Source organism: Maylandia zebra, linkage group LG14 (assembly GCF_041146795.1).
Source record: "Maylandia zebra isolate NMK-2024a linkage group LG14, Mzebra_GT3a, whole genome shotgun sequence".
Classification (NCBI taxonomy): domain Eukaryota; kingdom Metazoa; phylum Chordata; class Actinopteri; order Cichliformes; family Cichlidae; genus Maylandia; species Maylandia zebra.
In genome coordinates this window covers 15,455,272-15,524,713 of record NC_135180.1, presented here as the reverse complement: position 1 = coordinate 15,524,713, position 69,442 = coordinate 15,455,272, and the positions used below count along the sequence as shown (strand labels likewise).

General features: G+C 45.1%; 2 protein-coding genes across 3 annotated transcripts; both read left to right on the top strand.

Moving 5' to 3' along the window:
• Positions 1–26,303: 26,303 nt before the first annotated feature.
• Positions 26,304–27,407, top strand: LOC143421957 (uncharacterized). The gene is made up of 4 exons (XM_076892016.1): positions 26,304–26,395; positions 26,497–26,661; positions 26,769–26,837; positions 27,147–27,407. The coding sequence occupies exons 1-4, from the start codon at positions 26,320–26,322 to the stop codon at positions 27,344–27,346; spliced, it is 510 nt and encodes a 169-aa protein (XP_076748131.1). The 5' UTR covers positions 26,304–26,319; the 3' UTR covers positions 27,347–27,407.
• A 671-nt stretch (positions 27,408–28,078) lies between these two features.
• LOC106675966 (TOG array regulator of axonemal microtubules protein 1-like) lies at positions 28,079–32,440 on the top strand. Of its 2 annotated transcripts, none has more exons than XM_076892285.1 (7): positions 28,079–28,878; positions 28,977–29,083; positions 29,197–29,380; positions 29,499–29,718; positions 29,806–29,892; positions 29,984–30,238; positions 32,014–32,440. In XM_076892285.1, the coding sequence occupies exons 1-4, from the start codon at positions 28,768–28,770 to the stop codon at positions 29,607–29,609; spliced, it is 513 nt and encodes a 170-aa protein (XP_076748400.1). In that variant the 5' UTR covers positions 28,079–28,767; the 3' UTR covers positions 29,610–29,718; positions 29,806–29,892; positions 29,984–30,238; positions 32,014–32,440. The 2 variants fall into 2 exon arrangements, with proteins under 2 accessions (XP_076748400.1, XP_014267155.3); XM_014411669.4 differs by lacking the exon at positions 32,014–32,440 and having other exon boundaries at positions 28,079–28,583; positions 28,692–28,878; positions 29,984–30,305.
• The last annotated feature ends 37,002 nt before the right edge of the window (positions 32,441–69,442 follow it).

Here is a 69,442-nt window from a genome sequence, read left to right as displayed (position 1 = left end):
TTGAATAAATTCACCCGAATTAACCCGAATGGATCTGTCCCTACTTTATCTACCCCTACTACTAGATAAAACGCACCTCCATCAAACCCAGGTTCAGGGAGTTCACTCCATGGTCCTAGGGAAAGAGTGATAGGATTTTTTGTAACAGAATAATCTCTCTGAATAGCTATTCCTTCGAGGGCCGGTGGCACTGTTGGCTGCCATCCTACTCCTGTCCACGCGACCACATCCTGCCAAGAACACCACTGATCCGTTATATAAGTGTAGATGTCACTATCCCATGATGGGCCCCACACCGACTTAGGGTAACACATCATTGGATGATAACAAACCCACACATTATATGTCCTCCAGCTATTACCGTCACCCGAGCATTTAATTACCTCACACAAATCGAATGTGAACGCCGTCGTGGACCCATTAACATACCCAAACTCGACTCCGCCACTGGCTTTGAGACACCCATCATCCCCACCTGAACCAACTGCACGCTTGACTTTTTTCGACGATTTGATCGGTTTGGGCTCTGGAGCGGATAGACCTCTGCGTCTGGGCAATTCACCTGTCTGCCAAAAAACAAAGAAACACGTTATAACACTTATTAACCCCAGCACCCCCATTATTTTCCAATTTTCCCACAATTTCATGCTGCTCCCAGGCTCGTTTTACTTTTACTCTAAGCTACGTAATAAGAATATAAAGTTATAAGTATAAAAGTATGTGATTAACGTACAAAACTATTAAGATTCCTTTAAACTATCAATTACTTCAGACTAGAGCCCTAGCCTATTTAGGAGCCTAAAATGAGTTGTCTGACGTGTGCCGCTCCTCTTCTTTCTTCACCTCAACTCAGGTTAGACTACTGAGGAGGGCCGTGCCCAGGGGGAGAGGATTATTCTGCCTCTATATTCCCCCTGGGTTAGTTGGGGTGGAGCTTAGCTCCAGCAAGCTCTCGTCCGCGACTGCACACTGAGACCAATGGAACCAAGTCTCCCCTTTCCCCTTCAGACGGACAGCACTGGTGGTTCGGGCAGTTACTTCGAAGGGTCCGGTCCACCTCGGGTCTCTCCACTTTCGCTTAATGACCTTCAGCCACACCGCCTTGGCCTCGGGGATGGACCTGTCCTCCGCCTTCACCCCTTCTCCAACCTGTTGTGTGAAACTAGACACAAGAGCTTTTAATTCTTTCCAACATTCAATATGTTTTCTGTTACTTTTTATACTTTCTTCCACCGGAACTGTTGTCCAAGGACCTGGAAACTGTCGTCCTGTCAACAGCTCATATGGTGTGAAACCTGTGGATTGATTAACACAACATCTTATTATCATCAATGCAATTGGCAGGGCTGCTACCCAATTTAGCCCCGTGTGAGCAGAAATCTTAGCAATTTTATTCTTCAGGTTTAGATTCATTCTTTCTACCTTTCCCTGCGACTGAGGATGATACACAGTGCCAAATCGATGTTGCAACCCCAGCTTCTGTTCTACCTCTGCCAAATCTTTGTTTTTGAAATGAGTTCCATTGTCTGACCTAATTCGCTTAGGGAAACCATGCCGGGGGATGTAATGATTGATTAAACATTTAATCACACTTTTTGCATCCTCCCTCTTGGTTGGCCATGCCTCAGGCCAGCCCGTCAAAGCATCTACACTTACCAGTAGATATCGAACTCCTCCTGGTCCTGGATCAATCATGTCAGTGAAGTCAATGACAATCTCTTCACCTGGTCTTTCTGGAATGGGGAACTTACCTGCCTCTGGTTTAATCACTGGCTTCGGATTGTGCCTCCCACAGATCAGACACGTCCTGGCCTTCTCCTTGATCATATTCTTCAAAAAGGGATGCCACCAATGGCACAGATGTCTCCCCATCTGGGCGACACCTACATGTCCAAGGCCGTGCGCCTCGGCAATCTTCTGTTTTGCCAAGTTGGCCGTCAACACTGGTCGACCGTCAGGTCCTCGCCAGAGACCTCCTTCTTCCCAGGCTCCTCGACTCTTCCAGATCCCCTTCTCTTCTGGGGCGGCCTCCCCTTGGGCCTTCCTGGCTTCCTCTAGCATGTTAACTCCTAATTCTTCCTCCACCGTTATTTGTACCATCTGTCGTGATGCTTTATAACCCGCTGCCTCTTTTGCAGCTTGATCGGCTTCCTGATTTCCTCTAGCCATCAGGCCGGTCCCTGAGGAGTGGCCTTTGCATTTTATGATGCTCACCTCCTCTGGATCTCCCAAGGCCTGCTCAAGTTCCTCCATTTCCTTTTTGTGGCAGATTGGTGCGTTATCTGCTGTCCTGAATCCTGCTCTTCTCCATTGGGCCAGCTCCACATGAGCTGCTCCAAAGGCATAAGCTGAGTCCGTGTAAATGTTGACTCTTTTTCCTTTTGCAAGTCTCAAAGCTCGACATAGAGCAATTACTTCTGCTCTTTGGGCTGACTGCTGCCCTTCAAGTCTTCCAGCTTCCTTCACTTCAAATTCAGCTCCTTTTCTGCAAACTACCGCGTAGCCTGCTTTTAATCCTTCCTCATCTCTGTAGCAGCATCCATCCGTGAACCAATCTTCAGCTCCTGTCAGAGGTTCTGCTTTCAAGTCTTCTCTTATCTTCTCGTCCACTTCAGCTCTCTTTGCGCAGTCATGAGGTTCTCCTGACCCCATTAAATCTGCCATGTTGATTCCTTCATGTGTGAAGGTCAAGTTAGGAGCATCTAACACTTTACACACTCTCTGTTGTGTGAGAGGTGTCATGGTGAAGGCTTGTGAGTTAACATATGCCACCACACTGTGGGTGGTCAGCACCTTCAACGGATGGTCCCTCACTATATGTGCTGTCTTTTGTATAATCTTTGACACCCCAATGGCATGCTGAGTGCATCTCGGGTGCCTTGTCTCTAATGGATTCAGCCTGATGCTGACGTACATAAGTACATCTCTTCCTCCCCCTCTTTTCTGAAACAACACCCCATTAGCTATCCCGTGTGTTTCTGAAACATCAAGATAGAAGGGTTGTTCATAATTAGGGATAGCAAGATCAGCCGATCTTGACAAGTCCTGTTTCAATGCAATAAACGCCGACTCAGTGGCCGATGTCCATGGCAGTTCAGCCTTAAGATTTCTGACACCTGCCGTTTTTACCAAATCCCTCAACAGGGCTGTTTTGCCTGCATAATTTGGAATGAAGTGTCGGCTGTATCCTGTTAACCCCAAGAATGAGAGCAACTCCTTAACCGTACGCGGTTTTGGATGTGTCAAAATCTGATCACGATGAGTGTTTAGCAGACCCACTGATTTGTGAGCAATGACACGGCCCAGAAATGTTACTTCTGGTCGGACCAACTGCAACTTTTCTTTACTGACCTTGAACCCGCACTCAGCGAGTCTCTTCAGTATGGTAAGTGAAGCTGCCGTGCATGCCGAAGCAGACGGAGCTGCAATGAGCAAATCATCAACATATTGCACCAATGAACACCCCTCTGGGAGATGGCATGGCGATAAAGCTTCTTTCAACACTTGGTTGAAAATGCCAGGGGAAAGTGCAAACCCTTGCGGCAACCTGGTGTATCTGTACTGTTGCCCCCTATATGTGAATGAAAAAATGTCCCTCAGAGACTCATGCAATGGGAGACAGAAAAATGCATTTGCTAGATCAATACATGTAAACCACTTCTGTTCTGGTGTTAAGGCCGTCAATGCTGTGTATGGATTTGGGACTGGCACTGTGTCAGTACGTAAAATGGCATTGATGGCTCTTAAGTCATGTGCCATTCTGTACTTTCCTGTCCCATGCTTCTCTACTGGCAAAATAGGAGTATTCCAGTAGGATTGAGAGGGCTCAAGCACCCCTACTTTCAATAGCCCCTCAATGGTTTCTGCAATTCCCTCCTCAGCTTCTCTCTTTTGCCTATACTGTGGTTTCCAAATTGGCGTTTCAGACTTCAGCTGGAATAAAACAGGCGAACACGTTGCCTGGCCCACATCCGTAGGCCCTGCTGACCACAAGGTGTCAGGAAGAGTCGCAAGTGCGGCAACTGCATCCGCATGGTCTATTCTTTCTCTCCCATGGATTCGTGAGATTTGTTCATGCTCCAACATCACTGTGTCCTCTGATTGACAAGTGACACGATAAATTTTGCATTTTGGCGAGTACCAAACGTCTGGAATCTGCGTAGCTTGCCAGCCAGGTTCCTCGAGGGCTCTCTTGACCATCGTTCCTAGTTCCTTCGCCTGATGACTCTCATGGACCGCCAATGTTATGTGGGGCACTGAATCAGGTCCCATTTTGAACCAAGGCCGTTGTTCGTCGGTTAATTTTACTGCTGCCGCGACACCCTCCGGACCGACATAGATGTTTTGAGAACACACATTCCAAGTCTGGCCTTCAAGGTCAGACTGGAACAGGTCCCTGTAAATTTCATCATCATTTCTATCATAATAGAGGGTGACATGGAACGGATCCCTGGGGAGCGAAAAGACTGCCAAGGCCATAATCCAAGGTTTCCACAACTGATATTGTCTTAGTATGCCTTCTTCCACCAGACGACCCCAATAGATGTCAGTGGTCGTTTGTTCACAGTCTTTCAGCAAGTACTGGCTCTTTGAAAATGTCCCCAGGCACGGAAACTCTTTTCCTCCTGGAAGTGTAACTGTTAGTCCATCAGCTGAACACATGATAGTGGCCCCCAGTTTAATGAGCAGATCCCTGCCCATCAAGTTCACAGGCACATGGGGAGACACCACATAGCTGTGCTTCAATGTCTGTTTTCCCAGCACCGTCAGGGCTGGATTGGTTGTTGGCAGCGTCATCGGTACCCCAGAGAAGCCTACAACACTGACCATGTGGTTGGAAAGTGTGGTACTGCTTAGTTTTTGTCTCAGTGTCGAATAGGTCGCCCCAGTGTCCACAAGGAAGGTCATATCAGTTCCTTCCACCTTCATTGACAACATCGGATCTGCCATTCCCATGTTGTCTGGTCTCTGTGGGTCCCGTCAGTACAGCTCCTCCTCTCCGCCCCAGTAGCCCAAGGGATACTGAGCCGCTGGCGCCATGCCTGGGTTTGGAGCTTGATGTCCCCTTGTCTGGACCACTCTGCCTCGAAAAGTTCCCTGTGCCTGGGGTGATGACGGATAACCTGTTTCTGGTAACCATGGCGTAGGACAATTACGAGCCCAATGCCCTCGTCCTCCACACCTTCGGCATACATTGGGGTCCAGCATAGGTCCCCCCAGACCACGGCCCCTTGGTCCACCTCCCCTTTGGGATCCACCATGCCCCCTCAACGACCTAGTAGCCCCCCAATTCCCCGCGGGTCTTCCTTGCCTTGGGAATCCATTGGCGGGCCATCGGTCATCAGGGTACAGAGCCGGATCCAAATCTGGCCAATCAGGCCCTGGATCGCCCCGTGGCTGCGCCACCAGCATCTTCTTTGTTTTCCTTTTTCTTTTCGGTTAGTTTTTCTCTCGCCTCTGCCAATTTCAATTTCACTAACTGCCCTTGCGCCTCCTCCAGCTCCTGTTTTTTCTTGTTCACCTCGTCTTTCTCCAGCTCAAGTCGATGTATAATGTGCCTCTCCCATTTTGCTGAATCCGCCACCGCAAAGTCAGGATTCTTTTGTAAATCTGTTCTTACTCGTTCTGGGAGACCTGCTAACACTGCAGATCGGAACCACGCCCTTGGTTCTCCTTCACGCCCAGGATGTTCACCAGTTTGAAGAATCCACTGTTCTTTTGCATGCTCCATAAACTCTCTAGGGGAATGTTCTGGGCTCCAAACAATCCTAGGTGTAGTGCCAGTATTATAGGTCGGATACTTCTCACGTACTGCGTCAGAGAGAGCATTTCGCACCCTTGCATAGGGGACGTCGTTTGGTTGGCATACAGTTCTTGCTATCTCTTCTACATCTGCGAGGCCTCCTCCTCTGAAGGTCCTCCCACCGATAGCTCGAAAATCCCCCAGGGCAAGTTCCTCACCTTCTGTAAGACTTCCTAGTCTCCTCAACCAAGCCGGTCCTCCCTCCGTGATCGGGGGCAGCTGCTTCACCAGAGCCTCAAGATCTCTGATATTATAGGGGTGGTAGACTGGTTCACCCCGTGCACCCGTCAATAAAGGCATTGTGAGGGGCAATTCCTCCTCAGTGTCACACTGCCCTTCTCCGGTTTGCAGTGCAACCTTCTGCTTCCGATTCTTTTCAAAAACAGACGGTCTTTTAGCTCTTGGTTCTTTTTTGACTTTTCCAGTGCTTTCAACACCATCAGGCCGACCCTCCTGGGTGATAAGTTAGCAGCGATGCAGGTGGATGCTTCTCTGGTGTCCTGGATTGTTGATTACCTGACAGGAAGACCACAATATGTACGTCTCCCACAGTGTGTGTCTCACAAGGTGATTAGCAACACAGGGGCACCACAGGGGACTGTCCTCTCCCCCTTCCTCTTCACCCTCTACACCACAGACTTCAGCCACTGTACAGAGACCTGCCATCTTCAGAAGTTTTCTGATGACTCTGCGGTGGTTGGATGCATCAGCAGGGATGATGAGACAGAGTACCGGGCTGTGGTCGACTCCTTTGTCACGTGGTGTGAGCAGAATCATCTGCAGCTCAACGTGGCAAAGACCAAGGAACTGATCGTGGACTTCAGGAAGACCAGGAAACACTTGACCCCTGTTTCAATCCAGGGGGTCAGTGTTGACATTGTGGAGGACTATAAATACCTTGGAGTACACATTGACAATAAACTGGACTGGGCTAAAAACACCACAGCACTTTACAGGAAGGGCCAGAGTCGTCTCTATTTTTTGAGGCGACTGAGGTCCTTCAACATCTGCCAGAAAATGCTGAGGATTTTCTATGAGTCTGTTGTGGCCAGTGCGATCCTCTATGCTGTTGCATGCTGGGGGAGCAGGCTGAGGGTCGCAGATGCCAACAGACTTAATAAACTGATCCGTAAGGCCAGCAATGTTGTGGGGATGGAGCTGGACTCCCTCAAGGTGGTGTCGGAGAGGCGGATGCTGTCCAAGATAAAGACAGTGTTGGATAACACCTCCCACCCACTCCATGACATGTTGGTCAGTCACAGGAGCTCGTTCAGTGAGAGACTGAGATTACCGAAAAGCACCACTGAACGACACAGGAAATCATTCCTGCCTGTGGCCATCTCCCTGTACAACGCATCCACTTAACACACTGTTTGCTGCTACAACTACACATGTTTCTTTTCCAAATATTTATTTATAAGTGACTTATGTATGTATGTATGTATATATATGTATATATTGTACTATTCTTAGTTAGCGTATTGTCTGTCTTGTCTTAATGTTGGTTTAAAATGGAGCACTGTAACAAAAAATAATTTCCCCCAGGGATCAATAAAGTATTCTGATTCTGATTCTGATTCTGATTCCAGAACCCTCCCAGAGCGAAGAGTCGTCATCCCTGGGGGAGCCTGAAAGTTTGGGGCAAATCCTCCCCTTTCCAGGTTTGACACTTCTCTAGATTTTCGTGTGTTACTTTGTACTGAGGCCGCCAAGTCCTTTTCCAATGCATAAAGTGTTTGTGCTACGCTACGTGGTGTTGCTACGCCTTCCTCCTCCAGTTTTTTCAAGAGGCGTTCCAGCTTTATCACAACCTCTCGATTGTCAGTTTCTTTCCCAAAAACGTGGCCTTGCCACCGTTCTTCCTCAGGATTGTCAACCGTTGACCTCTGATTGGTTTTATGGGTCGCCTTTGATGGCGCCCTCTGATACTGCAGTGAAGGTGAATCTTCCTCTGAAGTCCAGACCTCCTGGGATGGATTTTCCTGGCTGGGCTGTTGCGATGTCACCTGACCTGTACTTGTAGAAGCCACAGGTTGAGCTTCTTCTGCAGCTCCATCTGGGCCAAAAAGAGAGGGAGGTATCAAGATCAACCCCCGTGTGGTAACTCCTGGTGATGTCCCAGCAACTGGGTGGGGCTGACTTACCTCTGATACAGCTGCCGCTGATTGAGGCTGCATCGTTTTCTGTGCAGGTACCCCTGATTGAGACTGCACTGCTCCTGTGTCTGCCTCCACTGTGGCCGGAGCAGATGTCGATGGTGTAGGATTCTCCTGTAAATTGACAATTCCACCTGTCACTATTCCTGTTTTTCCTCTCGGCCCCCACATGTTGCCACCCTCCAAAGTCACCACTGGACAAATATAAGGAGGGGGTGGGGCGCTCAGGAAGTCCTTCAGGCTGGGATATAGCGTTCCCCCAGCATCAGCTTCCTTTTTTAAGGCTGGCTTGATGTCGTTCACTTCCTCTTGCATCCAGTGAGAAACACCTTGGGAGACAATCATAAGCTTGCAATACTTACTTTGTTTTTCCATCATAAGTTTCTTTTCAGCCTTTAATTTTCTCCCCTGAAAACGTCCTAAGGATTCCTCTTCAAGCTCCTTAATCCTCTTTTCACATTTCTCACCTTCCAGTTGAAAGATGGAATGCAAAGGGATTCTGCCCTCCAACGTCTTCTGTTGATTTTCACATAATTCCTTCACTTCTTTTTCCAAATCTTGACACTGACGAGCAATCTCCTTGGAAGAAGTCCCTTCAGCGGTCATTTTAATGGCTTTCTTCAATTGCTGTATCTGCTCCTTCAGTGGCTTGTATCTCTTTCCCCCACCAGGGGTCGCCTTTTCCTCTTCAGCCATTTTACTTTTTGACCTCACTTACCTTACCAAAATGGCCGGTCTTAGGCTCCTCCTTTTGGGGTTGCCTCACTGTATTTCCCTTTCGGCAGTCAGAATCTCACAAACTGGTCAAGCCGAACTTCCGCTAGGCTCCAGCCTGAGAGAGAGAGAGACCGCCCACAGACACACATACACTCACGCACACACACTCTCTAATCCTCCTTTCAAGCGAAAAGCTTCACAAACGTCTAATACAACAGTTTTAAGCACACAAAGTCAACGAAAATTCACTCCCACATTCACTTCCCTAACAACTACAAAGTTTTTCACACATGAACATAATCCAGACAATCTACTATGCACACCGTTTTCTCTCCTTATAGCGAGAGACTCAACCAACCTTTAAAAAACTTTATATACGCAACATCAAATAAAGCACAGATCTCTGCTTTTTCCAGGTAGAGAAGGAAATACGACCCAACTAGAAAATCTCCCAGCAATCACACAAAGTTCTCAAATTTTGTCAATATATTTATCACCACACTCCTACCTTACGGGAGTTTTACACAAGAGATCATTACTCATGAAATTCCATTAAACCATACTCACATTAGGAAATCACAAACACAAGACTACAAGGTTTAGTTTATTTAATATACTGAAATCTTTTAACCACCCTTCTGAAACCCACTTTCACCTAACCAAAAAGAAGCTCAGAAACACAGAAATGGAGAAATAGGGAGATGAAACCAAGGCCGCAGCTGTACACACACACACACCCCGCTCGTACTCGCGCGCGTGTGCCCAAACACCGTTAGATTCCTATTCTTTTGGACATGAATGCTTCTACTTTTCTCATTTTTAACATCTATATTTTTAAAATTATTCAAGTTTTTTCAACAAAAATTTCCCATGTATTTCAATGGGGAAACCCTTCAAATTCTCATTCAACTTCCTCCTCTTTAAACTGTATCTACTTCCACATACATTGTCATAGAGCCACCATTCAAACTTTAAAACAAAGACAAGGCATTCAACTATCCAACTTGTATTTATCTTTTCAATATCTATTATACTTTTTTTTCAGTTCCAGTTTAAGTTTCATGATGTTTTTTCACCTGTTTCAGAGTTTATAATGGGTGTGTATGGGACGGAATGTTGGGGCTAGAGTGAGACAGCTCAACTGCTAGAGTGAGAGGAGCAAAAAAATTAATCTTAAAATCTTTTTTAAAACTGCTGCTGTGTCCACAGCGTTTGCTCTACAGGTATGATTTTACCCTCAAAACGTAGCCATCGCTGTCCTCTTTCATCCAATGTGTTTACTATTGTACTAGGTGTTATGGTTCTTTCATAAATGTCACCAATGCACAGCCTCCTCCCTCCAACTCTTCCATAGACTCTAATGTTAAAATGGCTCAGAAGGTTCGTTTGAAAATCAGAAGAGCATGGTGTCTTTACACTGTCACCACGTCCATATAATAAACTCCACAGGCATGAAAACTGAGAATTTGGTAGACTAGACATTGCTGCCGCTCACGGTGAAAGAATTTTGTCAATACGACTTGTACTTTTCATTTGGGAACGATTTGTTTCGGCCTGACTTTTCTGTTCATTTTAAGCAGCAAAAGTGAGGCGCATGTCTGTGTACGTGTGTATGGAGCCCTTGGGTGCAGTCACTACAGCAACCAGGCTCACACCTGCCTGCTTAACGAGCTCTGCCTGCCACTGTGCCAAGATTCATCTTAGAAATTTCTGTTACAACTAAGTAGTTGGAGTTAGATTAAGTCAACAGGTACAATAAGTCAGATTGTACAGGGTTTTGCCACAGATTAACAGTTTGTCAGTAGTTAGTATAGGCCAACTTAATAGAGCATTCTCATTGGCTTGTTAAATTCAAGCTGATTGTGTATTGGTGGACTTGTCTTCTGCACACAGGATTTTCAGCAGCATCTACCTCTCTGTAGTGGATTTTCCCACATTTTAAATAATCTAATTTCATTTAATATTTCTGTTTTTAGTCTGTATAGTTTATCTCCCCACGAATATACTGTGGGGATGAACAAAAAGTATTTTACCAGCATAATATAATCTGCAGTATGATCATTGCTTTAACAATGTAACAGATAGCTTTAAGATGGCCTTAAGATGTTTATGCATACAAGTTATTATATTAATTTTGTATTCCAGGTGCAGTTATAACTATTTTATACATATTGCATATCTGTGCTTATTTGAGTTGATATTCAGGTTCTTTAAAGGTCTTAAGCTTCACTGACGTGACTGTTTAGGTGATACATGCTGAGGGAAAACTAGAACATAGAAGGAATTGCAATACATGCTTACAAAACACTTATATCAGGTCATTTTATATTAAGGTTTTAGTGGAGGTTCTTGGTTAAAACATTTATTTAGCAGATGACATATACATAGTCTCAGTGAGCCTCTGGTCTGGTAAAAGGTCAGAAGTGCGAGAGGTGACATCGAGGCTGAGTGAGGTCGTGACACACACACACACACATGAGTTAGATTTATTTAGAGGAGAGAGAGATAGTCATGTCTCGGTAAAAGAGGAACCGTTTCTTGGTGTCTCGGCAAGAAAGAGGAGTAGGACAAGAGCTGAAAGGTACACAGGAAGTGCCAGCCATGAAAATAGAAGATGATGTTCTGTTTAAAAGGTCATTGTGGTGTTGATTTGACGTATGTATAAAATGTATCTGTGACGCATGAAGGGGCGTCAGTAAACAAACCCTGATGTTATAAAATAATTGTTTGTGCTTTAGTAAGTCGAAGATCAATTGCTGTTTCCAGTGATCTTCCCACGTGTGAATTAAAATCTTCGTTTGACTTCACCCGGCCGGACCAGTGTGGTTATTTTTCGATCACCTCTTGTACCCTTCCTCAATTTTTGAACCTTAACATTTTGGGGGCTTCGTCCGGTGGTTGAGTAAGGGAGAAAAGTGGAGGTGTGAACGGTGGTCCGAGGTGGTCAGACGGGCAGACTTGGCCAGTGGTCAAAAGTGAGTGGACGCACTCCGGCGCATCATATTTAAAAAAGGTAAGACACTACCTGTTGAATTATTTCCAAAGTGTGTCAAATTGGGCTGTGAAAATTAAAAGTCCGCTCACTGAAATTACTGGTGCATGTCTGTTTTGATTTTGATGAAAATTTCATGAGTTGAAGCAGTTAGAGTTCTGCTAAGAAGAAATGAAAGCAGTTAAAGTCTGCTAAAGCAGTTAGAGTCTGCCAGGAAAAGTTTAAATACTGGGTTGAAGTCCCAAAGAAATTGAGTTAGAGTCTCAAGTAGTTTGGTAGGGAATTGGTCATTTTGTTGGTTAGAGTCCAAATTTGGTCATAAGAGTGGACCTGAGCGGTCATTTTGTGAGTTGGAGTCTCCATTGACCACTAGGTTGCACCTGCCTCAGTTATACACTTGTTTTGGGTGTTGATTGTTGTTTCAAAGTATTATAAATTATTTTAGAACGGAACCGTGGGGGTTCTAGGAAGCGCAGAGCCCGGAGGTTACGCTCCCTCCTTGTCGTGGACGCGCGACATTGACCTCTCGGCGAAGAGGGATAGTTCAGTGTGGCTTAACTGTGGGGTACAGGGCATCCTGGAATTAAGCTAGGAGTTAGAGTCTCCTTACCGTTTGGAACGGTATCTGCGCTTTTTTGGCCAGCAGAAGTGGACTTCGGGCGTGTAACTTTAACTTAAAACTTCGGGGTAAGCCTTGGCTGTGAAACGCCAAAAATAGAGCTTCAGGCAAAGTTTGGGTTGGTGGACGCTTTTAAATTGAGTTAGGGATTTTAGAGATGAGGCCAGAAACAGTAGAGTCTGATACTGGTTAATTGGTCGCAAAAAACTCAGGGAGTTTATCGGTTGAACTGTTATGTTAAATTTGTCAAAATTGTTTAGGTGTTAAAAGGCTTAAAATCTGTGCAGTTGTAAATATAAGACGTCTTTGTAATATATAAAAAAAAAAAAAAAAAAAAAAGAGAACTTGGTGTAAGAGGAGGCTGTGTGTCGAGTCAGCAATGCACTGACTGCCTGCTGCTATTTTTAGATGGAGAGTGTGTGTGCATGCAAATGAGGCAGCTGATGCAGAGCACATGAGAGGACTATGCTTTCGGTTTTGTGTGTTATTCAGCTCTATAACTATTGTTTGCAAATGTGGATAAATGTCTGCGATTAAAATGCTGGCTTAGTATATAATAACATTGTAAATGGAGCTTGAATGATGATTGTAAATATATGAATGGTGACAGCGTTTCAAAGTAGAATATAAGAATTGTTTGTGTTTAAAACCAACGTTTAGGTAAGAAGATTTAAGGTGGATTTGAAGGTATAAACAAGAAATAAAAGGGTAATGTTAATAAAAAGGGTTACAGTCTGCAAGTGTTGTTAATTCATGAGCTGACTGGATGCAGAGTAAGTGGAGTGGTCATCCTGAGAGGATTGAATGATGCTCTAACTCTGTGGTCAAGTCAGACATAGGCTTTAAGCAACCATGAGCCACTAATAAGCGTGACAGATTAATGAGTATGTGTAAATTGAACTTGTTAAATAGCCTTAATAGAAGTAACTCAATGAACACGCAATAAAGTGGACTTTTTAGGGGTAGTTTACCACTGATACCATAAAAAGCAACTTAATTAGTAGTTCAATAACAAATTTTAAAGATAACCTTTTTTATTTGATAAGAGAGAGAAAAATTCAGGTTACATATAGTAAATAAATAAGGGAATGTTAATCTCTGCGTCATTTCACACTGAAATTTCAATTGTAGGGGATCATTTGGAGGTGAATTGTGTAGGACACGGGGAGACAGAAGAATCTCCCCATGATTTTTCGGTGTGCATAGAAATTGAGGAGGCTGAACTGGAAGCCTGCCTGAGTCGTTGTTTTCGTTTATTTGAGGGTCTGCTGGAAATTTGTGAGAACGACCACCTTGATATGTGGGAGCCTTCTCGGGCAGCGATTTTTTTGTTAAACATGTGGCAGGCTGTGCAAAATGGAGAAAGCTTTGACATAATGACATAAAAGTGATTTCTTGGTTTTAGATTTATTAGTACGGGATAAGTTGAGGGACGCTTGAGGGTGTGGTGCTGTAAAGTGTATAAGGGACGCGCAGCGCCGTTAAATGGGTTTAAAATAAAATGAAAAAACACTAATCAGAGGAACTATTGGAGAGGTAAGTATACGGAGGTGAGCGCGTTGCGCATAAGGGTTGCTGGTGTCATATATTAACACTTTGAGGGCGAATAATTTTGATTGAGTGTCAACGCTTGAGAACGCGAGGACAGCGTCTAAAGTGCTGGGTTAAACTTTGTGTGTCACCGAGCAGGGGAAGAGGAGCCAGTGGTTGCGAGAACAGCGAGACGAAGACTGAAACCGAAAGTTAAGCGTGTCTGGGTGACCTAGACCTAGAAGGTGGAGTCGACCAACGTCATTGGAAGAGGTAAGTCTGTGTTTCAGAGAATGGCTGACAGCTCGGGTGCGACACCTAGTGGGAAAAGGGGATACAAACCTCTGAAGGATCAGCTTGAACAGCTTAAGAAAGCTATTCGTTTGGCTTCCCCTGGAGTATTAAAATCAGCAGAGAAGGAGTGCCAAGCGATGGAGGTTGAGGTAAGCAAACTTATTACATCCCAACAGAAAGGGCTGGGTGACAAAATAGCTCTGAGCTTGGTGTTAAAAACTGAAGGAGAGAGATGTGAACAGAAATTGAAACAATTAGAAGAGGAGTCCAAGGGACATTCAGTGAACAGGAAAGCCAGAGGAGAAATTAAGGACCTAAAAGAAACTCATGCCAAGTGCTGTAAGTGGCTGTTCCTGTGGAGGGCAGCCTCTTCCTGGATGACTGAGGAGGAGGATGACACAGGAAAATCAGGAGACATGGTGAGTATAATGGAGTCTTTGAAACATCTGAAGGAGGAAAATAAAAAGCTAGAGGACCAAGTGAAGGACTTGACTCCGAAGGTAGAAGAGGCTAACAGGTATTACACACCGAAACTATATCCTTGGGCCGAATTGACACGTAGTGCACCACCACCACCATATGTCATGCCTGTAATGACCCTTGGAGGGGGACAAGTTCGTGGTCCTGACGGACAGACTGGAGTTGTCCTTGGCGGAATAGCAGACGTTGAATATACTACTACTCCCCTAAATATCCCCGAAGAAGGGATAAGGGCAGTGGAATGTCAGTCCCAAAATATGGGAGGGAGAATGATAGCCTCAGCTGCAGATGAAGGCTCGACCTCGCCTCCCAGTTTGTTGGATAGTGGAAACATCATACGGGCCGAAGTGTCTACAGTGGAACAGCCAAAGCAGGACGGGGAAGCCAAAAGGACCCCTAGAATGAAGGACAAAATACCACAAGGAGTGATAACCAAGGGAGAACATTGGGAAGGAGAAGTGTATGGACAAATGCATGAGGCCCCACGTGCGTTAATAGAGGCATTAACGGCATTGGAGGTTATAAAGCAGAGAGTAATGCAGGGAGGGCCGGAAGAGGAGAATGAAGACCGTGCGACGTCATCAGAAGAAGAGGACGATGAGGAGGACAAAGATGGAGGAGCTGAGCCCCAACCAAGTACAAGCCTAATTTTGAGGAAAAGAAGTGTGAAGAGAGACCAAGCACAGAGACGGCCCATATTTAAGAGCTCAAAGGGAAAAGGAAAGTTGAGGAAGAGTAGAAAAGTGAGTTTTGAACAAGGAGCTCCTGACCCTGGTTTAAATCTGCCTCTAATAGCAGGTCCAAAGAACAAACCAGTTTATCGCGCCTATAAGGTGAGAGATTTGGAAGCATTGGTTAAACAACTTCCACCAATAACTGAGGGAGGAGCTAGCTGGGTGAGAAGGTTGGGCGCGCTGACCGAAGGAGAAGAATTAGCGCTGGGCGATTTTCGCGCTTTGGCCGGACGTTGTATGCTGGGTGGTGGGTTAGCAGATGTAGAGCAGATAGCCCAAACAACCAGATATGCAAATGACCTGCCATACCATGAGGTGCAGAGTGACTTAGCAGATGCAGTTCGGGAGAAGTACCCAACTCCTAATACTGGAGCCATTCCAAAAATTATTTGGGATCCCAAAAATACACCCAGAGAGTTTTTAGCTAAAGCAAAGGAACAATGGTTGTTAGAAACAGGAATACATCCGGGGAAGGAGGGAGAAAGTAGAGCGTGGTTTCGTTCGGCAGTGCTGGCAGGGCTGCCCAACCAGGTTGCAGTTGACTTGGAAAAGAACCCAGATTTTGCCGTTGCAGACTCGGTGCAGTGGGAGAGACATGTGACCCACAGACTTCAGCAGGAACAGGATTTGGCAAACAAACAAAAGAAAGAGTTGGAGGAGGCACAGGCGCAGCTGGTAAAGATACAGCTGACGGAGGCGAGAAACAAGGCAGGTGACAGAAAGAAAGAGGATAAAGAGAGCGCAAGGAAAATAATGGTGGCAAGGCCCCAGGCTGATCCCGTGCCTGACTGGCCAGATCAGGATCCGGGTCTCTACCCTGATGACCGTTGGCCCGCCAATGCACCAAGGCAGCGTCAACCAGTAGGGAATTGGGGGACCGGTGGACCGCAGAGAGGGCGTGGTGGATCCATGAGGGGAGGACAAAGGGCTCGGAATCCGGGGAATCCTAACAATGTGTCTTGGACTGGCTGTTACAGCTGTGGAGCAGAAGGACACTGGTCCCGAGAATGCCCTGAATCGCCGCGAAATTATCAGAGGCGAGGCTATCAATCCCAGGCACGAGGAGGCCCAAGACAAAGAGCTGCTTACAGGGGAGCACATCAAGCTCCAAACCCGAATGCAGCACCAGTCGCCCAGTACCCAGTAGCTGACTGGGGCTGGGAGGGGGAGCAATACTGACGGAGCCCGGAGAGACCGAACAGCGTGGGGACGGCAGAACCCATGCTGTCAATGACCGTGGAAGGCACTGAATTGCCCTTCCTGGTGGATACTGGAGCAACATACTCAACACTGAGAGACACACCAGACAGTGCAACACTCTCCTGTCACACAGTTAATGTGGTAGGCTTTTCCGGGGTTCCAATGACACTGCCATTGACAGATCCAGCATTGACAAAGCTGGGAAAACAGACTTTGAAACACCAATATGTGGTGTCCTCACAGGTGCCTGCAAATCTCATGGGCAGGGACCTGCTTGTGAAACTGGGAGCCACAATCATGTGCTCACCAGATGGACTGACTGTTACTCTGCCTGGAGGAAAAGAATTCCCGTGCCTGGGATCACCTTCAAAGACTCAATATCTAGTCCAGAACTCTGAACAACCCACTGCCGAAATCTACTGGGGGAGGCTGGTGGAAGAAGGCATTTTGAGACATTATCAGCTGTGGAAACCCTGGATAATGAGCCTGGCCGTCTATTCCCCCCCGCGAGATCCTTTCCACGTTACACTCTTTTATGATAGGGAAGATAACGATATCTATCGGGAACAGTTCCAGTCTGATCTTGAGGGACAGACGTGGAATGTGCGAACACATAACATTTACAGTGGGGCAAAAAAGTATTTAGTCAGCCACCGATTGTGCAAGTTCCCCCACCTAAAATGATGACAGAGGTCAGTAATTTGCACCAGAGGTACACTTCAACTGTGAGAGACAGAATGTGAAAAAAAAATCCATGAATCCACATGGTAGGATTTGTAAAGAATTTATTTGTAAATTAGGGTGGAAAATAAGTATTTGGTCAATAACAAAAATACAACTCAATACTTTGTAACATAACCTTTGTTGGCAATAACAGAGGTCAAACGTTTACTATAGGTCTTTACCAGGTTTGCGCACACAGTAGCTGGTATTTTGGCCCATTCCTCCATGCAGATCTTCTCGAGAGCAGTGATGTTTTGGGGCTGTCGCCGAGCAACATGGACTTTCAACTCCCGCCACAGATTTTCTATGGGGTTGAGGTCTGGAGACTGGCTAGGCCACTCCAGGACTTTCAAATGCTTCTTACGGAGCCACTCCTTTGTTGCCCGGGCGGTGTGTTTTGGATCATTGTCATGTTGGAAGACCCAGCCTCGTTTCATCTTCAAAGTTCTCACTGATGGAAGGAGGTTTTGGCTCAGAATCTCACGATACATGGCCCCATTCATTCTGTCCTTAACACGGATCAGTCGTCCTGTCCCCTTGGCAGAAAAACAGCCCCATAGCATGATGTTTCCACCCCCATGCTTCACAGTAGGTATGGTGTTCTTGGGATGCAACTCAGTATTCTTCTTCCTCCAAACACGACGAGTTGAGTTTATACCAAAAAGTTCTACTTTGGTTTCATCTGACCACATGACATTCTCCCAATCCTCTGCTGTATCATCCATGTGCTCTCTGGCAAACTTCAGACGGGCCTGGACATGCACTGGCTTCAGCAGCGGAACACGTCTGGCACTGCGGGATTTGATTCCCTGCCATTGTAGTGTGTTACTGATGGTGACCTTTGTTACTTTGGTCCCAGCTCTCTGCAGGTCATTCACCAGGTCCCCCCGTGTGGTTCTGGGATCTTTGCTCACCGTTCTCATGATCATTTTGACCCCACGGGATGAAATCTTGCGTGGAGCCCCAGATCGAGGGAGATTATCAGTGGTCTTGTATGTCTTCCATTTTCTGATGATTGCTCCCACAGTTGATTTTTTCACACCAAGCTGCTTGCCTATTGTAGATTCACTCTTCCCAGTCTGGTGCAGGTCTACAATACTTTTCCTGGTGTCCTTCGAAAGCTCTTTGGTCTTGGCCATGGCGGAGTTTGGAGTCTGACTGTTTGAGGCTGTGGACAGGTGTCTTTTATACAGATGATGAGTTCACACAGGTGCTATTCATACAGGTAACGAGTGGGGGACAGAAAAGCTTCTTACAGAAGACGTTACAGGTCTGTGAGAGCCAGAGATCTTCCTTGTTTGAGGTGACCAAATACTTATTTTCCACCCTAATTTACGAATAAATTCTTTACAAATCCTACCATGTGAATTCATGGATTTTTTATTCACATTCTGTCTCTCACAGTTGAAGTGTACCTCTGGTGCAAATTACTGACCTCTGTCATCATTTTAAGTGGGGGAACTTGCACAATCGGTGGCTGACTAAATACTTTTTTGCCCCACTGTATGTTGGACCAGAAGGTGTGGCCGCGGCTGTGAAATTTACTGATGAACAACTGCCTTGGTACAATGTGGGAGAGGATTCAGCCCCTCACATTACATTGGCGGTCCACGAGGGTCATGGGCCAAGAGATCTGGGACCGATGGTCAAGCGGGCGCTGGACAACGCCAGCTGGCAAAGCACCCAAATTCCAAATGTCTGGTATGCACCAAAATGTAAAATATATCGCATAACTTGTTTGTCCAACGATGCAGTGATCTTAGAACATAAAGAAATCTCCAGAATACATGGCAGGGAAAGAATGGATCATCCTGATGCAGTAGCTGAGCTCTCAAAATTGCCTGATACTTTGTGGTCCGCAGGGCCCACAGATGTAGGTTTAGCTAACTGTTCGCCTGTCCTGTTCCAGCTGAAGTCTGACACACCAATTAACAGACCACAATATAAGCACAAAACTGAAGCAGAGGAAGGTATAGCTGAAACCATTGAAGGGCTGTGGAAGGCAGGAGTGCTTGAGCCCTCATGGTCATTTTGGAACACACCTATTTTGCCAGTGGAAAAACATGGGACAGGGAAGTACCGTATGGCACATGATTTGAGAGCAATAAATGCCATACTGAGGACTGACACTGTGCCTGTACCAAATCCCTACACAGCTCTGACCGAAATTACTGGGGACCAAAAGTGGTTCACGTGTATTGACCTAGCGAATGCATTCTTTTGTCTCCCACTGCACGAGTCACTAAGAGACATTTTCTCATTCACATACAGAGGCCGGAAATTTAGGTACACACGCCTACCACAAGGCTTTGCACTCTCACCAGGAATTTTCAATCAGGTGTTGAAAGAGGCATTGTCCCCATGTCAACTGCCAGAGGGCTGTACATTAATACAGTATGTTGATGATCTTCTTATTGCAGCCCCGTCAGCAGCGGCCTGTACGGCAGCATCGCTCGTGGTGTTGAACAGATTGGCGGAGTGTGGCTTCAAAGTGAGTAAAGAAAAACTGCAGTTGGTCCGGCCAGAGGTAACATTCCTGGGCCGGGTGATCGCACACAGATCAGTGGGGTTAATGAACACACACAGAGATCAAATTCTGACACATCCAAAACCAAGAACTGTGAAGGAGTTGCTTTCCTTTCTTGGCTTGACAGGTTACAGCAGGCAGTTCATTCATAGTGAGGGAACACCCACTGAAAGTGCTTACCACACACAGTGTAGTGGCCTATGTGAACTCACAGGTATTCACAATGACTCCACTGACGCAACAAAGGTTGAGCAAAATTTTAGAGGCGCCAAATTTGACATTCACACATGAAGGAATAAATATGGCAGACCTAATGGGGTCAGGAGAACCACATGACTGTATTAAGAAAGCCCAGGTTGAAGGAAAAATCAGGGAAGACCTAAAGGCAGAGCCCATACTTGGAGCTGAGGACTGGTTCACAGATGGATGCTGCCACAGAGATGAAGAAGGATTAAAAGCCGGCTATGCAGTAGTCTGTAGAGTAGGAACTGAGTTTCAGGTGAAAGAAGCAGGAAAAATTGAGGGACAACAGTCGGCCCAGAGAGCTGAAGTGATAGCCCTAACTCGAGCCCTGAGGTTGGCTAAAAACATGAGAGTGAACATCTACACTGACTCAGCATATGCGTTTGGAGCAGCTCATGTGGAACTGGCTCACTGGAAGAGAGCCGGGTTCAGAACGGCCACTAATGCACCCATCTGTCACCAAAAGGAAATGGAGGAACTGGAAAAGGCCCTGGAGGACCCAGACGAGGTAAGTATTATAAAATGCAAAGGCCACTCACAAGCAGACAGTATGGTGGCAAAAGGAAATCAGAAAGCTGATGAAGCCGCAAAGGAAGCAGCGGGCTACAAAGGACAGAGACAAATGGTGCAGGTAACCCCAGAAGAGGAGGTTAGCACTAACAGCATGGAAGAAGTTAGACAGGCGCAGGAGGAGACATCCCAAGAGGAAAAGGGGGTGTGGGAAAACAAAGGAGCCTGGCAAGATGGTGGTTTGTGGAGGGGGCCAGATGGGCGTCCCGCTTTAACGGCCAAAATGGCGGAACAAAAGGTGAATGAGGCTCACGGGCTTGGTCACGTGGGAGTGAAACAGATGGAGAGAAATTTGTGCTGATGGTGGCATCCTGATTTGAGAAGGATGATACTAGAAAAGGCCAGAACGTGCCTAATTTGTGGGGCACACAACCCAAAGCCAGCAGTAAAACCTGAAGCTGGTAAGTTTCTCATGCCAGAAAGGCCAGGAGAAGAGGTCGTGATTGATTATACCGACATGATTGATACAGGCCCAGGTGGGGTGAGGTATTTGTTGGTGTGTGTGGATGTTCTGACTGGATGGCCCGAAGCATGGGCGACCAAACGTGAAGACGCGAAAAGCGTGATTAAGTGCTTAATCAATCATTACATTCCAAGGCATGGGTTTCCCAAGAGAATTAGATCAGACAATGGTACTCACTTCAAGAACAAAGATTTGCAAGAGGTAGAGAGGATGTTGGGAGTGCAACATAAGTTCGGGACGGTCTATCATCCTCAATCTCAAGGAAAGGTAGAGAGGATGAACCTAAATTTGAAAAACAAGTTGGCTAAAATCTGTGCGCAGACAGGGCTAAATTGGGTCGCAGCCCTGCCCATTGCTTTGATGACCATAAGATGTTCTGTTAACCAATCCACAGGTTTCACCCCTTACGAGCTGCTGACTGGGAGACAGTTTCCAGCACCCTGGACAGTGGTCCCGGTGGAGCAGCCCAGGACAAGCAACAGGTCTCATGCAGAATATTTTAATGAGTTGAAAGCTCTTGTGTCCAGCTTTACAAAACAGGTCACTTGTGAGAGACCCACGGGGAACGGAGAGGTCCCGGACGCAAAGGTCATTAAGCGAAAGTGGAAGGAGCCCCGCTGGACTGGTCCGTATGAGGTGACCGCCCGGACGGCTACAGCAGTCCAGCTGAAAGGGAAAGGCGACACCTGGTACCACTGGTCGCAGTGTGCACCCGCACACGAGAGCTTGGTGGAGGAAAATTCGTCTTCAAAGAACGCAAGTGTCAAGGAACAGAGGCAGAATAAACTTCTTCACCTGTGCAACGGGCCGACCAGTAGTCCACCTGGAAGGCCGAAGAAAGAAGAGCAGCCTAGGAGGAAATCGCCGCGTCTACAGAAAGGAGTGGTAACAAACTGAGAGTTTGAAAAGGGGTGGTTTAAATAAAAAGAGTAAAAGGGAAAGAGGAAAACAGAAACAAAGTTTTAAAATTTATGCTAAGTACAAATATACATAACACAATGCCATCCCGCGAACCGGAGACTCGTGAGGAGAGAGGACTGATTAAAATGTTGCTTGTGATTGTTAGTTTGATGACTGTAATGATATTGATAATGGCCCTATGTTTGCTTGTTTATATTTTGCAGGGAGGGCCCCGCGAATTGTCTGAACACAGGGGCCAGTTGAATCCAGCACCAAAAGAGAAACCGTTTATTGAAACAGGGCTAAAAAGGAGATCAAAACGCGAGGTTTCGGGTAAAAGGGATGAGTGCCTCAGTACATATGGTGGTTTAGAGTTGAACTATGTTAATGGGTCCACAACTTCATTCACCTTTGATTTATGCGATGTTTTAAACTGTGAAGGAGCAGATAGTAGTTGGAGAGGATATAATGTGTGGGTTTGTTGGGATTATGCAGTAAGTACACATTGTGAAAGAGGGAGTAGGCCCTTTGCAAACTGGTGTCGGAACTGGAATCAGGTAAAGGGTTACACTGGGGAAAATGGGGAAACGTCAGGACAAGGGTCAGAGAACGTGTTAAAACTCCAAAGAGATTATAGTCCATCTAAGAATCCTTTGACTGTGTCACTGGGCAACTGGCGGCGTAAAAACTCTTTGTATTTAGTCTTGGGTGTGGAGACTGTGGGAACTGACCCGAAGGGGTTAATTAAAATTAACTTTCTTGAAAAGGCCAATCCCGTAAATCCCGTAGAGCCAGTTAGAGAAGAAAAGGAAATACACATGATTAACAACCCAATAAACGCTGTTGTAAATTCTACAGGAAAAAGGGGAAATGGGTCGTCATATGTGGTACCAGAGGAACAGGAACTAAAGGATAGACGAGTCCTGGCGGTGGACTACACTAGACTGAAGCCTCAGGATTTAATTGAGCGCGCCACTGGGTTCAGTGACAGTAATCTCTGGCTGGACTGGATAGCTCTAAATGCTAGGGAACAAGAGGTATCCAATTGTGTTGCTTGTGCCTCGGCTAGACCACGGTTGTTCACAGAGCCCGCTCCACTCCATCCGGAGGACAAGTGGGGTTATGATTGCATGTTGCGAATGACTAGAGGAGCGGTGAGTACTGGAGACTGTACTGTGTTATCCAGTTTGTTTCCTCCAGTTGATAAGCGGAGAAAGGCAGGACCATTTTTGCCGAAAAAAGGTAATTATACGTGTTTTAAGTTCTCCACAGATAAAGTAATATATAACGTGGGGGAAATCGACCCAAGTTGGTGCGCTGTTACCCAGACGGGAAGAACCACAAACAATGTAAGTGATCCCAACACTTTAATTGGGACTTGGGCTAGAAGTGGACTTTATTATTATTGTGGGCACAAGACTCTTTTGGCTCGTGTTCCTCTGGGAAGTGTGGGGACGTGCGCGATGGTGAGACTAGGAGCACCTCTTATGCTAATTGGAAATCAGGTAAAAAGCATTCTACAGCACGACACACGCACATTGGCAGCTAGGCGGAAAAGACATATCCTGTCCAAAAGCGGGATTGAGGGAACACACGCTTATGACCCTAGGCTGAACTCGCCAACCTGGATTGACTCAATAGGGGTCCCCAGAGGAGTTCCGAATGAATATAAACTCGTAGACCAAATAGCTGCGGGTTTTGAGAATCTTCCAATAATTTCTGCTCTTTTTCCAGTGACCCCGAACAAAAATGTAGACAGAATCAATTATGTTCACTATAATTTGCTGAGGCTCTCTAACCTTACCAGAGACGGGATGGAAGGGTTAGCGGAGCAGATGGGTCCGACCTCATTAGTAGGGGTCCAAAATAGAATGGCCCTTGATATGTTGTTGGCGGAAAAAGGGGGTGTATGCTCGATGTTCGGAGATCAGTGTTGTACTTATATCCCGAATAACACAGCTCCAGGTGGCTCAGTGACGCGAGCTTTGGAGGGGCTAAAGAGTCTCTCTAGAACCATGCATGACCACTCGGGAATTGACAACTCGCTGGAGAGCTGGATGACCTCAGTGTTCGGACGGTGGAAGGGGCTTGCTCTGTCAATTATGTTTTCTCTATCTGTATTGGTGGGTATTTTGGTGACTTGTGGTTGTTGTCTCATTCCTTGTGCCCGAAGGTTGGTAGAGAAGGTGATTGTAAAGGCAGTGGACCCTGGGGCGGTGGCCCCTATGTCCATGATGCCAATGATGGATATGGAAGCAGTTGAGTGGACTGAGGAGTGAACGACAACATATGTATCGACCTCTGGTGTGCCAGAGGTCGAAAGGGGGATTGTGGGGATGAACAAAAAGTATTTTACCAGCATAATATAATCTGCAGTATGATCATTGCTTTAACAATGTAACAGATAGCTTTAAGATGGCCTTAAGATGTTTATGCATACAAGTTATTATATTAATTTTGTATTCCAGGTGCAGTTATAACTATTTTATACATATTGCATATCTGTGCTTATTTGAGTTGATGTTCAGGTTCTTTAAAGGTCTTAAGCTTCACTGACGTGACTGTTCAGGTGATACATGCTGAGGGAAAACTAGAACATAGAAGGAATTGCAATACATGCTTACAAAACACTTATATCAGGTCATTTTATATTAAGGTTTTAGTGGAGGTTCTTGGTTAAAACATTTATTTAGCAGATGACATATACATAGTCTCAGTGAGCCTCTGGTCTGGTAAAAGGTCAGAAGTGCGAGAGGTGACATCGAGGCTGAGTGAGGTCGTGACACACACACACACACATGAGTTAGATTTATTTAGAGGAGAGAGAGATAGTCATGTCTCGGTAAAAGAGGAACCGTTTCTTGGTGTCTCGGCAAGAAAGAGGAGTAGGACAAGAACTGAAAGGTACACAGGAAGTGCCAGCCATGAAAATAGAAGATGATGTTCTGTGTAAAAGGTCATTGTGGTGTTGATTTGACGTATGTATTAAATGTATCTGTGACGCATGAAGGGGCGTCAGTAAACAAACCCTGATGTTATAAAATAATTGTTTGTGCTTTAGTAAGTCGAAGATCAATTGCTGTTTCCAGTGATCTTCCCACGTGTGAATTAAAATCTTCGTTTGACTTCACCCGGCCGGACCAGTGTGGTTATTTTTCGATCACCTCTTGTACCCTTCCTCAATTTTTGAACCTTAACAATACTCAAAGTAGTCTTAAAATAAAACCCACAAAACAGTTCAAGATGACATACTTTTTATTTGCTTGTTTAATGCCAGTTGCCCTCTTTCTCTGTATGTCACTCATTCGCTTATACTCAGGCAAAAAGTAGCAATTTGTATGCTGATGAGTCTTGTGTATTTTTTTCCTCTGTCTCTCTATGACAGAGAAATATATATATGCTCAATATTGCTGTTCAAACTGATGCTCAAATTTCCAAGCACCACCTGAACGCCTCATCGGTCTTTAAACAATTACTGCACCAACTGTCGTCATTCTGCTTTGCTCTCTGCCGTGGTAGGTACAAAACACTCAGTATGCACTGTTTTATTTTTATGACATAAAAATACATGTTTGACATTTAAACTCACAAATCAAATTCAACAGAGTTCAAAGAATAAAGAAAGCAAAAAAAGAATAACCTTCGCTATCATTTATATAGGTTTATGACGTTTTGCTGTTAGCAGCAGTGCTAACGCTAGCTTCAATGCTAATGCTAGCAACAATGCTAACGCTAGCCTTAGCAGTTGTTAACTGAAAAAAAAAGAATATTCCTGTGATATTTATTGGCGGTCAGTGAGACAAAAGTAACAAATGAGCTTTATTATTGCCACCTTATTTTTATAAATAAAAAGTATGTCATCATTTCTAATTTACATTTAAAACATTTTCAGCTATTTTCCAACTTCTGTGTGGATATCAGCTTTTAGCACTTCAGCACTTTTGTTTTCAGGCGAAAATTTCTGTATTTTTCATCTCATTCAAAATTTTTAACTTAAATTCAGCAATTAATTCATTTCAGTGCATACATTCAGATTCAAGCATTCACACTGCAGTTTCTTCAGAAAATGCACTTTCTAGTTATAGAGTGAAATCCAGAGGCAAAAAAGTAACCGGTAAGATGTGCTTATTAAGTGATCTTTTATATTAAATGTAACAGGAAGGTGTTTGTTTATTAATAAAGATGACCTTATGTTGGGATATGGGATATGTTGCCTGTTGTGTTTAATCATGTTGACAGTTTTAAGAAGCTCTGACTTTGTAGTCTTTAGGTGTTCTCTGATGATGTGTTGAATGGTAGGCAGTTTCTCATGATCACTTCTCACTTGTCACAACTGTCACCAGCCCTGGAAACTCTGCCTCTGCAGGAATGAAACCTCACATTGCAAGAGTGCCTTCTGCAAAACCGAGGTCTTCTGTGTCCTCGGACTTCAGCAGCCTTCAAGGTAGAAAAGGAGAGAAAGGTTTTTCCCAGTTGTTGCATTGCCGTGTGTCTTTTTTATTTTATTTTATTTATTTACATTTTTGTTTTCTGTTTTTTCCCAAGTGTTGTCCCAGGGAGATGAATTCTCATCTGAGGTGGGTGTGGTTGGGCAGAGAGTTACGTACTCCAATGGCATAATCAAAACTGACGAAGAGAAAACGGTACCATCCCCTCCATTGGTCGGACCAGCTTTTCATGAATCTTTAAAAGCTCAGAAGCATCCCAAAGGTCAGCTAGCATCGATGAGAACAGAGTGCTATATTGGATATACCTTCTAATAGCATTTTGTGTGCTTAAATAATTAAATCTCATTATTTATCTCTTTTGATGTTCAGGATCCCATAGTCACAGCAGCAGTAGGAAATCACCAGGCACGGACATGTCTGAAGGAGTAGTTGGCAGAGGTAAGTTTCAGATCTGTAAAGGATACAAGTTATCATTTGATTGTCCAGGCTTTTGCTGTGTTACTAAGCTGATGTAGCTCAGTGCTGCTCTTGGTTTGTTTTTTTGTTTTTTAAATAAAGGACTCAACAACATATCTTTTATTTCTCCCATCCATTTTTTTAAACTACACATTTTCAACTAGCTATAAATTACAGCTGCTTTCTGGATGTATTTTTAAATAAAGCTTATAAATATAAATTTGCTGGTTCCTGCATGATCACAGTTAAACCGCTAAAAGATTAGTCATCTTATTCCCTCATGCTTATTAGGCATGCTTGGCACTGCAGTGTCCTCCAGCCATCCAGGAGTTCTCTTACCACATGAGCAGGGTTTTTTATCGTTCAAACCCCCCACTGATCCCTCAGTGGGCATCCACAGCAACGCTGTGTCTGGCAGTCACCAAGACAGTGATATCATCCCACGTCCAGAAGAGGTTAAGGTTAGTCACACTCTGTTCAGCGGTGGATGAAGAGTGTTGCTATATATTACTCTGATGTTTAATGCAGTGGTGAGGAAATGTATGGCTCAACATCTGGCTAATTTGGTTGAGAAGGTTGGTGCTGCACGTCTCCTTTCTTGGGCTAAAGATCTCACTGACAGAATTTTACCTGCCGTGGTCAAACTCGCACAAGACTCCTCACAAGAAGTTAGGTATGTAAAAACAAACAAACAAAAAAAAAACTTTCATATTAATTCATTTAATTTTTGTGTTTTAACTTCTTTACAACTTATTCATATTTGCTTGAATGGTGAGATTATATTTTTATGCATTGCCAATAAAAAGCATTCAGCAATAACAGATAACAGTGGGAGGAAAATGTCAAATTTGAGACATTTTAAAAGTCTTTAGACCATAGGTACCAAATTTGGCCCGCAGCCTAATTACATTTGGCCCGCGAAGCCATACCAAATTACTATCAGAGCTGGCCTACTGGTATTATACAGCTAATATATATATTGTTTAGTATTATGCTTTGCTTGTTCCATATTCAGTTTTTCAGCAAAACTTGTTTGAGTCCATAAGAAAAGATTCATTCTTATGTCTGAAGGAATAAATATATTTCAATAAATATTAACGTTAGCCCGCAACTTTGTTCCAGTTTTGAATTTTGCCCACTGTGTATTTGAGTTTGACACCCCTGCTTTAGACCATCAAAAGGATATAGTACAATCCAAATCTACTTTTGGTTTTGCTGGAATTGATTTTGTTATTGTTGACACTATTTGTTTTGGTGTCACTGTACTGTAATTACCTTGCATTTCATTAAAATATGTTTAGAAATGCTTTTCCGTTGCTTTTGGACTGCAAACCCAAAGTGCCACTTTAACAAATGAGATATTATTACACCTTCTCCCCTCAAAGGTACTTTTGTCATGGTCCTACGGCCATGACTCAGTGACTTTGTGTTTGTGTTCTTTATTGTTATTACTTTCATGATTATTCGTGGCTGTTTTGGGATGGTTTGTGTTTGGGATTTTAGATACTGGGTTCTGGGTTTGTGCTCCCTCTATTGGTCCCTGGTGTTAGTGTTCCCCTGTCTCGTCAGGTTAATCAGGTCCAGCTGTTTCCCCCACCTGTGTGTGATTCCCAGTGTCTCTCTGTGTACTTATAGTGTGTGTTTTCCTCTGCTCCTCGTCGCGTCGTCTGTGTTCATACCCGGTGAATCCCCTGCGTGCTCTCCCTGCTGTTCTCCCTTCATGTTCAGGTTTGCCACTCCCTTTGTGTAGTTTCTCCCAGTTTAGTTCGTCCTTAGTTCTGTTTGCCATCTCCACTTTATGTTCAGTATTGTCAATAAATCACCTTCACATCTAAGGAAGCGCTGCGTTTGAGTCCTCCTTTCCACTCTTCACACGGCCGCTGCCCCGAGCCGTGACAACTTTGGCCGTCGAATGCTGCTGTCCCTGTCTTCCCACCCAGAATTTGAAAAGATCCTGGAGAAATACATCCCTACGAAAGACCTGCAGACTGTCAGAGACACCGTCTTCACTCTAAAAACAAAGGTACGGTACCTTTGTCTTTATGTTTACAGGAAAATTGGTGTTTTGGCTGGAAGTTAAATATAGGCATCTAATTCTGAGATTGTTGGGGGGGGGGTTAGGGTCTTGGCAAGATGCCTCAAGATACTCAGGCAGACATTCCCTCCCGGGCAAGCGGTACAGTCAGAGCCTCATCGCTCAACAGAGAGCCACTCAACCAGACCAACAGGTGGGTGTGGATATCAACCAATGCTCCAGAGTGGCCCATTAAGGCAAATTTATTTTTCACAAATGTGTAATACATATGGAAAACACGTGAATTGTGATGCATTTTATATACAGGGAGTCTCACAGCCATTACAGCTGTAGATCTCAGACACAGAGTTTTGCAGACAAGACTGAGTACATCAAGCAGATCTCGGATCTGCTGGCTTCAAAGGACTTCAGAGAGAGGATCAAAGGCATCGACCAGCTAGTGGCTGACTGCCAAAACAACCCAAACATGGTTATCAACAGTATATTCCCGGTTAATGTTTTCATTTTTCTTTCTCCAAATCCATTTAGTATGTCTTTATGTACATTGTGGTCTTTTCATTATAATGACAAAGTGTTTATCCTTCACTTTCTGATCTCCCTAATTCTAGGTGTTTGATGCCTTCAGAGCCAGGCTGCAGGAGTCCAACAGCAAGGTCAACTTGTATGCCCTGGAGTCTTTACAGAAAATCATCCACTTGTTAAAGGACAAGCTGTCCTAAGTGGTCAACATCCTGGTCCCAGCAATCGTGGACAATCACCTCAACTCAAAGAGCAATGCTATCTGCTCTGCTGCTATTGGAGCTATTAATGCACTCATCTTAAATATAGGTACTTACTTTGAGCATTAAAATAGAGGAGAAAGTTTTGGTTAAAAAAATTGCTTTAATTTGACTTTCATTTTTTTGCCTGCTACAGACAACATACTTCTCCTTCAGCCTTTTTGCGCCAAGGCTCAGTTTTTAAGCGGGAAGGCAAAGGTGAACCTTATCGAAAAGGTCGCAGGTATGTCTGGTGTCCTAGTTTCGGCACTGTAATCAGCTTCTGCTTTGATGTATCTAAATGCAGTGTATTGCTTCTCATCTTCTATATTTAGATCTTGTGACAGAGCTCTACCCTCGTAAGCCCCAGATGGTAAAGCAGAAAGTGCTGCCCTTGCTCTGGCACCTCTTGGGCACCTCTACCCACAGCGGCACCATTCATGGCCGGGGCGGCAGCGTAAGGGGTGCTACCGCCAACCTGTGCCAAGCCCTTTATGCCCAGATGGGGCCAAGCCTGAGCAAGTGTGCCGCCTCCCAGCCTGCCAATGTCCATAAAAGTCTAAATGATATCCTGAGGACCTTGTCGTAAGGTAAAGCAGGCTCCAAACAGAACCAAATGTCGAAAGAGGGACAGCATTAAAACTGATCTTACTTGAAGATGTTTCATTATCATTTCTTATAGTGCCTGCACTTTTATATAAACACAGAGAAAGTCCTTAAGAAGTTGGAGCTCTTATTCTTATCTCAGTGAGATTCCGTCTGGTACAGAAGCATGGATGGCTGTAACATAATGGCATCAGGTCTTTCACATGTCCAACCTGTTCTCTTTGCACTTTGAAAGTAGCTCATTGTCGTTGCTTTGTTTTTGTTTTTCCATAAACTCTACATGTACTGTAGACTATGGAACGCCAGGACTGCCATAATGAATTAATTAAATACACCATTAAATAATTAATTAAATGTGGCAATAATTAATTAAAATTGGAATTAATTAATTAAATAAATAGTTATGACACATGTAATTAATTAATTATTGACACATTTAATTAATTATTTATGTATTTCACATTTTAATTAATTATTGACACATTTAATTAATTAATTATTGACACATTTAATTAATTATTTATGTATTTCACATTTTAATTAATTATTGACACATTTAATTAATTATTTAATGATATATTTATTTATTTCATTTTGGCAGTCCTGACGCCTGGCTCTCGTCATGAAATAATTTTATCTGTCAGCCTCACCCATCAAACTCGGGGGGCGGGGTTAACGCTGCCCATGCAGCTTCTCTAACATTTGATTGGTTGCCGTGCAAAGTAAGTCAAAACAGGTCGATCCTAGAAAATCGATTGCTTGTGTAGACTTGGGGCAGCCAGTTATCCCAGAATGCAGATCAAATCACAAGCAGCAATGGTGGTGGTGTAGTTTTAAAATACCCCGTTTTTCTGTCACCAGCTACACTTTTAACAGTGTTTTAGCCGCGAATGTCGCGACGTATGTCTGGTCAGGTTGTCAACATAGAACATGTTTGCAAAAGTGCTCAGATGTTTTCAGAGATTTCACTAGCTCTGCTAACAGTTAGCATGCAGAGTGCACCGAGGGGGTTACGTTAACCGGTTTGTTTACATATTCCACTCTCCGTGTTCCACATGTTGCATTCGCAGATTCTCATTTTCACCGAACGATCGTCTCTTTCCGCCTGGTCTTGTGTCTCTGTGCTTCTGTAACATAAAGAACGAGCTGACATTTTTCTCACGAAACCAGCGATCAGCTCAACAGACCCTCAGTTTACCTGCATGCATCCTCCTCCTCATCTGTCAGCTGTTTAACACCTGCTGCTAATTCAAGAAACACGCCTACGTTACCTGGTGATAGTCACAGTTTAACTGGGCAGCCGGTGCTCGATATAACGCAATGTCAGCGCATTTTTCTGCACAAGATAAGTAAATATAGTGTTTTCCCCGAGCGCAGAGCTGCTGGAGCTCGTTTCCTTACAGAGCACTTTATAGGCGAACAGCTTTATCAGCGGCTGATGTCCAATCACCGGCACACAGCTTTCAAACCTCAGCTGAGTTTTAGCTCTCAGTGGTTAAACGCTGGACTTCATTCACTCAGGTTCTGTCTGTCGGGTCACGTTTACTTCGCTGTTTTATTTACAACTGAGCAAATCGGTTTGGCTGAGGTTAAAGTTACGTTTCATAACTGCATAGTTTCACAGACGTTTAATGGTTCACTGGCACATGTGTTAGACTGAACTATCATCTAAATATCATCTGTTTTTTAATAGTTATTCAACTGTATTCTAAGCACCAGCTGTCTGTTAGAATGTGATTTTTTTTCTCTCTGTTGGCAGAGGTATAAAAATGCGCAGGAAAATCTGACATGCATGGCGAACTTCACCGACGATATTTAGGGAGGAATAAACACACATCAAACATAAATGAACCATTTGTCTGTCTCCATAATTGAGAGAATTTTCTCTTCTTATGTCAACACTCTCTCTCTTTTTTTTTTCTTTTTTTTTGCTTTTTCGGTCATGTTATGTTTACCTGTCAAAGGCTTGTTACAAACTATGAAACACATTGTGCAGACTTCTGGATGTTAGAAGAAAACTAATACTGCTCATGAATGAGACTAAAGGCAGGAAGGTGTCCTTTAAAACTAAACATGTTAATAGGACCTCCCTGTTTATATCATAGTTTATGATATAGCACGTGTATTTCAGTAATAGCCTGCTGAGGCCACTATACGTGCTGGCCTCATATCAAATGTGAAGGCAGACTGAGTCTATGTTTGACGTTTTTTATATCTAATCTTCCTTTTCAAACATCTAGACAGCAGCGAGTCTGCAGCTGAGGGAATACAAATTCAAATTGTCGGAACAGGTTTGCTCGTTTCTTGGATTCATTTGGTGATTTATTAAATGTATAACTGTTATTCTAATCTGCTGCTGAGTCTCTTACACTTTTCTTTATGCTGTATATTTTCACGTCTCTGGAATAGTTGGCAGTTAGTCAGCTGGGAAACTTTGTGTTAACTCATGGAGCTGAGGATATCGTGGATATGCTGACCTCGCTGCGTGGTGTACAGAGCGAGGTCAGAATGATTAATATTCACAATAAAAATATTAGCCGAACATCATGAAGTCTGTATGTGTTTCATAGTGTCGAACAACCTTTGTACAGTTAAAGCCAGCAGTTACTACATGACGGAAACACCAACGTTATCTCTTTTATGTGTTTATACACAGGTCACGCTGATTACTGAACAAAAACCCAAAGATCAGATGTTAAACAGATTTATTTGCTCTCTCTCCTCCTTAAACATGTTTTTAATGTTAGTTATAATTCAGAATTGGCGACTGAAACACGTAGGACACATAAGAACATCAGGAAATAAAACATCGATAAATATAACCTCAGTAAAAGAAGTCAGCGGGGGTTACTACAGCTGTGTACCGGGGCCTGCGCTTTGTCGGTGGGATTGCTTGCGAGGCGAGCGGGTCTATCCCACGCTTTGCCGTGAGACTGGGCAGACATCTCCGAAATCATCGAAACACTTTTGCAAAGAGGCTGTATCTTGACAAACCGACCAGACACATGAAGATTAAACCACTACATTCTCGGCTAAAAAAATATTAAAACGGTATTTGGTAACACACAAACAGGGTTTTTCAAAGCTCAGTTCTGTTAGCTTCCACATGCCGGTTGTTGTGTGCTAGAAACAATGGCCACCAGGCCAAAGCAATGGTTTTGACTCGATCAGCGTTAACCCCGCCCCCTGAGTTTGATGGGTGAGGCTGACAGATAAAATTATTTCATGATGAGAGCCAGGCGTCAGGACTGCCAAAATGAAATAAATAAATATATCATTAAATAATTAATTAAATGTGTCAATAATTAATGAAATGTGTCAATAATTAATTAAAATGTGAAATACATAAATAATTAATTAAATGTGTCAATAATTAATTAATGAAATGTGTCAATAATTAATTAAAATGTGAAATACATAAATAATTAATTAAATGTGTCAATAATTAATTAATTACATGTGTCATAACTATTTATTTAATTAATTAATTCCAATTTTAATTAATTATTGCCACATTTAATTAATTATTTAATGGTGTATTTAATTAATTCATTATGGCAGTCCTGGCGTTCCATAGTAGACCAGCGGTCTCCAACCTGTTTTGCACCACGGACCGGTTTATGCCTGACAATATTTTCACGGACCGGCCTTTAAGGTGTCGCGGATAAATACAACAAAATAAAACTAGTACCGGTACCGAAAAAAAGATTTATTCATAACACACGTGAAAAGACCCAGGAAAACCGAGTTAACGATTAAAACGATAACAAAATAACGCTGAAAACCGATAAAAACCCTGAAATGCTTGAAAAGCATTCACAGTATTGTTCTTTGAATCTTTATTATTATTTTTCCGTACGTTTTTTTGGACGCTAACTCCTTCAAAACTGTTCAACTTAGAAAAACCATTCAAACACCGTTAGATTCCGCTTCTTTTGGACAAGTGTGCTTCTACTTTTCTCATTTTTAACATTTATATTTTTGTATTATATTTGGTTTTTGTATTATATGATTTATTTATTACATTTTATGTGGAGTGAATAAATAAAAGTATATTTATGGTGGCCCGTAGAGACGAAGCACATATAAACTTCAAATCACGTACGAACTCTGAAGCATGTACAAACTCCAAAACACGTAAAAACACGTACAAACTCCAAAACACGTAAAAACTCATAAGCACGTAAAAACTTAGAAGCATATAAAAACTCAAAACACGTACAAAAGACAACAGAAGTGCTCCAGGATGCTGGGCGCACTGTTGAGCTTTTGTTATCTTGTGGCTACACAAGCCAGCAAGTACCAACGACCGGATTTGATGTGTGGTAGTAACAGGTAAATGAACTTTTTTTAAAATTATTTGAATATATATGAGTGCTTGTGTATGAATACACAAACAATACATACATGCTTTCAATTGTGTAATTTAAGGCTACGTTCACACTGCAGGTCTTAATGCTCAATTCCGATTTTTTGATCAAATCCGATTTTTTTTGTCTGCTCGTTCACACTACAAATAAAATGCGACAGCAAACGCGCTCTAGTGTGAACGCTCAAAGCGGCCCGCATGCGCAAACGAAGACGTCATACACAACGCGCTCTGTTTAGACCCAGAACAAACTATATTGTTTGACTGATGGCCTTAATATAAAGACTTCGGACTTCATGTTTCCCGATTTTTGCTTTAAGTTATTTTGTTATTTACATAATAATGTAGATAACCTAATAATGATCCTTATTGCTGTTTTAGAGGAGCGGTGCTTCAAAGGATAGTTGCAGATTTCTGTCAGAACCTGCAGGTTATGCAGTACAAATAAAATGTTAACGTTTCTCCAGCGTTGTCTTCCCAGCAGTTTCACCGGATGGCCAGGAAACGTTCGCGATGTCTTATCAGGCGCTTCTCTGGCGCTGATAATTGGCGTCTGTCTTGTGTCAGTGACGTAAAAGACGGATTTAATGCGACTTGACCGTTCACACAGCAGTCGCTTTCTGAGACATCGGATATGTATCGGATTCAGTACCACATACGAAAGTGACCCAGATCGGATTTGAAAATATCGGATTTGTGCCGTTCACACTGTCATACCATGATCGGATATGGGTCGCATAGGGTCAAAAAAATCGGATTTGATGCACTTTCGCCTGCAGTGTGAACGTAGCCTAAGTGATCTAGTAGCTTTGCTTTGGAAGTTCAGTTCATGCTAGAAACGTGTTTTGTCTCTAGGTGTCACCGCATATATTTATATATAAACATATATAAATAAAACCACTTTTTTTACGTTAGTAATTCCTTTTGTGCATAATTTTATATTATTGTTAATAATAAATTAATTAAAGCAACAAAACAATCTGAAGAGCCGGTTCGGAGCCGAAAGAGCCGGCTCTTTTTAGTGAGCCGAACCGAAAGAGCCGGATCTCTAAAAAGAGCCGGAAATCCCATCACTATTAAATTCAGCAATTAATTCATTTCAGTGCATACATTCAGATTCAAGCATTCACACTGCAGTTTCTTCAGAAAATGCACTTTCTAGTTAATTGAAGCGTCCTCGCAAAAGTTCATGCTTGGACTTATGCATGCTTTCAAACTAATGTGTGTGCGCATGTGGTGGCCACACTGATCCATCAAAAACTGAAGGAGGATATTGCTCACTGTTGGTTGGAATTTTTAAATTAGCTTAACGTGACGATGCACTTGCAGAGACACTTGCTCATCTCGCCTCCTTAACTTTCTCTTTCTTTTTGACAGTTATACATGCCACAGTGCGTGGGGACAACACGATGAAAAGTGAGATAAGTGATCTAATTTGCAGACATAAAACCAGACTGGACAAGATAATAAAACCATAGGGTCTATATTTGTTTGGTTTATTTAAAGCCAGCATATGTTATGAATTACAGAGCTAAAATTACTGCTGTTTATGTGAATCTGTAAATGTCAAAAAGGGATATATGCACATATTTGTTGTTGGGTCTGTGAAAGTTATTCTCGTTAACGACAAAAACAAGACGAACATCTTTTACTTGCTAGCAAGGGAGGCCCCAGCCGGTGTCTCACAAAGCACTCCTGAATCCTACCGCAATGACCCCAATGACGGCCTCCGCTTGCTGCCTTTTATTGGGAAAACAGTTCACACAATACACATCACAGCGAAGCAACGCCCACCATAAAACCCCCCAAATGGTTCTAAGACAAGGCACTATGTGTGTGTATGTGTAAACATCTGTATGCATCTGCTGTTTCTAACAACATCCTGGTCATAAAGAGGGTAACCTCCCCCACACCCAATGTATGGTTCACCATGCATAACACAGTGAAGCCATACAAAGGGCAGGAAGCTTACCAAACATCAAACAGAATCTTTGCAAGGGATGTGTAATAATCCTCCCCCAGCACAGAGTGGCTGGAGAGGTGGTCAGGGACAAAGGAATGTCTTGATCCTATAGATTGAACTAAGACCTTACAAATTTAAGAAGCATAATGACAAACATTCAACAATTAGACTTAACATTTATGTTCAGCGGTCAGTAAGCTACAGTATATATTCAGTATACACATTTAATATAAATCCAAAAAAAAAAAAGAGTCATTGAAAAGCATTTTAAAGCCTTTCGTCTTTGTTATATGAAGTGAATTAACTGTATTTTTTTGTCGAAGAAGGAACCATCCATCAGGTAAATCACATGATGCAATCAAATTTCCTGTGGACCGTTAAGTGACCTTGTTTTTCTCAGCTGCTGCATTCAAGAAGTCAGGAATGACCTTTCAGACTCAAATGCACATGGAGTATGTCATATCACCAAATTCACGCTGAACTGGGGAAAATGGGGTTAAATGCTGGGCCATTCAAACTCTATAAATAAAATCCATATTTTGTCAGAGCATTTAAAGGTCACGTGTATGTGTTTGTAATCTCAGTGCAAGAAGCTGTTTAAATAAGGATTTTTAAAGGTTAATTGTATTATCAGAGATATGTGTAAATAAACTGTACCTCTTTAGGTTACACCTTAATAACAGGGGTACTCACGTTAACACAGAATTTAGCTGTATGGTTTAAATAAGTAAAAAATTGACTGTTTCCTGTAGTAAAGCGTAACTTCACTGAAACACATTTTCGAAACCTTTCAAATGAAGACGGTGAAACACATTCGGGATTGATTTAATGAGTTTGATCCCTCCCCTGTCTGCTGTTTATCTCTGATGATCTCTCTCACGTAGCTCTCTTCCTCCATCTCAGTAACTTAAATCTGTTTTCTTTTGCTTTGTACTGCTTTCTTCGTCTTTGCCCGCCCAAATCCCCTTTGTTCCAGGCCCCATCACTCTGCTTCTCTGTCCCCATTTCAGTCTCCATTTCTATTTATTTCTCTCACTCTTTTCGTCACCCTCTCGCCTCTCCCTCAGAGAGCAGACTTTAGGGAGTAATCCAGCCTCCCAGACAGCTGCACATCACCAGCTGTCTGAGAAAGCTGCACCCGCGCTCTCTCTCTCTCTCTCCTCTTCCTCTGTCTGCTTCTCTTCCTCCTTCCTTGCCTGCCCCCCTCTGCCTCTCCTGGCTCATCTGAGTGTACAGATTGGGCACGGCCAGATGCAGCCCGTCACCGATGTCAGATTGTGACACAAATTACCTCTATTTGATCGGTAATGGAAGCCATTTAGTGTCAACGAATGCTTCAGTACTACACATGAAGAGGAGGATTTTACTTCAGTCTAAACTATCATCTCGTAGAGAGAAAATATGTGATTTAATATACATTATATGGCATTCAGAATATTTTTTAATGCATAAATGGAATTGGTAATGTATGGAGGACAGTGGTAGGTTTGTAGCTTGAACCTATTCGCTGGAACGTTGAAGACAATATAATTACACAGCAAGCAAGACACGAAGTAGGCAAAGTTCTTCATGTTTCTCGTGCACGGGAGAGACCGGACAAACGCCGTTCCTTCGCTTGACCCCAGTTGCTCTCGTCCGTTCTCCCGTACCACTGTTCTTTTATTGAGGTTACATGAATATGCATAGGTTCATTAACATATGACGTCTACACACAAAGAGTACCTTGCCTGTGTGTGTGTGTGTGTGTGTGTGTGTGTGTGTGTGTGTGTGTGTGTGTGTGTGTGTGTGTGAAATCAAGATGTGACCCTGTGAAGACTCCCCAAAGCTGGTGCCAGGCGTCTAGCAGATCTATCAAAACAAAAGGCTCTTATACTTAAAGAGATATACGTGTGTTTGCTAAACCATATATCAGCAAGAGAAGATACGACCTCTCCTAGGAGGTGTGTGATCCACGCCAGAACACTCTGTAGAGGAGTGAACGCACTCCCCTCTTCATGCTACACAGAGTTGTTACAGACCTCCTAGGATGAGACATTCTTTCAATCTACAAATGATTATACACCTCTAAGCATATATGGTTAAATATTTCTAAGCATAAATGACAATCAACAATACAAAACCTAACAGACAGCAGGTCCAAGAGAGTGTATCATCAGGTTGTAACAACATGAGATAAATCTTTATTTTACAGGTATATGACAGGATTGTAGGCAAACACTAACCACAATTGTATTAGTTAGCAACTACATAAAAACCTCATCACAAGTAACACATTCATAATTTATCATCTTGGCTGCAGACTAAACTGTACATTTTGTGTTTTATGTACAGGTCCACACCTTTCATTCAACTCTAATTTAAATATGTGGGAAGAACATATAACAGAACTACTAAACTGTATTACATTATCAGATCATTATATTTACAGTACAGCTATTATTCAAAACTTTTCCTGTCTCAAAATGGGCCTTCGGATGGTGGCTACACACTACACTGAACGTGATTGGCCTGATGGCAATCGACGATGGACTCTGTGTTACTGTACAGAGGAGTATGCATTTCTATTGTTATTTCAACTCATTTCATAAATTTAAAAAAGTGTATTACATGACTGACTATGTGAACTCCCACCGCCAAAAAGGAAAACAAAAAAAGTTCAAAGAAATATGTTTGGTGATTTTCCATTAGGTTTTTAAGATTCAGGATCATGTTACTGTATTTATGGATTTGGAGACTGCACAATGAAATAAGAGCTGTAGCACTTTGTGCCACCAAAGGATGAATCTGGTAAAAAGGAAAGACGGTGCTCCAAAATCTGGTGGTAGAGCAGTGAGCCACTTCCCAGATAGCAGCAGGCTGTGGGACTGGGGTTTAATAACCACTTGATCACTGATTTTTACTTTCCACAATAATTAGTTAACACAACAAAACACACCTTTCAGCTTTTCATGAATTTGGAACCTGGGTTTGCTTGGATCCATTTAAATATGCCTGTCTCTAAAGGGTCAACTTCTGTTGTTTAAATGAACTATAAATGAAACAGACATGACAGTCAACACAAAAAGGTTCAGACATTTTGCATAGTGCATGTTTGAGGTGTATTTTTTTTATTTCTAAAAAGTAATTTATTTGACATAATTAACTGGACTACATACTGAACTTAGAGGACAGAAACAAAGGATCGATCCGATACCAATGCAGGCTTTGGTAATACATAGGACAGTTTTCACAACATTAACATGCACAGTGAGTGTTTTTCAGTCAAAGTGTGTTTTCATTGTTTTAATCAATAATGAAGTCACACTGCAGGAACGATATTCAGTCATGTTCATGTTTACTCTTCCAACCACCATGCTGCACTTCCTGGTTTGGGCCAACTGAGAAATTTTATAGCAAAGTAAAGGCTGACTGGTTTCTGCTGTTGGCTGATTTGCTTTATGCCGCAGTTTTGCTTTTTTCTTCTTCTTCTTTTTTTCTTTGTTTGTTTGTTTGGTCAGTTTACCTTTTGTGAAGAGTTAAATCAATGTGCAACACCTCGAGTTATGTGTTTAGAAATGCATACAGCAGGCCTTTTAAATAACATAGAGATACAGTCACTGTCGTAACTGTTATTTCTGTTTTGATTTGAATATTCCCATCACTGTCTTTACTGAGATTTGGGTAAAATGAGGTTAGTCAGCTTTCTCTGTGTCTCTGGTGCAAAAACTGCTGACCCCCTAAAGTGTTTTGTACTGGCTTCGGTCGTTGCTGTGCTTTTTGGAAGTCGAATTTCCCAGAGGAACCCACCCGAGGGATTAATAAAGTTCTATCTTATCTTATCTTATCTTATCTTAATGCTTCATTTAATGTTTGGGATCATCTGGGTTATGAGTGAACAATGGACAGTTGTTTCATGGGAAGGGATTACAGGGGACCACATATCCACCAAAACAATAACCTCAACAAATGATCATGAAAATCTCTCCAATAGTGCACAGCATGTGTTGCACATTAAAGCCCTTTACATGGCATACTTTAGTCCCATGTAAACAGGATGAGCAAAATGTAATCTGGAATAATTACCTTGGTGTCTTCTATAGTTTTTTCTTTCAGATTCCTTAACTTTCGCATATATATAATAATTTCAATAATTTAACACATAGTCAGATAAGTCACAGGGCTATAATATAAAAGAAAATGTACACAGAAGACCTTTCAGTTCACATTATCCTTGCATAACTGTCCGGCAGGCCTGTGCACCGTGTCCGTCAATATCACATAGTTTATGCATTTCCCACATGAGTGCAGAGTGGACAGAGGAATGGGAAGGGGGCTGATGAAGTAAGAGTTGTGGCTCACAAGCAAGACAGAAATCTTGGTGCACAGTAAAGACTCCAAATCACACTACAAAAATCTTGGCTTGAATTTCAGTGATGGAGTCGATGGGACACAGTGGATGGGAATGATTAGAGAAATCCAGTTCCACACAAGCTCACAATTTTTTTATTGTACTTAAGAAACATTGCATTACTTAAAGATTGGTTGCTAAAGTAGCTGAAAGCACAGTTGCACTAAGGATAAAAGTTCAGCGCAGCAGAAAAACAGTTCAACTACATTATAAAACAAAATCAAATTTGTGATCAGCAGCATCACAGAAGGTTCAGTTTATTTGCTTTTCTTTCATATTAAGGAATAAAACTGCCTCAGACGCACAGGCCTACAGACCGGCCAGCAGCTCCCAGTAACCACTACGGAAAAATGTTACATTTTAATGGGGGCTGTGCGAGAAAATAAAATGAAATAAAAAAGAAAACACAGTTACAGTCAATTATTCCTATAATTAATTTGTACTGAAATCAAATCAGATTAATATTTTTCTATTGCAAACAATAAATCAGAATTACATTTAAGTTTTATTTTGGGATTTAACACAAACCTAACAATAATCTATAAGAATTATCACTCAGCTCTGGATGTCTGTTTAGATTCATGGAACATTTTGACCTTTTTTTGCCATTTTCTGCAGAAATCTTGTTCGGTACAAGCGTGCTGCCACACGTACACAACAACAAAGTTAGCAACTTTTGAAGCATTAAGCAGGTGAAGTGCAGCATTGAGCAGCACTAGATTACTGCTTTAAGAATCCCTTTAAGGAATGCATTGATTAAAGTGTCAATATGACCATGCAGTTTAAGAGGAAGTGCAGCACACAAGTACATTAGTAGGAAATGTATAACCACAGGCTGAAACTTGATTCGGCTGTGTTTTGATAGCACAGTGTTAATTTGTATTGATGACATTATACTATCCTGAAACATTTACTTACAGTATCTTGAGAGATAGAACAAGATAGAAAACGATACATGGTTAGTTTACTTGCCAGTGATGCTGAAAGTTGCTGAAGTTGATCATCTCTGTACAGGCTGTCAGTGCTGATTAGTCAAATATGATGTAACTCTGATGTTTTCTCCCAAATCTAAGCTGGTTCATTCTCATATTGTCCCCCTCTCTCATTCTCGGTCTCTCTCACACACACACATACACACACACAGCGGGGATTAGTCACTTCTCAGTGGAAACTTAAACAGACAGTCAACCACTTAACCTGCCTAATAGGAGTGATTTCCAGTGTAAGATTTCATTTAGCAACTGATGACAAGCTTTGCATTACTCCTCCCAACAGAAATAAGGAAGATAGAGACATTGTTGCCACAGAAACCTGGAACGAGACACTCCAGCATTTGCATAGAGCTTAATTTGATCTACTTGAGATTGCAACCTCCTTCCACTTGATGTAATTAAACCGAGAGATGTGACTAATTAAGTTGACGGTGAGAAACGAGAACACGGCAAAGGCGGCTGATGTACCGGCAGACGATAATAAATATTGACAAGGGACGTTGATTGGGAGCGAACAGTATTACTGGGTGAGGACTGTAGCAATGTCAGGATGTCAGGATAGTCATCATACACACAGATAATGTGAATGTCGTGTTGTGCACCATCCACGTTTGTGTAAATGCCGCGTGCGTGAGCAAATTATTACTAAAAACAGAATGCGATGATTTGCAAATCTCATAAACCCATAAAAACTCATTTTGAATTTGATGACAGCAGCAGGTCTCAAAAAAAGTTGGGACTGAGCAGCGAAAGGCTGGAAAAGTAAATGGTACTAAAAGAAACAGCTGGAGATGCATAATGCAACTAATTAGGTTAAAAGACTACAGATCTGTAACATGATGGGTGTAAAGAACATCTTAGAGAGGCAGAGCTTCACAGAGGTAAAGATGAGCAGAGGTTCACCACAGAGTAAAAACTTTAAATATCTCATCAGCTGCAGTGCATCATATCATCAAAAGATTCAGATAATCTGGAGAAATCTGTGTGCAAAGGACAAGGCTGAAAATCAATACCAGATGCTGATGATTATGTGATGGAAATCATTGCATGGTTTCAGGAACGCTTCCAGAATTCGCTGTCTGAACACAGTTCAAAATGAAATCCATAAATACAGGTTAAAGTTCTGAAATTGGCAGCTTGAACATGTGGAAAGGCACCATCGCTGTAGAAAGGTAAATACAGGTTTTATATACAGGTATTAGAGCAACATGTGCTCCGATCCAAATTACAATTTTCAAGGAAGGCCTTGCATATTTACAAAAGCATGACTTCATAGGAGAAGAGTTCGGATGCTGAATTGGCTTGCCTGCGGTCCAGACCTTTCACCATTTAAAATCCTGTATCAGACAAGAGTGAGACAACATTCCTCTCCCCAAAATCTAACAGCTGGTCTCCTCAGTTCCCAGATGTTTATGGACTGCCTCTAAAAGAAGAGGGAATCACATATCACATCACATATTCAACAATCATTGGATATGTGAGACTGGCAGTGAAGCTGAGGAAATCTATGCAAATCTTTGGAGCAAGTATAGGCAAATTTGCAGTGCTGATCAACAGCATTTTGTAAGTCCTGACATATGAAGCCACAGTAAAGACTGGAAATCACACTACACTATGATTGTGTGTTATCTAACATTCACCTCATAAAACCCAAATCTGCTATTATGTAAACGGCTCCAACAAAGAACGAGGGCTCACCGCGAGGCCGAATCTGCTAAATCACACTAGGACATGCATGTAGCTCGAAGATGCTGTTATGACTGACTGAAAGGCTCCTGGCTGGGCGGTTTGTTAGTTTAGGGTTGCAGTTATCTCCTCCTAACAAGTGCAGCACAGAAATAAGATGGGAACAGCTCCATACCATGGTTAAATGTGACACATTCTGATTGATGTCACTGATTGAACCTGCTAGAGCAGGGACGTCATATTCATTTTACACCACAGGCCACATATAGGCCATTTTGATTTAAATTCTCTTTTCTTTCAGTTTAAAGAAGTTTAACTAGACATTTAGTCCCTGAGAGATTTTAATAAAGGATAATAAGTGCAATTTCAATAACACATCTCTGTAGTAAATAAAATAAATCTATCAACACGACTCTCTGGGCTTAAATTGTATGAAATAAATGTGTAAAGTTACAGAAAATGTTCTGCTAGCACATTGGCCAGACTGTCCTGTAATTATAAGACAAAATGTTTTTGTTAATTTCTCTGAAAATGTCCTTTTATTTAGAAAAAAAAAACGCAGGACAGAACTTTTATATCATTTAATGGTATCTCTTGGTTAATAACCATGGTGAAAGGTCACACACCCCGCGTTAGAGGATCCTCAAACGTCACACATGCACACGTGTAATCAAAGCGCATGTATATCTCATTGACAAGAATAAGCATGCGTTGTACTTTTGCATGCCTTACATTTGGTCTCATATGAGCACACTGTATGCCTTTAAATGAGAGCCTCTGAACCTGTTGCACACACTCATATGCCCGTACGAGCGGCCTGCTTATTACTGTAACATTTGGCAGATGTGTTTTCCCAGATGAAATTCTTGGGCCAATCTGTGCAGAGCCCAGAGGCCTCGTTCACTTCATTTAGAGCTTTTATGATGCTGCAGCAGACGGAGAGACTTTAAAAGTACATAAAAGAACAGATGTTAATATGAGCGTTGCTGGTCTGCTCCAACACGTTCTCCCTATCTGGCTGTATCTATTTGTTTATCAACCTTCATGTGACGTCGATCGCATTTGTGTACAGCGATGTTTTCCGGAGATTCAAAAAAAAACAAAACACCCTCACACATTTATTTTAATACTGCCTCTTTCAAATGAATTCAAGTGCATTATACACATGTACATTAGATATAATCGCTGAATGTGATTCATTGAGTGTCACGATCCTGGGTCTTAGGACCCAGTGTTTTGAGTTTTAGTTCATTTTGATGTTTATAGTATGTTTAGCTCATTAGGCCTCCTATGTTGATTTGCTTATTAGTTCCCCCTTGTGTTTCAACCCATGTTAAGTCTCCCCTGCCCTTCATGTCTCTCTGTGCCCCCTCTGTTCTGTTTATGGTGTGTCTTTGCATGTTTGAGTTTCTTGTTTTCTGTCACCCTGCATTGTGCATTATGTTCTCATGGTTGGTCTTTTGTTACTCCCTCTAGTCTAGTCTCTTGTGTTCAAAGCTGAGTATTTCCCTCTGTGTATTTTGGTTCTTAGACCTCTGCCTTATGGTTTGTCTCTGTTTCTTAGTTGCTGTCTCCACTGTGTCTAGTTCGCGTCTCTGTGTGATACTTCCTGTTTTACTTTGAAGGTCCATGCCTCATGTGAGTGTTTCTAGTTTTGCGTCTCTGTCTCGTCCAGTCCTGATTTCTCCCAGCTGTGCCCTCCTTCTGTGTCTCATTCCCTCGTTATCCCTCTGTGTATTTAAGCCCTGTGTTTCTCTTTGTCAGTGTCGTAGTCTCCATCATAGCTGTGTGATTTTTCCCTGTGGCTCCTTGTGCTTTAGTTTTTCCAGTTTAGTTTAGTTTAGTTTAGTTTATTTTGTATTGTTTTTCGTGTCCCACTCCACGCCAGCAATAAAGCTGTGTTTTTTGAGTTTACCTTTTGTCTCTGTGAGTTTGCGTTTGGGTCCTCTCCTGCCTGCCACACAGCCGAATCATGACATTGAGCTTCAATGGAGCCACTCAGCAAAGCAGAGCAGGCAGCACCCACGCACACTTTTACCTTTAATTGAATTTTAATCTGTGTTTGCGGTCACAAATCATGCAGCGCGGGGTAATTATCTATTAACGATAATGTTATTGGATTTACATGGAAATGCCAAGCCAGCAAACTGAACTTGTGGTGTGGTCATGAGCAGACAGTGTAATCAGCAGATGCTGCTGGCTGGGCAGTGGCTTTTGTTTCTGGAACGGTAGCTGACAGAGAGGGTTTCTCGTGTGCAGCGAGCAGATACAAGACAATGGCAACCCTGCCTCCATGCTGCCCATCTTCCTGTGATACATGTCTGTTTTTCTCTGTGTCTGCATCTCTCTGCCACCCCCTTGCTGCTCTCTCCCTCTCCGTGTCCTCCAGTGGTCTCATTAGGGCGGGACTGTGAAGGGAAGGTGAGATGGTTACTGTGACAACAGCTGGGCTGTCCACCAGCGTGTCCTCTGTTGTTGACTTGGCTGTCTCTGACCACTACTGTGTGTTTTTTAACATCACCGGTTTTATTCAGCGGAAGACCTCGGTGCGAACTGTGAGGAGGCGCTATCTGACCTCTGAAGTGGCTGCAAATTTTACCAGGGTTTTAGTCAAATGCCCCCCTGTGATTTTACCTGCACCCTGCGATTTGATTTTTAGTTATTTTAACAGCAAACTGAAGAAAAGCCTTGACTCCGTTGCTCCACTCACCACCAAAAAGATTAACGTAAAACATGCATCACCCTGGAGAAACGAAGAAGTCAAAAAACTCAAAAGAAATTGCAGGGCAGCAGAAAGGAGATGGAGGAAAAATAAAAATAATATCAACCATCAAATATTTTCCGAGCAACTTAAAATGTACAATAATACATTAAGGAAGTCAAGAAATTCATACTTCGCCAAAATAATCAGTATTAACAAAAATAATCCCAAGGTCCTCTTTTCCACCATAGATCATTTATTTAACCCTGATTTTAACAGCTCCAAAAGAACCCCCACAGACTCGCTCTGTGAGCAGTTTGCAGACCACTTCAGGGGAAAGATCAGCGCCATCAGATCTGATATTTTATCTAATCGCGATATGATTGTAAACACATCTGAGGGCTCGATTGTACCTGAGGAGACACTGGACAGCTTTGTCCTGGTTAATGCTGAGAACTTTCAGAAGGTTTTCTCCACAGTGAGACCCACCACATGTCTTTTAGATCCAATTCCTTCTTCACTCTTTAAAACACTTTATGGATTTTTTGAGGCTGAGCTTTTATACATGATGAATTGCTCTCTTCAGTTGGGTGTCTTCCCTGCTGCCTTTAAAACGGCGGTGGTGAGGCCCCTTCTGAAGAAGAGCAATTTGGATTGTAATGATTTTAATAACTACAGACCTGTATCCAACTTACCATTTTAAGTAAAGTCTTAGAAAAACTTGTTTTTACTCAGATTACTGATTTTCTCAATGATAGACAGATCCTGGAGATATTCCAGTCTGGATTTAGGGTGAACCACAGCACAGAGACTGCTCTCCTAAAGGTTTTAAATGATCTTAGATGTAACTGGGACGCCCAAAAGCTCTCAGTCCTGGTGCTACTGGATCTAAGCGCAGCCTTTGATACAGTAGACCACGCTGTTCTTTTAAACAGACTAAAACACATGGTGGGCCTCTCTGGTGCTGTACACAACTGGTTCACTTCCTATCTCTCTGACAGATCTTTTATGGTGAGTATGGATACATGCTCCTCTAAGATCCATAAAATGACATGTGGTGTGCCTCAAGGGTCGGTTCTAGGCCCTGTACTTTTTAATTTGTATATGTTGCCTCTCGGCAGTGTCATCAGGAGGCATGGAGTGAACTTCCACAGTTACGCTGATGACACGCAGCTGTACATCTCCGTGTCTCCTGATGACACCAGACCAATGGATGCCCTTTTTAACTGTATCTTGGATATAAGATCTTGGATGGCAGAAAACTTTTTACAGCTTAACCAGGACAAAACTGAAGTTTTAATTGTCGGTCCTGAGGCTCAGAGAGAGAAACTCTTGTCTAAATTAGAGGCATTTTCACTATGTCCTTCGCTACAAGTGAAAAAACTGGGTGTTATTTTTGACTCTGAGCTTGGTTTTATCCCACATGTTAAACATGTGACCAAAATTGGATTTTATCATCTAAAAAATATAGCCAGAGTCCGCCCTATTCTCTCTCGGGCCAACACGGAGATGCTGATGCATGCTTTTATTACCAGTCGCATTGATTACTGTAATGCCCTGCTCTCTGGTCTTCCTAAGAAGAATATTTCAACTTTACAACTCTTGCAAAACTCTGCAGCTCATGTGCTGACGAAGACCAGAGGGCGGGCCCACATTACACCGGTTTTAGAATCGCTGCACTGGCTCCCTGTGTGTTTCAGGATCGATTTTAAAGTTCTTTTATTGGTTTTTAAATGTCTTAATGGTCTTGGGCCTTCTTATCTCTCAGATCTGCTTTTACCATACGAACCCTCGTGGACCCTGAGGTCCTCTGGCACTGGCCTTTTGATTGTCCCTAAAGTCAGGACACATACTCACGGAGAGGCAGCTTTTCAGTGGTATGGTCCTCGTCTGTGGAACAGCCTGCCGGAGGAGCTCAGGGCAGCAGAGAACGTACATGTTTTTAAGAACAGGCTCAAGACCCACCTTTTTAATTTAGCTTTCACCTAACGTTTATTTATTTTATGCTTATTTATTCTATCCTGTTATTTTATTATTAATTCAGGTTTTACCTAATATTTATTGATTTTATTCTTATCCATTTTTTAATCTTCTTACTCTATTTATATTTATATTGTAACCCGTTCTTATTTATTTTATCATTTTACCCTGTATATAGCCTATTGTGGCATATCTCCAGTGTTTCCTCGGAGGGGGCTCTCTGCACCGGGGCTGTTATTGACCGTGACTGCTGGGTCTCTGGGGTCCTCTCAGCCTGGTTGGGGGGCTCCTTTGCCTCCCTCCGACTGTGTGCCCAGCCCGGAGGCTGCGGTCTGTGACCGGCTCCCGGTGCAGACGGCTCTCTGTTATAATGTTTCCTCACTTGGCTCATGCGAGCCCAGCCCAATTTTTACTCTTTAAGTGTGCGCGTGTGTGTATGTGTATGTGGGTGGGGGGATATATGTGTATTGAGAGTGTGGGGAGTGAGTTGGAGGGTGGGGTGGGCTGCTTTTAACTATGTAAAGCACTTTGTGCTACATTTTTTCTGTATGAAAAGTGCTTTATAAATAAAGATTGATTGATTGATTGAACAGCAGAGAATGACGGGCAGAGTGGCAGAGAGCACCGCGCGTGTGTGCAGACGTGTATGTGTGTGTTTACAAGAAGCCTTTCAACAGTATCCATTACCATTTTAATACGTGCATTGTGCAGCATATGCCTTGCAAGCTGGTCTAGCTCAGTGGTGAAAGTTATTTATTTGGCCTAAGAGAAAAAGAAAGAAGAAAAGAGAAGGGTGCGGTATTGCCACCAAAAGTAAACAACAAAACACCATTGCATAATTGAGTAGGCCATCCATTAAAATCCTTATCTATTTCAGGGGAATTAGAATCTGCTCACTGCTCCACAGTGCCAGGAAATGATGGGCAGCACTGAGGGGCAGAGCTAAGATTAGACTGGAGTGATTGACAGGTTGATAGAGCCAACTGGAAGCCTGCCATTCCACCTTTAAGATAGTCTCCTTACAGTAATGAAGCAGAGTGAGCCAGCTCAACATGAGGGCATAAGCAGCCAAGGAGATAATGAGGAAGTTGAGGACATTTTGTGCAATCCTTCAATCTTATGTCTGTCTCACTTGGTCTAGGTCGCAGGAATTGCAATAAACAAGAGGAATGTCATTGGAGCCTCGAGACTGTGATGTCGACCTCTGACCTCAGCCTCGAGTTTCTTCGCTTGTGTGGAAAAATGAACACGCGACACACAGAAAGAAAAAAACCCAATAAAACCAAAGAAAGATGGTCTTCGCCATCTTCAGAAGTTGAAGAGACAGAGAAAACAACACAGTGGGGGGTGCGAAGTGTACCCATGTCTGCTGCCTCCTGTGGTGTGGGTGACCTTTCCGAGACCACATAGCTCTGCAAGACTCTGATAAGACCAGCTGGGAGGTGACAAAATGCCCTTGTGGTAGAAACAATACCCACGAACACCGGGGTAAAACACACACAGGGGCAACCAGCTGTCCCAGAAGTATAGTTTGACTGAGGTCACCGGTTCTCTTTCCTTTTCTGCAGAGTCTGTTTAAGATCAAACATGGCAGCGGAGATAGAGCTGCCACTGGATACTTTATGTCTTAAAACAATGCTAAGATGCTATGCAGACAGGTACTGACTCCTTTCCTCTCATAATGATGCATTACTAATTGCTGAAACCTGGGTTAAAGGTTTCCACAAATAAAAACAGAAAGCATGCGCAGTCATCAATCAAGATGTTCACTTTGTCCAAATAAATATCATCTGCTCCAAGACACAATGTATAATTTCTGCCATTAAACTGTGTATAATACAGTGAAAAGGTATTTGTCCCTCTCCTGATGTCTTTCTGTTCTTTTTAAATATTTCTCACACTTATATATGACAAACAAATTTTAATAGTAGACAAAGATAAGCTGAGTAAATCCAAAATGCAGTTTAGAAATCATCATTTCATTCATTAAGCGGAATAAGCTATCCAAACCTACCTGGTCCTGTGTAAAGAAAAAATAAACCTCCCAGTAAATTAATCATAAATTATCTGTGATTAACCACATTTTATTTTTGGACAGCTGAATTCAATTTCATGAGCCACACCTAGGCCGAGGCTAAAAGATCTCAAAAAGCAACACATCATGCCCTGATGTAAAGAAACAGCTGAGCAACAAAGCCATTGACCTCTGTCAGTCTGTAAAGCCATTTTAAAGGCTTTGGGATTCAATGAACCACCTTCCCAAAAGTGGCCGACCTACAAAAATTACTCCAAGAGCAGATGGATGACCCGTCCAAGAGGTTAGGCCAGTTATGATCAGAGTTGATGATTCAACAATAAGAAAGAGACAAAAATGGGCAAAAATGGGAGAGTTCCAAGGAGAAAACCACTGCTGACCAAAAACAGTACAAAGGCTTTTCTCACATTTAACAAAAAACATTTTGATGATCCCTAAGATGTCCAAGAAAATATTTGTGGACTGATGAGACAAAAGCTGAACTTTTTAGATGGTTTGAGTCCGGTTTTGCATAAAACTAACACAGCATTTCATAAAAAGAACATCATACCAGCAGTCAGATATGGTGGTTGTAGTATGATGGTCTGGGAGCTGATTTTGCTGCTTTAGGACCAGAAATGTCCCACAATCAGTTCATCCCCTGTAGCACACTTGAATTGAGCAGCAGGACAACGATCCAAAACACACCAGCAAGTCTGCCCCTGAATTGCTCACAAAACAGATATTTTAGGTTTTGGAGTGGGAGAGTTAAATTCTAGACTTAAATCAGATTCAGATTCTTTGGCATGACCTTAAATGGACTGTTTACGGACTAAAACCCTTGAATATTGCTGAATTAAAACAATTCTGTGAAGAACAGTGGGCCAAAATTCATCCAGTGAGGTGAAAGACTCATTGCCGGTTATCAAACGCTTGATTACAGTTCTTGTTGCCAAGGGTTGTGCAACCAGTTATTAGGTTTAGGAGGCAATAGCTTTTTCACATAGGGCCAGGTAGGTTTGGATAGCTTTTTTCCCATTAATGATCAAAATCATCATTTATAAACTGCATTGAGCAATTACTCGGTTTATCTTTGTCTAATATTTAAATTCGTTTGACGACCTGAAACATCCAAGTGTGAGAAATGTGCAAACATTTAAGAAATCAGGAAGGGGGCAAATACTTTTTCACAGCACTGTGTTGGTGAATACACACACACTGAACTCAGCAGTAAAAATTAAAAGGGCAGAAAATTTTAAATTAATTCCTGAGAAATGAGAATCTGGTGTGATAAGATGGCCCCAAGTAAAAGCCAAAAAGCATCTGGAGGACTTTGCTAAAAGAAATGTCCTTTTCAACATTAATTAGCTTTAGAGAATCCAACAAGAGTCAGAGAGAATGAGAGGAGGAATGTGGAAAATGAAAGATGAAAGGGAAAGATGAGAAGGCTGGTGTGTCTGCAATAAATGGAGCAGAATATGTAAAAGCACAGCTTGTGTGACACACTGACATGCTACGCTTCCTTTTAAGCTCTTCTGGTTTAGATACCTTCTGAACCAGGTGCACCCAAAAATGTAGCACATATGTGAACACTTTAACACACATGTGCGAGCACTGACCTTGTCTCTAGACTCTCTGAAGTCCAGAGAAGGTAACAGACTCAAATTGAATGAATGTATCCTGGCCACACATGCTGTCAGACCTACCGCTGTTGCCTCAAGAGATGGGTCTGGCCCAAATGACCAGACACACATAAAGCAACCCAAATTGAAGCAGTAGTAATCTGATTATGTAGCAGCTGTCGCAGAGTGCCATGATTTCTGTAACACACATGCACGCTTCACTACACACAGTTACGCTGGTAGGACCCACGTACAGTGCAAGCATATAAGCATGTGTCCAAATAAATACTGTACACCCACATGGACAAATACAACTGCTCTCTTAAAATTTACAGTAGCTACAGGACCACATGTATCAACAGTTCTGATGCCTGTGATTACAGAGTTAAGACAACCAAATTCAAGACAGAGTAAAACAATAGACGGCATTTAAGGCATCAAATGGAAATAGTTTGTTACTCAGATCTTCCACTGAATGCAAGTTACTGAAATAAAGCATGTAGATGGTAACTGCAGGTCAGACAAACTGAAAACTAACAAGCTGCACAAGAATAACTAAGACTAACTAAAGCAAAGAAAAAATAAAAAATGAAATGTGATCAGCGACTTGTTCCAAATCCTTTCTACACTAATTGGACTTTATAGGAAAATGCAGCAGAACTTTGTCAATAAGGATGAAACAGACTGCAGGGCTGGTCTCTTCTATTTGAATAAACAGGCACACACACTCAGAAGCAGAGCCACCAGTCTATTTCTTCCCAGGCTCTTTTATCTCATCACTTCTTCAAATTTCTTCCCATATCTGAGTTAATGGGAAAAAATGGAAATGTGCTTGTCAGTCAGTGTCAGGATGAGGTCGTGGACGAAAGAAGGAGGACCCAAACGCTGGACTCACAGGTAGGTGAAGATTGGTGTTTTATTGTCAACGGAGTGAACAACCAGAACAGAAGTAGGAAACGGCTGGCCGGCTGGACGACTGACTGAATGGATGAATGAAAGACTGACTGACAACTGACCGGCTGACCTGACGGAACTGAACAGAGGACAACCTAACAGCGGCGAGAACAACATCACAATAACATCAATGACACGACATTGGACTGGTTGAACTGAGGGACATAAATACACAGGCTGAGTGATGAGAGATTAGAACCTGGTGAGTACACAGCTGAACATAATGAACTAATGATAAACGGGAAGAGGACGGAACATAATGCACATGGACCAAAGCTAACACAATAAAACAGGAGGTGAAGCAGACAGAATATAAACAGTGAACATGAATTAAGAATACTGGGTCAACGACCCAGAAACCCTGACAGTACCCCCCCCCCCCCCCCCCCCCCCCCCGCAAAGGCCGGCACCCGACGGCCAAAAGAACGAAAAACCAGAACAGGGCGGGCGGAGGGGGCCCAGGACGGAGGGACGGAGTCCACACAGAGACAGTTCAGGAGGCCGACCGTGCGGAAGGCAACGGCGACGATGACAGCGCTGGTCCGGGGGCCGACCGTGCGGAAGGCAACGGCGACGATGACAGCGCTGGTCCGGGGGCCGACCGTGCGGAAGGCAACGGCGGCGACGTGGACGCAGTTCAGGGGGCCGACCGTGCGGGAGGCAATGGCGGCCACTCAGGCGAAGAGGGTCCGGGGGCCGGCCGTGCGGAAGGCGACGGCGGCCACTCAAGAGAAGAGGGTCCGGGGGCCGGCCGTGCAGAAGGCGACGGCGGCCACTCAGGCGAAGGCTGTCCGGAGGCCGGCCGTGCGGAAGGTGACGGCGGCCACTCAGGAGAAGAGGGTCCGGGGGCCGGCCGTGCGGAAGGCGACGGCGGCCACTCAGGAGAAGTCGGTCTGGGGGCCGGCCGTGCGGAAGGTGACGGCGGCCACTCAGGAGAAGAGGGTCCGGGGGCCGGCCGTGCGGAAGGCGACGGCGGACACTCAGGCGAAGGCGGTCCGGGGGCCGGCCGTGCGGAAGGCGACGGCGGCCACTCAGGCGAAGAGGGTCCGTGGGCCGCCCACGACGGCGATGGCGCCCGGCCAGTGGCCTAGCCAGCGGTCTAGAAAACGGCCGTTTAGCTCCAGACCCAAACGAGGCTGGGCCAGGCGAGGCTGAAGGCACGGAGGCTGGGCCAGGCGAGGCTGAAGGCACGGAGGCTGGGCCAGGCGAGGCTGAAGGCTCTGAGGCTGAAGGCTCTGAGACTGAAGGCTCTGAGGCTGAAGGCTCTGAGGCTGAGGGCTCTGAGGCTGAGGGCTCCGAGGCTGAGGGCTCCGAGGCTGAGGACTCCGAGGACGAGGGCTCCGAGGACGAAGGCTCTGAGGTCGAAGGCTCTGAGGCTGAGGGCTCTGAGGACGAAGGCTCTGAGGACGAAGGCTCTGAAGACGAAGGCTCTGAGGACGAAGGCTCTGAGGACGAAGCCGGACCAGGCAGAGCAGAAGCAGAGGCCGACGCCGGACCGGGCGTGGGTACAGCTGAGGCAGAGGCCGGGCCGGGCGCGGGTGCAGCTGAGGCAGAGGCCGGGCTGGGCGCGGGTGCAGCTGAGGCAGAGGCCGGGCCGGGCGCGGCTGAAGCGGAGGCTTCTGGCTGGGGACAGGCAGGGCCAGTAGGCGCGGAAGCCTCTGGCTGAGGAGCGGCCGGGCCAGCGGGTGCGGAAACCCCTGGCTGAGGAGCGGCCGGGCCAGCGGGTGCGGAGACCCCTGGCTGAGGAGCGGCCGGGCCAGCGGGTGCGGAGACCCCTGGCTGAGGAGCGGCCGGGCCAGCGGGTGCGGAGACCCCTGGCTGAGGAGCGGCCGGGCCAGCGGGTGCGGAGACCCCTGGCTGAGGAGCAGGAGAGCTCACAGCTGGCTCTGGGTGCTGTGGCTGCAGGTCCGGGAACTGGACGGGATGGTGGACAGGCGACTGGGAAACAGGAGGCGACTGGACTACAGGGCACTGGGCGGCAGACTGGACTACAGAAGAGTGGAGGACAGGTGGAGACTGAGCTACAGGTGACTGGAGGACAGGTGGAGACTGAGCTACAGGTGACTGGACTGACTGGAGGGCAGCAGGAGACTGGACAGCAGGTGAGTGAACTGACTGGACTGAGGAGACTGATGGATAAACAGAGGCCGGTGAGGCTAATGGCTGAGCTAAAGAGTGAGCTAGTGAAGGGGACAACAGTGCAGCCTGGACTAATAAAGCTGGGGCCTGAGCAGGGGACACCTCAGCTAGCCTAACCAGTGATAGTGCGAGGGCATGAAAAGCTGGATCAGGAGGTGGATGAAGAGGTGAAGTGGCAGGTGGACCGGTTAGCTCTTCCAAGCCTCCAGAGGGGTCAAGCTGGGTTCTGGTTGCCCTCAACCTGGGCGCTGGGACGGGCACGGAAGGTGGCTGGACACCAGTCACCCCCACCTGAGAAACAGAAGCAGGTGTGGAGGCAGACCGGGTCACAGCTGCCCTCCTCCTGGGGGCTGGCACTGGTGTGGGCGTAGGCTGGGCCCCCGTGCTGGTGGGAAATGGCTGAATAACGGGTGTGGAAACAACGACTGGGTGAGTGATACTGACGGGGTTATTGGGGAGTGTTTTGGTCTTCCTGCCACCGCTATTTACAGTCTTTAACTGAGCTGTCTTTGGGGAAACAGAGCAGAAAAAGTCTACCCAGTCCACATTGTCGTCCAAGAGGGACGTTACCCATGAATCGGAGAGGCGTCTATTATTTATCTGATGTGAAGAGTCAACTGAGGAAGGTGGCAAACAGTCACTGGGACTCACCGCCGGGAGTGGCTGGAAACAGTCCATGTTACGGTGGCGTGTGCGCCGCTTTCTCCGGGTAGAGGAAGCGGGCGGGGTAAACAGATGAGCCTCTGGCACAGGAGCCTCCATTGAGCCGAGGTGGTAGGCGGAGCCGCTGTGCCATGGCGAGGTTGAAGGTCCGGTGAGTAGAACGGCTGGCGGGCGAGCGAGGAGCGGAGCAGCGGGAGAGCGAGCGGCCGAAGCTTGGCCTGTGACGCCCACTCTCCGCGGCGAATGCTCCGCTGCTGGTGAGGCATAACAACGCATGGCAACGGACAGTTAACCCATAACAACGCGTGTAAACGCATGGCAATGGACAGTTAACCCATAACAACGCGTGTAAACGCATGGCAACGGACAGTTAACCCATAACAATGCATGGCAACGGACAGTTAACCCATGGCAACGGTCAGGTAACCCATGGCAAAGGACAGTAAACGCATGGCAACGGACATTTAGCCCATAACAACGCGTAACAACGCATGGCAACGGACAGTTAACCCATAACAACGCATGGCAACGGACAGTTAACCCATAACAACGCGTGTAAAGGCATGGCAACGGACAGTTAACCCATAACAACGCATGGCAACGGACAGTTAACCCATAACAACGCGTGTAAACGCATGGCAACGGACAGTTAACCCATAAACATGCATGGCAACGGACAGGTAACCCATGGCAACGGTCAGGTAACCCATGGCAACGGACCGGTAACCCATGGCAACGGACCTGTAACCCATGGCAACGGACCGGTAACCCATGGCAACGGACAGTTAACCCATAACAACGCATGGCAACGGACAGTTAACCCATAACTGGTCCGTTGCCATGCGTTTACACGCGTTGTTATGGGTTAACTGTCCGTTGCCATGCGTTGTTATGGGTTAACTGTCCGTTGCCATGCGTTTACACGCGTTGTTATGGGTTAACTGTCCGTTGCCATGTGTTGTTATGGGTTAACTGTCCGTTGCCATGCGTTTACACGCGTTGTTATGGGTTAACTGTCCGTTGCCATGCGTTGTTATGGGTTAACTGTCCGTTGCCATGCGTTTACACGCGTTGTTATGGGTTAACTGTCCGTTGCCATGCGTTTACACGCGTTGTTATGGGTTAACTGTCCGTTGCCATGCGTTGTTATGGGTTAACTGTCCGTTGCCATGCGTTTACACGCGTTGTTATGGGTTAACTGTCCGTTGCCATGCGTTGTTATGGGTTAACTGTCCGTTGCCATGCGTTTACACGCGTTGTTATGGGTTAACTGTCCGTTGCCATGCGTTGTTATGGGTTAACTGTCCGTTGCCATGCGTTTACACGCGTTGTTATGGGTTAACTGTCCGTTGCCATGCGTTTACACGCGTTGTTATGGGTTAACTGTCCGTTGCCATGCGTTGTTATGGGTTAACTGTCCGTTGCCATGCGTTTACACGCGTTGTTATGGGTTAACTGTCCGTTGCCATGCGTTGTTATGGGTTAACTGTCCGTTGCCATGCGTTTACACGCGTTGTTATGGGTTAACTGTCCGTTGCCATGCGTTTACACGCGTTGTTATGGGTTAACTGTCCGTTGCCATGCGTTGTTATGGGTTAACTGTCCGTTGCCTTGCGTTTACACGCGTTGTAAACGGACAGTTAACCCATAACAACGCATGGCAACGGACAGTTAACCCATAACAACGCATGGCAACGGACAGTTAACCCATAACAACGCGTGTAAACGCATGGCAACGGACCGGTTATGGGTTAACTGTCCGTTGCCATGCGTTGTTATGGGTTAACTGTCCGTTGCCATGCGTTGTTATGGGTTAACTGTCCGTTGCCATGGGTTACCTGACCGTTGCCATGGGTTACCTGTCCGTTGCCATGCGTTGTTATGGGTTAACTGTCCGTTGCCATGCGTTTACACGCGTTGTTATGGGTTAACTGTCCGTTGCCATGCGTTTACACGCGTTGTTATGGGTTAACTGTCCGTTGCCTTGCGTTTACACGCGTTGTAAACGGACAGTTAACCCATAACAACGCATGGCAACGGACAGTTAACCCATAACAACGCGTGTAAACGCATGGCAACGGACCGGTTATGGGTTAACTGTCCGTTGCCATGCGTTGTTATGGGTTAACTGTCCGTTGCCATGCGTTTACACGCGTTGTTATGGGTTAACTGTCCGTTGCCATGGGTTACCTGACCGTTGCCATGGGTTACCTGACCGTTGCCATGGGTTATGGGTTAACTGTCCGTTTACAACGCGTGTAAACGCATGGCAACGGACAGTTAACCCATAACAACGCATGGCAACGGACAGTTAACCCATAACAACGCGTGTAAACACATGGCAACGGACAGTTAACCCATAACAACGCATGGCAACGGACAGTTAACCCATGGCAACGGTCACGTAACCCATGGCAACGGTCAGGTAACCCATGGCAATGGACCGGTAACCCATGGCAACGGACAGTTATCCCATAACCGGTCCGTTGCCATGCGTTTACACGCGTTGTTATGGGTTAACTGTTCGTTGCCATGCGTTGTTTTTTTTGTTAACTGTCCGTTGCCATGGGTTACCGGTCCGTTGCCATCGTAACCGGTCCGTTGCCATGGGTTACCTGACCGTTGCCATGGGTTACCTGACCGTTGCCATGGGTTACCTGTCCGTTACCATGCGTTGTTATGGGTTAACTGTCCGTTGCCATGCGTTTACACGCGTTGTTATGGGTTAACTGTCCGTTGCCATGCGTTGTTATGGGTTAACTGTCCGTTGCCATGCGTTTACACGCGTTGTTATGGGTTAACTGTCCGTTGCCATGCGTTGTTATGGGTTAACTGTCCGTTGCCATGCGTTTACACGCGTTGTTATGGGTTAACTGTCCGTTGCCATGCGTTTACACGCATTGTTATGGGTTAACTGTCCGTTGCCATGCGTTGTTATGGGTTAACTGTCCGTTGCCATGCGTTTACACGCGTTGTAAACGGACAGTTAACCCATAACAACGCATGGCAACGGACAGTTAACCCATAACAACGCATGGCAACGGACAGTTAACCCATAACAACGCGTGTAAACGCATGGCAACGGACAGTTAACCCATAACAACGCGTGTAAACGCATGGCAACGGACAGTTAACCCATAACAACGCATGGCAACGGACAGTTAACCCATAACAACGCATGGCAACGGACAGTTAACCCATAACAACGCGTGTAAACGCATGGCAACGGACAGTTAACCCATAACAACGCATGGCAACGGACAGTTAACCCATAACAACGCGTGTAAACGCATGGCAACGGACAGTTAACCCATAACAACGCATGGCAACGGACAGTTAACCCATAACAACGCGTGTCAACGCATGGCAACGGACAGTTAACCCATAACAACGCATGGCAACGGACAGGTAACCCATGGCAACGGTCAGGTAACCCATGGCAACGGACCGGTTACCATGGCAACGGACCGGTAACCCATGGCAACGGACCGGTTACCATGGCAACGCACCGGTAACCCATGGCAACGGACCGGTAACCCATGGCAACGGACAGTTAACCCATAACAACGCATGGCAACGGACAGTTAACCCATAACAACGCGTGTAAACGCATGGCAATGGACAGTTAACCCATAACAACGCGTGTAAACGCATGGCAACGGACAGTTAACAAAAAAAACAACGCATGGCAACGAACAGTTAACCCATAACAACGCGTGTAAACGCATGGCAACGGACCGGTTATGGGTTAACTGTCCGTTGCCATGCGTTGTTATGGGTTAACTGTCCGTTGCCATGCGTTGTTATGGGTTAACTGTCCGTTGCCATGGGTTACCGGTCCGTTGCCATGGGTTACCGGTCCGTTGCCATGGTAACCGGTCCGTTGCCATGGGTTACCTGACCGTTGCCATGGGTTACCTGACCGTTGCCATGGGTTACCTGTCCGTTGCCATGCGTTGTTATGGGTTAACTGTCCGTTGCCATGCGTTGACACGCGTTGTTATGGGTTAACTGTCCGTTGCCATGCGTTTACACGCGTTGTTATGGGTTAACTGTCCGTTGCCATGCGTTGTTATGGGTTAACTGTCCGTTGCCATGCGTTTACACGCGTTGTTATGGGTTAACTGTCCGTTGCCATGCGTTGTTATGGGTTAACTGTCCGTTGCCATGCGTTTACACGCGTTGTTATGGGTTAACTGTCCGTTGCCATGCGTTGTTATGGGTTAACTGTCCGTTGCCATGCGTTGTTATGGGTTAACTGTCCGTTGCCATGCGTTTACACGCGTTGTTATGGGTTACCTGTCCGTTTCCATGCGTTTACACGCGTTGTTATGGGTTAACTGTCCGTTGCCATGCGTTTACACGCGTTGTTATGGGTTAACTGTCCGTTGCCATGCGTTGTTATGGGTTAACTGTCCGTTGCCATGCGTTGTTATGGGTTAACTGTCCGTTTACAACGCGTGTAAACGCATGGCAACGGACAGTTAACCCATAACAATGCGTGTAAACGCATGGCAACGGACAGTTAACCCATAACAACGCGTGTAAACGCATGGCAACGGACAGTTAACCCATAACAACGCATGGCAACGGACAGTTAACCCATAACAACGCGTGTAAACGCATGGCAACGGACAGTTAACCCATAACAACGCATGGCAACGGACAGTTAACCCATAACAACGCGTGTAAACGCATGGCAACGGACAGTTAACCCATAACAACGCATGGCAACGGACAGGTAACCCATGGCAACGGTCAGGTAACCCATGGCAACGGTCAGGTAACCCATGGCAACGGACCGGTTACCATGGCAACGGACCGGTAACCCATGGCAACGGACAGTTAACAAAAAAACAACTCATGGCAACGAACAGTTAACCCATAACAACGCGTGTAAACGCATGGCAACGGACCGGTTATGGGATAACTGTCCGTTGCCATGGGTTACCGGTCCATTGCCATGGGTTACCTGACCGTTGCCATGGGTTACCTGACCGTTGCCATGGGTTAACTGTCCGTTGCCATGCGTTGTTATGGGTTAACTGTCCATTGCCATGCGTTTACACGCGTTGTTATGGGTTAACTGTCCGTTGCCATTGCGTTGTTATGGGTTAACTGTCCGTTGCCTTGCGTTTACACGCATTGTTATGGGTTAACTGTCCGTTGCCATGCGTTTACACGCGTTGTAAACGGACAGTTAACCCATAACAACGCATGGCAACGGACAGTTAACCCATAACAACGCATGGCAACGGACAGTTAACCCATAACAACGCGTGTAAACGCATGGCAACGGACAGTTAACCCATAACAACGCGTGTAAACGCATGGAAACGGACAGGTAACCCATAACAACGCATGGCAACGGACAGTTAACCCATAACAACGCATGGCAACGGACAGTTAACCCATAACAACGCGTGTAAACGCATGGCAACGGACAGTTAACCCATAACAACGCGTGTAAACGCATGGAAACGGACAGGTAACCCATAACAACGCATGGCAACGGACAGTTAACCCATAACAACGCGTGTAAACGCATGGCAACGGACAGTTAACCCATAACAACGCATGGCAACGGACAGCTAACCCATAACAACGCGTGTAAACGCATGGCAACGGACCGGTTATGGGTTAACTGTCTGTTGCCATGCGTTGTTATGGGTTAACTGTCCGTTGCCATGCGTTGTTATGGGTTAACTGTCCGTTGCCATGGGTTACCGGTCCGTTGCCATGGGTTACCGGTCCGTTGCCATGGTACCCGGTCCGTTGCCATGGGTTACCTGACCGTTGCCATGGGTTACCTGACCGTTGCCATGGGTTACCTGTCCGTTGCCATGCGTTGTTATGGGTTAACTGTCCGTTGCCATGCGTTTACACGCGTTGTTATGGGTTAACTGTCCGTTGCCATGCGTTTACACGCGTTGTTATGGGTTAACTGTCCGTTGCCATGCGTTGTTATGGGTTAACTGTCCGTTGCCTTGCGTTTACACGCGTTGTAAACGGACAGTTAACCCATAACAACGCATGGCAACGGACAGTTAACCCATAACAACGCATGGCAACGGACAGTTAACCCATAACAACGCGTGTAAACGCATGGCAACGGACCGGTTATGGGTTAACTGTCCGTTGCCATGCGTTGTTATGGGTTAACTGTCCGTTGCCATGCGTTGTTATGGGTTAACTGTCCGTTGCCATGGGTTACCGGTCCGTTGCCATGGGTTACCGGTCCGTTGCCATGGTAACCGGTCCGTTGCCATGGGTTACCTGACCGTTGCCATGGGTTACCTGACCGTTGCCATGGGTTACCTGTCCGTTGCCATGCGTTGTTATGGGTTAACTGTCCGTTGCCATGCGTTTACACGCGTTGTTATGGGTTAACTGTCCGTTGCCATGCGTTTACACGCGTTGTTATGGGTTAACTGTCCGTTGCCATGCGTTTACACGCGTTGTTATGGGTTAACTGTCCGTTGCCATGCGTTGTTATGGGTTAACTGTCCGTTGCCATGCGTTTACACGCGTTGTTATGGGTTAACTGTCCGTTGCCATGCGTTGTTATGGGTTAACTGTCCGTTGCCATGCGTTTACACGCGTTGTTATGGGTTAACTGTCCGTTGCCATGCGTTGTTATGGATTAACTGTCCGTTGCCATGCGTTTACACGCGTTGTTATGGGTTAACTGTCCGTTTACAACGCGTGTAAACGCAAGGCAACGGACAGTTAACCCATAACAACGCATGGCAACGGACAGTTAACCCATAACAACGCGTGTAAACGCATGGCAATGGACAGTTAACCCATAACAACGCATGGCAACGGACAGTTATCCCATAACCGGTCCGTTGCCATGCGTTTACACGCGTTGTTATGGGTTAACTGTTCGTTGCCATGCGTTGTTTTTTTTGTTAACTGTCCGTTGCCATGCGTTTACACGCGTTGTTATGGGTTAACTGTCCATTGCCATGCGTTTACACGCGTTGTTATGGGTTAACTGTCCGTTGCCATGCGTTGTTATGGGTTAACTGTCCGTTGCCATGGGTTACCGGTCCGTTGCCATGGGTTACCGGTGCGTTGCCATGGTAACCGGTCCGTTGCCATGGGTTACCGGTCCGTTGCCATGGTAACCGGTCCGTTGCCATGGGTTACCTTACCGTTGCCATGGGTTACCTGACCGTTGCCATGGGTTACCTGTCCGTTGCCATGCGTTGTTATGGGTTAACTGTCCGTTGCCATGCGTTGACACGCGTTGTTATGGGTTAACTGTCCGTTGCCATGCGTTTACACGCGTTGTTATGGGTTAACTGTCCGTTGCCATGCGTTGTTATGGGTTAACTGTCCGTTGCCATGCGTTTACACGCGTTGTTATGGGTTAACTGTCCGTTGCCATGCGTTGTTATGGGCTAACTGTCCGTTGCCATGCGTTTACTGTCCGTTGCCATGCGTTGTTATGGGTTAACTGTCCGTTTACAACGCGTGTAAACGCAAGGCAACGGACAGTTAACCCATAACAACGCATGGCAACGGACAGTTAACCCATAACAATGCGTGTAAACGCATGGCAACGGACAGTTAACCCATAACAACGCGTGTAAACGCATGGCAACGGACAGTTAACCCATAACAACGCATGGCAACGGACAGTTAACCCATAACAACGCGTGTAAACGCATGGCAACGGACAGTTAACCCATAACAACGCATGGCAACGGACAGTTAACCCATAACAACGCGTGTAAACGCATGGCAACGGACAGTTAACCCATAACAACGCATGGCAACGGACAGGTAACCCATGGCAACGGTCAGGTAACCCATGGCAACGGTCAGGTAACCCATGGCAACGGACCGGTTACCATGGCAACGGACCGGTAACCCATGGCAACGGACAGTTAACAAAAAAACAACTCATGGCAACGAACAGTTAACCCATAACAACGCGTGTAAACGCATGGCAACGGACCGGTTATGGGATAACTGTCCGTTGCCATGGGTTACCGGTCCATTGCCATGGGTTACCTGACCGTTGCCATGGGTTACCTGACCGTTGCCATGGGTTAACTGTCCGTTGCCATGCGTTGTTATGGGTTAACTGTCCATTGCCATGCGTTTACACGCGTTGTTATGGGTTAACTGTCCGTTGCCATTGCGTTGTTATGGGTTAACTGTCCGTTGCCTTGCGTTTACACGCATTGTTATGGGTTAACTGTCCGTTGCCATGCGTTTACACGCGTTGTAAACGGACAGTTAACCCATAACAACGCATGGCAACGGACAGTTAACCCATAACAACGCATGGCAACGGACAGTTAACCCATAACAACGCGTGTAAACGCATGGCAACGGACAGTTAACCCATAACAACGCGTGTAAACGCATGGAAACGGACAGGTAACCCATAACAACGCATGGCAACGGACAGTTAACCCATAACAACGCATGGCAACGGACAGTTAACCCATAACAACGCGTGTAAACGCATGGCAACGGACAGTTAACCCATAACAACGCGTGTAAACGCATGGAAACGGACAGGTAACCCATAACAACGCATGGCAACGGACAGTTAACCCATAACAACGCGTGTAAACGCATGGCAACGGACAGTTAACCCATAACAACGCATGGCAACGGACAGCTAACCCATAACAACGCGTGTAAACGCATGGCAACGGACCGGTTATGGGTTAACTGTCTGTTGCCATGCGTTGTTATGGGTTAACTGTCCGTTGCCATGCGTTGTTATGGGTTAACTGTCCGTTGCCATGGGTTACCGGTCCGTTGCCATGGGTTACCGGTCCGTTGCCATGGTACCCGGTCCGTTGCCATGGGTTACCTGACCGTTGCCATGGGTTACCTGACCGTTGCCATGGGTTACCTGTCCGTTGCCATGCGTTGTTATGGGTTAACTGTCCGTTGCCATGCGTTTACACGCGTTGTTATGGGTTAACTGTCCGTTGCCATGCGTTTACACGCGTTGTTATGGGTTAACTGTCCGTTGCCATGCGTTGTTATGGGTTAACTGTCCGTTGCCTTGCGTTTACACGCGTTGTAAACGGACAGTTAACCCATAACAACGCATGGCAACGGACAGTTAACCCATAACAACGCATGGCAACGGACAGTTAACCCATAACAACGCGTGTAAACGCATGGCAACGGACCGGTTATGGGTTAACTGTCCGTTGCCATGCGTTGTTATGGGTTAACTGTCCGTTGCCATGCGTTGTTATGGGTTAACTGTCCGTTGCCATGGGTTACCGGTCCGTTGCCATGGGTTACCGGTCCATTGCCATGGTAACCGGTCCGTTGCCATGGGTTACCTGACCGTTGCCATGGGTTACCTGACCGTTGCCATGGGTTACCTGTCCGTTGCCATGCGTTGTTATGGGTTAACTGTCCGTTGCCATGCGTTTACACGCGTTGTTATGGGTTAACTGTCCGTTGCCATGCGTTTACACGCGTTGTTATGGGTTAACTGTCCGTTGCCATGCGTTGTTATGGGTTAACTGTCCGTTGCCATGCGTTTACACGCGTTGTTATGGGTTAACTGTCCGTTGCCATGCGTTGTTATGGGTTAACTGTCCGTTGCCATGCGTTTACACGCGTTGTTATGGGTTAACTGTCCGTTGCCATGCGTTGTTATGGATTAACTGTCCGTTGCCATGCGTTTACACGCGTTGTTATGGGTTAACTGTCCGTTTACAACGCGTGTAAACGCAAGGCAACGGACAGTTAACCCATAACAACGCATGGCAACGGACAGTTAACCCATAACAACGCGTGTAAACGCATGGCAATGGACAGTTAACCCATAACAACGCATGGCAACGGACAGTTAACCCATGGCAACGGTCACGTAACCCATGGCAACGGTCAGGTAACCCATGGCAATGGACCGGTAACCCATGGCAACGGACAGTTATCCCATAACCGGTCCGTTGCCATGCGTTTACACGCGTTGTTATGGGTTAACTGTTCGTTGCCATGCGTTGTTTTTTTTGTTAACTGTCCGTTGCCATGCGTTTACACGCGTTGTTATGGGTTAACTGTCCGTTGCCATGCGTTTACACGCGTTGTTATGGGTTAACTGTCCGTTGCCATGCGTTGTTATGGGTTAACTGTCCGTTGCCATGGGTTACCGGTCCGTTGCCATGGGTTACCGGTGCGTTGCCATGGTAACCGGTCCGTTGCCATGGGTTACCGGTCCGTTGCCATGGTAACCGGTCCGTTGCCATGGGTTACCTTACCGTTGCCATGGGTTACCTGACCGTTGCCATGGGTTACCTGTCCGTTGCCATGCGTTGTTATGGGTTAACTGTCCGTTGCCATGCGTTGACACGCGTTGTTATGGGTTAACTGTCCGTTGCCATGCGTTTACACGCGTTGTTATGGGTTAACTGTCCGTTGCCATGCGTTGTTACGCGTTGTTATGGGTTAACTGTCCGTTGCCATGCGTTGTTATGGGTTAACTGTCCGTTGCCATGCGTTTACACGCGTTGTTATGGGTTAACTGTCCGTTGCCATGCGTTTACACGCGTTGTTATGGGTTAACTGTCCGTTGCCATGCGTTGTTATGGGTTAACTGTCCGTTGCCTTGCGTTTACACGCGTTGTAAACGGACAGTTAACCCATAACAACGCATGGCAACGGACAGTTAACCCATAACAACGCATGGCAACGGACAGTTAACCCATAACAACGCGTGTAAACGCATGGCAACGGACCGGTTATGGGTTAACTGTCCGTTGCCATGCGTTGTTATGGGTTAACTGTCCGTTGCCATGCGTTGTTATGGGTTAACTGTCCGTTGCCATGGGTTACCGGTCCGTTGCCATGGGTTACCGGTCCGTTGCCATGGTAACCGGTCCGTTGCCATGGGTTACCTGACCGTTGCCATGGGTTACCTGACCGTTGCCATGGGTTACCTGTCCGTTGCCATGCGTTGTTATGGGTTAACTGTCCGTTGCCATGCGTTTACACGCGTTGTTATGGGTTAACTGTCCGTTGCCATGCGTTTACACGCGTTGTTATGGGTTAACTGTCCGTTGCCATGCGTTTACACGCGTTGTTATGGGTTAACTGTCCGTTGCCATGCGTTGTTATGGGTTAACTGTCCGTTGCCATGCGTTTACACGCGTTGTTATGGGTTAACTGTCCGTTGCCATGCGTTGTTATGGGTTAACTGTCCGTTGCCATGCGTTTACACGCGTTGTTATGGGTTAACTGTCCGTTGCCATGCGTTGTTATGGATTAACTGTCCGTTGCCATGCGTTTACACGCGTTGTTATGGGTTAACTGTCCGTTTACAACGCGTGTAAACGCAAGGCAACGGACAGTTAACCCATAACAACGCATGGCAACGGACAGTTAACCCATAACAACGCGTGTAAACGCATGGCAATGGACAGTTAACCCATAACAACGCATGGCAACGGACAGTTAACCCATGGCAACGGTCACGTAACCCATGGCAACGGTCAGGTAACCCATGGCAATGGACCGGTAACCCATGGCAACGGACAGTTATCCCATAACCGGTCCGTTGCCATGCGTTTACACGCGTTGTTATGGGTTAACTGTTCGTTGCCATGCGTTGTTTTTTTTGTTAACTGTCCGTTGCCATGCGTTTACACGCGTTGTTATGGGTTAACTGTCCATTGCCATGCGTTTACACGCGTTGTTATGGGTTAACTGTCCGTTGCCATGCGTTGTTATGGGTTAACTGTCCGTTGCCATGGGTTACCGGTCCGTTGCCATGGGTTACCGGTGCGTTGCCATGGTAACCGGTCCGTTGCCATGGGTTACCGGTCCGTTGCCATGGTAACCGGTCCGTTGCCATGGGTTACCTTACCGTTGCCATGGGTTACCTGACCGTTGCCATGGGTTACCTGTCCGTTGCCATGCGTTGTTATGGGTTAACTGTCCGTTGCCATGCGTTGACACGCGTTGTTATGGGTTAACTGTCCGTTGCCATGCGTTTACACGCGTTGTTATGGGTTAACTGTCCGTTGCCATGCGTTGTTATGGGTTAACTGTCCGTTGCCATGCGTTTACACGCGTTGTTATGGGTTAACTGTCCGTTGCCATGCGTTGTTATGGGCTAACTGTCCGTTGCCATGCGTTTACTGTCCGTTGCCATGCGTTGTTATGGGTTAACTGTCCGTTTACAACGCGTGTAAACGCAAGGCAACGGACAGTTAACCCATAACAACGCATGGCAACGGACAGTTAACCCATAACAACGCGTAACAACGCATGGCAACGGACAGTTAACCCATAACAACGCGTGTAAACGCATGGCAACGGACAGTTAACCCATAACAACGCATGGCAACGGACAGTTAACCCATAACAACGCGTGTAAACGCATGGCAACGGACAGTTAACCCATAACAACGCATGGCAACGGACAGTTAACCCATAACAACGCGTGTAAACGCATAACAACGGACCGGTTATGGGTTAACTGTCCGTTGCCATGCGTTGTTATGGGTTAAATGTCCGTTGCCATGGGTTACCGGTCCGTTGCCATGGGTTACCGGTCCGTTGCCATGGTAACCGGTCCGTTGCCATGGGTTACCTGACCGTTGCCATGGGTTACCTGACCGTTGCCATGGGTTACCTGTCCGTTGCCATGCGTTGTTATGGGTTAACTGTCCGTTGCCATGCGTTTACACGCGTTGTTATGGGTTAACTGTCCGTTGCCATGCGTTGTTATGGGTTAACTGTCCATTGCCATGCGTTTACACGCGTTGTTATGGGTTAACTGTCCGTTGCCATGCGTTTAAACGCGTTGTTATGGGTTAACTGTCCGTTGCCATGCGTTGTTATGGGTTAACTGTCCGTTGCCATGCGTTGTTATGGGTTAACTGTCCGTTTACAACGCGTGTAAACGCATGGCAACGGACAGTTAACCCATAACAACGCATGGCAACGGACAGTTAACCCATAACAACGCGTGTAAACGCATGGCAACGGACAGTTAACCCATAACAACGCATGGCAACGGACAGTTAACCCATAACAACGCGTGTAAACGCATGGCAACGGACAGTTAACCCATAACAATGCGTAACAACACATGGCAACGGACAGTTAACCCATAACAACGCGTGTAAACGCATGGCAACGGACAGTTAACCCATAACAACGCGTGTAAACGCATGGCAACGGACAGTTAACCCATAACAACGCATGGCAACGGACAGTTAACCGATAACAACGCGTGTAAACGCATGGCAACGGACAGTTAACCCATAACAACGCATGGCAACGGACAGTTAACCCATAACAACGCGTGTAAACGCATGGCAACGGACAGTTAACCCATAACAACGCGTAACAACGCATGGCAACGGACAGTTAACCCATAACAACGCGTGTAAACGCATGGCAACGGACAGTTAACCCATAACAACGCATGGCAACGGACAGTTAACCCATAACAACGCGTGTAAACGCATGGCAACGGACAGTTAACCCATAACAACGCATGGCAACGGACAGTTAACCCATAACAACGCGTGTAAACGCATGGCAACGGACAGTTAACCCATAACAACGCATGGCAACGGACAGTTAACCCATAACAACGCGTGTAAACGCATGGAAACGGACAGGTAACCCATAACAACGCATGGCAACGGACAGTTAACCCATAACAACGCGTGTAAACGCATGGCAACGGACAGTTAACCCATAACAACGCA

What these genes read in the sequence shown, in the direction of transcription:
- LOC143421957 (XM_076892016.1), top strand. Translation starts at nt 26,320, where the DNA reads ATGAAACCTCACATTGCAAGAGTGCCTTCTGCAAAACCGAGGTCTTCT. An exon ending in AGCTCAGAAGCATCCCAAAG is followed by an intron (nt 26,662 to 26,768) that starts GTCAGCTAGCAT and finishes TTTGATGTTCAG; the next exon opens with GATCCCATAGTCACAGCAGC. An exon ending in TGAAGGAGTAGTTGGCAGAG is followed by an intron (nt 26,838 to 27,146) that starts GTAAGTTTCAGA and finishes CATGCTTATTAG; the next exon opens with GCATGCTTGGCACTGCAGTG.
- LOC106675966 (XM_076892285.1), top strand. Translation starts at nt 28,768, where the DNA reads ATGCTGCTGTCCCTGTCTTCCCACCCAGAATTTGAAAAGATCCTGGAG. An exon ending in TCTTCACTCTAAAAACAAAG is followed by an intron (nt 28,879 to 28,976) that starts GTACGGTACCTT and finishes GGGGGGGGTTAG; the next exon opens with GGTCTTGGCAAGATGCCTCA. An exon ending in CCACTCAACCAGACCAACAG is followed by an intron (nt 29,084 to 29,196) that starts GTGGGTGTGGAT and finishes TTTTATATACAG; the next exon opens with GGAGTCTCACAGCCATTACA.